The sequence below is a fragment of the Echeneis naucrates genome, chromosome 14 (assembly GCF_900963305.1).
Source record: "Echeneis naucrates chromosome 14, fEcheNa1.1, whole genome shotgun sequence".
Taxonomy (NCBI): Eukaryota; Metazoa; Chordata; class Actinopteri; order Carangiformes; family Echeneidae; genus Echeneis; species Echeneis naucrates.
This window is the reverse complement of record NC_042524.1, coordinates 15175534-15236481: the sequence shown is the minus strand read 5'-3', so window position 1 is coordinate 15236481 and position 60948 is coordinate 15175534. Positions and strand designations below refer to the sequence as shown.

Genomic DNA, 60948 nt, shown 5'->3' with positions numbered 1-60948 from the left:
GCAATTAGGCAGGTCTTTCATTGATTGACAGCCCCATCAGATGGAGGCAAAATAACCATGAAGTGATTAAGAATGGCATCACAAGTGCAAGTAGGTGAGACACGTGACGTCTGAGTATCAGTCCTTTTTACTATGAAGCGAAGGATATCAATGAAAAACTACTATTTATAATGCAAGGCGACCGACAAAGATAATGACCAAAATACATGTATCATTCATTCTACATTTTCATTTGGCTTTGTGCCATGAGTGCATTTATATCACATTGGGGGGGAAAAAACACCATAAGGGTCCATCCTGTATGGACAGAGAATGATTACGGGTCTGATTGATATTCCCTTTGCAAAATATTCAAAATTTTACTCCGATTGATGAACACAGCCAAAAAATTTAACTCATAATGGTTCACAACAGAACAGAAAAGTATAATTAAAAGAGCAACATCTATTGGTTTATAGTATTTATGGATCCATGATTATTTTATTTCAAACGTGCAATAGTTTTGCACTGCTGGCAGAGTAAAGTTCACAAACAGATTAGCTACTCACCATTTGTTGAGTCTCAGTGCTGCACAGATGAGCTAAAATGGCTGTTTATGGCTTAGCTCCATGTTCCCAGGAACCACTAGATGACACCATTGCACTTCAGTGTTTGTTTGGCCTCGTGTAATTTCTCATCCTATATTCTGTTAGACTGATGGAACAACATGCACACTCAGGGTAAAAGGATTACAGAGAATTACTACAGAAACATCAACACACTGGAGTCAAATGATCGGAGCAAAGAATCAGAGCCAACTATCCAAAATTCATTAGTCGAAAGATCAAAGAATTTCAGAAAGAAGAGATTTTCAGGTAGCTTAGTGTAACTAACTTTAAAGTTCTGTAAGGAAAAGTTATTGGTAAACTGAAATTACATTCCCCACACACGTACTGTACTTGCATTGCCCAATGTGAAAACATTTATTTAGTTATAAGGGCCACAACAACTCCTGAGTTTTAGATTTACACTCTAAACTATTTAAACCAGTCTTAATGAAATGTTTCATTATTCATAATTATGTTAATAAACTGAGAAGGAATTAGTGGACATGCCATGTGAAGCACTATGGCACTGAGATTTTCCCTTTTAGGTTTCAAAGGAATCATTTTGGTACTCAAGAGTCATGTGACAACTGCTGACATGAGATTACATCGTGACTCATAGTGTCAATTTGAAAATGTTGCACAACTTTCACTGTATTGTTGAAAGATATAGCTAAAGGTTCATGCAATACAGTACAAGTGCACATCCACATACCTGTTCTTGCTAGGTCTGCTTTTTGAAGGATATATTTTAATTTTTATTTTGGCATATTTCATTTAATGGCAAATTAAACCTGTCTGACTGGTCATATCGTTTAACATGTTCAAACCTGATTAAAGTCCAAAGGAAGTCTACATGTGAACAAAGAGATCATGTGGGGAGACTATGATTCCAAGTTTATGCTCATGTTGTCATAGCGAAATTGTTCAGTGCAAACGGTCATGTGATTACAACATTCCCTCAGGGCACAGAGATCCTGAAAATAAAACTCCCAGCCTGAGTTTCCACGATTACGTCTTAGGTCTCTTCCTTGTATAGTGCATCAGGAGGAGTGTTTACTGGGCAATGTTTTATTGTTTGGAAAGGGTGGGGCCCATATAAAGCTGCAAGAAAAGGTTTGTAAAAACTTTGCAAAGGTCTGGTTTTCGTGTTGACTCTGTGTCATAAAACGAGAGCTGATGTTTATCTGAGTAAAAAGAAAAAGAAAAAAGCAGACAACCACACCATCCCCTAATATTACACATGATATTATAACCTTCCACATGGCGGAACAGTGGACCCCTTGGTTTCAATAACTGGACTAACATCCAATGGCAGAAGAAAGCTAAAACAAGTACTTCCCATTGCTGCTGTTTGGACCAGCTCTCAGACATATTTTCACATAACAGGTGTGCATGCTTCTCTGTGCATCAATCCACAGCATCTCTATAAACGCCAAAAGATGGATTTTTGCCAGTATGAAGTCAATCTGGATCAGATTTGATCTAATCATGGCACTCTCTCTTCACAGCACTTCAAATCTGGGCTCATGTTTTCATGTTGACTTTCACTTCATGTTTTACACATGAAACTTTTTCTCTTTTCCAAGTTTCCTTTGTGCTAATTCTGCTATTCACTGGTTCTTATTTCTGATTCTGACTCTGATGAACATTTAAACTCTTTCCGATTATTTTGTTGCATATTGTCTTCATGTGTCCAACAATTCTTAGACATAAGTTTTCTGTGATGTCTTTTTTGGGCAGTAGTGGTTTTCATCAGCAGATATTGAATGGAGACAGATTTGATTATCCCTGACCCAATTAAACTTTTGTTGATACAGAAAGATTGCTTGAATGTGTTTAATACTGACAAGAATAATGGAATGATTTATACGTTGATAACTAATACAGATTATTCATCCATTCATTAATCTTCTACTGTTTACTCATTTCCAGGTCACAGGGGCACCTAGAGCCAATCCCACCTCACACTGGGCGAGGGAGGGGTACACTCTGGGTAGGTCACCCAATCCATCACAGGGCCAACACAAAGAGACAGACAGAGACCAACAACCACTCACACTAACACTCAGACCTACAGACAATTTACATGATGTCTATGGATCGTAGGAAGAAACTGGAGTACCTGGAGGAAACCCACACAGGCACACGGAGAACATGCAAACTCCGCACAGAAAGGCCCCAGGCTTAATATAGATTACATTTGCTCATAATTGGAACTTGGATGAAGATATAACCATATTTGAGGTTAAACTTCTTCATAAGGAGAGGTAATTAAAATGTATTTTAATTTGCCCCATGTAAGATCACATAATAAGTTATATGTAAAGCCAGAAAAACCAAAAAAAATCCAAATACAAGCTACAAAACTCAAGGCAAAACATAGAAATTGTTATTTATAGGAAAGACATTGTCATTTTTACAGCAACAGAACCATCATGTCTCTTGATCAGCATATCACTGCTTACCACACCTTATGGTGATAGCATGCTTTGTTAAACTCTACAGTATACCTTGTGTAATTACTATTAATTGAATGTACTGTTTGCTGTATATGACAAGGATTCATATGTGACGTGTCGTTTCATTCATTAATCAGGACGATCTTGAAGTTTCTGAAGTGTGAGTCAAAGTCTGTGAGCCGTTCATGTTTCAGTTTACTAAGTTTCCTGGTTTGTACCTTGTCCATGACAGAGTGGAGGGTTTCATCCGAGGCAGATAAGGCACATGCTGCTGTTGGAGCACTGATCATTTAAAATATCCTTTGGTTAAATTAATCACAACTGTTTCACACACACACACACACAATGAATGTAAAATTGATAACAACAAAAATTATTTTGTGACAGAATGTGTCATTATCTTAAATACTTTTTCAAACAACAATGGGTTGTAAGTGAACAGACGTCAAGAACACTGGTAATACAGTGTAATCTTTAAATGTTTTTTTTAAGGAATTAACACGAAACAAATGTTTGATACAATACAATGTTGGTTCATTACATAGTTATGAAAATATGTGTCCCGCAAATAATTGGATTATGAGAAACTTGGCTTTTGTATGAGTAGAAGGTGGTTTTTGCTTTATTCTGACTGTCTTAATTCATCAGCCACCAAAATACATCAATGCTCATTGTAATACTTTATATGGCAGTGTTGCCAAGTGCCTCGTGGTTTAGCTGCGTCCTGTGATTTCTGGCTGGTTGTGTTTACAGTAGATTACTAATGAAAGTGCCTACTTTGAAGTGATGAAATTATATATTTAAAACATTATATGGATATTGCATGATATATTGGTATATGATAAAGCAGTACATTTTGATTCTTTTCCATTTTTTGTCTGCAACAGTGAATCATCAACATATTCTTTACCCACATACAAACAAAATCAATCCAGCGATGTAGTTATGCTGTATGTATCAAAACAACAAGAGTTTCACATGTTTGTGTGTTTGTTAGTGATTCACCAAATGAGTCACCGTCTGTTTTGGTAGCTGATGGTTTCTCATATCTGAGCATCCAGCGGTATCTACCTTTACCTGCGGAGCCTATCAGCGGATTGGTCTGTTACCGGAAGCACTTACGTCACGAAACTTCAGGTGGGTTTTTTTTTTTTTTTTGCCCCGCTACGTTCGAAGAGTCGATACTGCGTGCGCGTCCCCGCCCACCTGTGACAGAAACCGCCCAAGGAAGCTCGTCCCCGTGTCTTCTTCCCATTAAAGGTGTGGCTGAGGAACAGGTGCGCGAGGACACCCGATAACTTTATAAAACCGAGTGAGCGCGAGAAGCTGCTTGAATTAACGGAATAATAGTCGGAGCAAACGGACAGAGGTGATTAGTGAGGGGGTTTTTGGCGGTAAAGCGAAGTTTGCGAGAGGAAAGTTGGTAATTTGGGAGTTTCACCTTCAGAGCAGTTGGAAGTCGTCTTTATTTATTCTCAATCCAGAGGAAGAAGAAGAAGACGAGGAGATGGCCAACTCCGGGCTGCAGATTTTGGGCTTCGCTCTGGCTCTCCTGGGAGTGATTGGCCTGGTGGTCGGCACCATTATGCCCCAGTGGAAGATGTCTGCTTATGTCGGGGACAACATCATCACAGCGGTGGCCATGTATGAAGGCCTGTGGATGTCCTGCGCCTTCCAGAGCACCGGGCAGATCCAGTGCAAAGTCTACGACTCCATCCTGCAGCTCAACAGTAAGTCCCGCCATACAGCAGCCGCAAGAAGCGTCGTCTGCTGGAGGTCACTTTTTTTTTTTGTTCTTTTTGCTATTTTTGGACAGATCTTAGTCTATTAAACTTAAAGCGTTAAATGTTGCTTTGAGCAGTAATCTCATTTGTGTGGTAGCATAAACACATTTATCAGGAGGTTTTAAAGAAATGTGTAGTTAACGTGATGTGACAAACTCCAAAGCCACTTTGCTCTGTTATGAGGCCTCAGAGCTGGTCTGACCGGTTTGGTAACTCATCAACCCTTTAATTCCGCCAGTGCTGTCATTCCTGTTGAAGACACACCGTCGGGCCTCGCTTCGACTGTGAAACAGAGATCAGTCTGTTATTTTATGTTCCGTAAAATAAATATAAGTAAATCTTTCCCCTTGAATAGACGGGAATGTGTGTGATACTTGTGTACTTGTAAGCCCTGGGCAATGATTACCCGATGCCCATTGTTCCGTATGCGCCACACACACACACACACACAGAGGTGAAACACCTGCATAGGCCGCTATTTAGTCAACAGATCCACCAGCAGCTCTGACTGGAGCCTGTAGGCCATCACATCAACTCTTCAGTATTACATTCATTCATTTATTTCGCCAAAAGTCTGAGCACTGCGTATAAGAAAGCCTTCAAACAGATTCCTTTTATGGTATGTGGCAGTTAGCTGGTTCAGATGCAATAACTAATGGAAAAGGAACCTGCTATTTATAGATTTTTTTTTTTCTCTCTTATGCACAAGCAAAAAATGAAAAATCTGAAGTAAAATCAGGAAGTTGGAACATTGGTCTGAGGTTATGAGGCCGAGCTTTTGTATTTATTACTCCCCTCTTCTGAGCTGCGATCATAAAACGGTGGCTAAATGGGCCAATGGTAGCAAGACAGTTGGATTCTGTATTTAGCTGACTGGGCGACTGTTCTCAGGCACAAACAGCCATCACAGTTTCATATGCCAAGTCCCTCTTTGTGTTTTTGGTGTCAATGCACCTGAATTGGTTCGTACACAGAAAAATTTCTTTTCTGTGTACGTGACTTATCGTGACTTATCAAAATATTTGATAGAATATCTGCAGCACCATGTGTCTTATCACCTCTTCAAATATGAACACAAACCATTGTTAATAAAAAAATTGTTTGATTAAAGCTTTGGTAAGATAAAGAACAAGTGCACAAATAAAGCCTCATTATTCAAAAGTACCTGGTGAACAACATGCCTAAAGCTTAGGAGATTAGAATGCAGAAAATCAAGTCAGTTAGATTGTACATTTCTTCACATTCTAGAGAGTCTGTGGTTTATTTTTTGGACAGGAAATTTATTTAGTGAAATGTCCACCTGCTGAAATTGGGAGTGTCTTCTCAGAATGAAACTTGAAACCTGGTTAGACCTGTTTCTGACTTGCGTGCATACAAACTCGCACACCTACTCCCCCAGCCCTCCCTCCCTTTCCTCCCAGCAGAGTTTGCTTGCTCTTCTGGTTAGAGCCAGTTTGCGTGTTGCATTGTTAGTGGGAGCGGCAATGAGCCACAAGAGACAGAAAGTAGTTTGTTTGTTAATGCAGTTTTATTCCTAATGGGGATTTTTAAGCACACAAAAGTAACTGTAAAAATCAGTATAGGCTTTCAATATTGTCATCGTCACAGACCAGAAATATTTCACTCCAGATTTTTTTTCTTTTCTTTTTTTTTTTACATGTTAGCACTTGTCACATTAATGTCACAATGTACCAACTTTACTATAACTGTTGGATCTACCTTATACTGTCCTTATCCAGGTGCCCTCCAGGCAACCCGCGCCCTCATGATTGTGAGCATCATTGTTGTTGTCGCTGGTCTGGGTGTTGCCTGCATGGGAATGAAGTGCACCAACTGTGGAGGGGATGACAAAACGCGAAAGTCCCGGATTGCCATGACTGGAGGCATTATCATCCTGATTGGAGGTAAGCTTTTTGCCTTTTTTTTTTTTTTTTTTGGGTGTGTTGCTGCTGTTTCTTCCCCCAGCATTTTGGACAGTTTGACATTTGGGATTTTCTTTACTGTCTTGCAGCTTTGTGTTCTATTGTTGCCTGCTCTTGGTACGCTCACGACATAATCCAGGCCTTCTACAACCCCTTCACCCCTGTCAATACCAAGTAAGCACACAGGAATACATATGTTTGAGCGTGCTTGTTTTGTTGTTGGTGCTGCAAGTTTATTGCACATGGTTGTTTATCCTTTTTATTGACTGTAAATATTTTTTTCTAGGTATGAGTTTGGGTCTGCCATCTTCATTGCCTGGGCCGGAGCGTTTTTGTCTGTAGTGGGAGGTGCCATGCTAGCAGCATCCTGCCCAAGAGGCAAACCTTCACCGAAGTATCCCATGTCTAGACCTCCAAGCAGCAAGGAATATGTGTGAACAAGACTGAGCTCAATGTTAGAGGCTGAAGAAACACTTTGGCATTCGTGCTAGTCTTATATGGAGATCGAAACATTGAGAAGATGTATCCCAGGAGATGTTCAGTACCTGTTTGTTTTTTTTTTAAGTTTCTCCTGTGCTACCATATGTTACTGTAAATTTATTTTAACAAATGTATTAAAGTTTTAAATAACTGTTTACTTCTAAACTCATTGGCCATGCCCTGTTTGGAACTCCACTCTGGTCTTAGTGATGTATTGATGTAATATCCCCTTAGTTAACACCTGTAAAGCACTAAGCTAAAGTTGAGGTGAAACACCACAATATTGTACAAATTGGAATGTAGAACATGTTTGGTGCATTTGGATATCTCACGTGTTAGGAAAATAGTTTGAATGCATCGAGTCATGGCAATGACAACTTTTGAGCAATTCATTACTGTGTAAGGTAACTCCATGATTCATCATCTGGCACCTAAGAAGCAGTTTGCCACCATTCTCTCATTTTTTTATTTATGTACCAGGACAAATGTATTTAGGAGTTTGCTTAGAATTTTATCTATATTAATGACACCGAACTGAATGTTTCTCAACTCAGTTTGCCAAAGTTTTTGCTGAGAAATGTGCAACATGAGAAATGTTGTGAGCCATTTGTCAACTTGTGCAGTGATTTCTATTTGTGTGAATGGGCTTCATGTATGATTTGTTTGTTTTTTTTTTAAAGCTACAATAATAGTTTAAATGTTTTTAAATTGTGATTTGCAAGTTTGTGTTGTACATAAAATAAAAGTGAAAAATGTCCTATTTCTGAGTTTTGGAAAGTACTTTAATGCAATTGAAAACATGAACTATGACAGAGTTGGTATGAAAATAATGCAGTTCAGTCCTTGACAAGAAAAAGACAATTTTAGAAATAGTTTAAATATTGAAGTTGGTTTTCATATTTTAAATTGTGGTCAATCTCACACAAAAAAAGAATCTGTAGTTTGTCACCAAAAAGCCTTCAGGTTATTTCCACTTTCATGCATACTTCTTCTTACGCTTTGGTTCTGCCAGGGAAAACAAAAACCTAATTTTCAACATAGACTTAATTCCTGAAGCTGACATTTGCATGAAACTGAATGAATTTGATGTGTAATATGTGAAATTACAGCAGCATGACATACTCAGGCTGCAGATCATTTTCCCTCCGAGACAGGAATGTGAAATTACCAGAGACACACTTATCACTGGCTAGAAGCCATCTTCCTGTAGGTGGCTGGGTGCACAGCTTTATAATGGCTAACAAAATGAAAGCTTTGGTTTTTATTGCCCTCTTGTGGCGTGCACAGGTAACTTTAGTTGGAGACGAAATCACATGAATTGCATGGACCTACATACAATGCACTTTATAAATCATATGTCTCAGGTGGCTCTTAAGGATTTAAGGTGAAAGGGGGACACATTTAAGTAATATCTCACCACAGCTGTGCATCTGAACCCCCCCCCCACACACACACACACACTTATGTCTTTAACTTGGGATTCTTGTGATTTGTGGGACCCAGAGGTGTCTTGCTCTAGTTCTGCCTCTCCTCTGATCCCATTCTGCCTGCCATTCTCTAATCATTGTTCTTTCCTCCCCACAGGGCAGATCATAACAGTCTTAAGGATAATGATTTCACTCCAAAGTGGCCAAAGCCTCTGAACCCAGTCTGCCTTTGTCCTATAAATTTTAAGTATTTTATTGTGTTATTGTAAGATAATTTCCCCACTGTGTCCCCACAACATGGCTCTGGGGAAAAAAGACTTTTGGGGGAGAACTGGGTGCATTCATAGTTGACATATTAATCAGGTTTGATTAGCCATTAACCAATAGAGTGTGGGTGTGACAATACCCAGTATGGTGATTTGTGTGGAAAACCTCTCATTCCTGCAGATGGATTAATCATCCTCTGTGCACCAAATGAAAATAAGACTATTGGAAGAATGAAATAGACTTTGACCGCAATCCAGCTGAATGAAGGTCTGTATATCTCAGTAGATGTGGGCCATCACAGGTCACACAGCTTCATGAGCTACCGAATCACTCACTGATAGTGAATTATTACAGCACCGTTTTATCACCACCACAGTAAATGATACATGGCTACAGGCAGTTCTTGATAGATGGCAGTTTAATGTGACGAGAAGTGGGATTGTTTGTACGAATGTTTTGGTCTGAAGAGTTTTTCAACTACCTGTCCTTCCCCATGTGTGTTAAATGGCCATTTTGATCCATGAGTAATGTTTTACGAGTCCATCTTGACACCTGCACTTTGTCTGTCTGTAGTCAGGCCGATGTGTCAGTTGAGGGATTCATTAATTGTATTTCTTTGTCAAGTGTTTGGTGGACAATAGCACATTCCTTGGTTTATATTACATATGGTTCAATCATCATATCTCACAATAACTCATTTTTCAGTAAGATACGATCCCTAACCCTGCTGACGCTGACAAAAAAAAAAACAAAAAAAAAAACAGGGTAAATAAATAGAATAATGATGTTTACAAACATCTCACCATGGAAACAGTATTGAAAAAGAAAAGTTACTTGCGCTTTCTGTAAACATCCGTGAAGCAACACAGGCTGGCTGTGCTGCCAAGACTGCTCAACAAAAAGATATTTTTTTGCTGCTCTGAGACATCTCTAACATTTACAGACAGCATCTAGCAGAACTGTATTGTATTCCCACACAGTAACAGCAATGGCCTCCTCACTAAAAACTGGTCATTTTTGACAGCTTCATTGTGTTATAAAAAAACAAAAAAACAAAACAGTTAAGTCTGGCCAGATTTAACTGTTGAACTACGGGGAGGAATATGGACACGAGGATGTAACATCATGATGGCTGTACACTAATTCAAATCCGATAGCTTAAATTCTGCTCCGATTAAACAATGACCACCTGTTGAACTTCATTAGTTGTATACATTAGGAAGATGCTGCTTTTCAAAAACCGAGACAACCATCAGTTATCTTCGTTGCAGAGAAACACCACCAAAGGTTTCATTATTTGTTTTTATTTAATCAATCTTGGGATAGTCCATCCAACGCCACAGCATATCTAAATTAATACAAACTCACACTTGTTTCTTGTGAACATGGAATGAGCTCCTGCTTTAACAGGCCCCATGCACCAACAATGACATTTTTAATCCTAACTTTAACTGGTCAAATGAGTACAGAAGTTGTGGGTTCAAACACTGACAGCCGGTGGGAAAATCTTAGAACAGCACTGGACATCTCCAAAAAGCCTCCACATCTGGTTTGGAAAGTTGTAGCAACCCATAGGCAAATTTCTTAATGCATTCAGAAACTTGCAGAGAAAGTACTTAACCTTTGTACTATTGGCTATCAGTAGTCATGACAACATCAAGCAGTTACACTGATCGCCAGGCCGACAGAGGCAAATTGCATCAGACATCCTTTCACTTGGGTCTCACAGATTAAAGGGGCTTGTGTGTGAATACGAAATGGCTGACTTTCTGCGGACGGTAGAGTACATGAAAAAAAAAAAAAAAAAAAAAAAAACAACACTGACATTTTCCCAACAGAAATTAAAAGCACTTGTCAGGGAACTGTAGGAATCTCACAATAGCATAAACATTCAAAACATTTCAAAAAGTGCAAAGTTTTTTGCCATGTTAAAGATGATACTGGAGAAATCAATACTGTGACCATCAGCTGACAGTTCTCCTCGATCAAAATTGACAAATGATGGCTGGTATTTGTTGATGTTAAGCTTTTTAGCTGCTTTGTCACTAGTCTTGTGTTTACTTTTTCTTTAACTGTTTGAACTGATCTCATGCACTTTTATTCCTCCTGCATACTTGCCAAAATTCTAGTGAAATTGTTATTTACACATTTACAGAGATGAAAATTTCTAAGTTGGTTCTCCCAGGGTTTATTCAACAAACCAAATGTCTCTGCCCCAACAAGAGCTTGGTGGAGGTGAGGGGGACAACAAAACAGCACAGTCACCTGCCACATCACTGTCTATCCCATCTGTTCATTTTGGGGGGCAAGGTGGAACAGGGTGAGACTTTGTATTTATTACAACTGTGAGGCACTGAGTTTGGCTTCCAATGGTTTGAGAGGTGCTATGGATATAAACAAGTCATAAAAAGATTGTTCTTAAAAATTAAAAAAAAAAAAAACAAACAACAACAACGGGTGATTCAGACTTATTTTGCATCCTTCACTGCCTGTCTCCACTTCCACAACTCTGCAACAACCTGAGGAAAAAAACCCAAAAAAAAAAAAAAGACAACTTGTTAACTATTACTCAAGCATATGGCTCAGATGAAGACATATCCAAACCAAACTAAGTTTGTTCCCATATATTACAGATCTTCTACACAGTCATTGTATTTACCTAAACATCTCCACAGCATGATTTAGTATCTTAAACTTTGGTGCTCTCTAGTGGTAGGATTTGAAAATGGGTTATTAGGTAGCAATCCTTCTATAGCAATAAGCAATCTTTCTCTTTAAATGTTGCTGCAGTAAAGTTTAAGGTTTCAATAGCCTTTTAAAAATTAACTAAAAAAAAGTTCCCACAATCATGGATCATGGATCAATCAGGAAAATCAAAGACAACTAATGGTCTGTACCAAGTACTAGCAGGGCACCTTCAGCTCAATACTATACCTTTGCATCTTCAACTTTGTAACCATGCTTCAAGAAGTTCTCAAACTTGGGCTGGATTTTAGGTAATGTCACTCCCTACAGGCAAAATGGAAAGGATATTAATTTCAATAACTGATCGTTTAAAAAGATAGTGTCAAGGAATTCTAACCACACCAACCTTCTTCATTGCCTCCATCAACTTGGCTTTAACCTCAGGAAGAGTTAGACTTGCTTTAGGAGTTTGTGGAGTTTTAGGGGTCTTGTCACCTTTTCCTTTAGGGGTTTGTTCCTATTGGGAACATAAAATTGTTGTATTAGCAGAGACAATATTTGGAGCATTATTCAGCAACAGCTTTATGCAAACTATAAAATGCAGTACCTGCTTTTTGGCTGGGGTATTGGGTTTAGAGCTCTTGCCGTTCTGAGCAGGGGTTGCCTGTTTGGATGATGTTGGTTTAGCCTGTGAAAATCACAGCTGTTACTGACTGCCCTGATTTTTAATTCAGCTGGTATTAAAAAAAAAAAGTAAAACCTGTCACCTTAACAGGAGTTTCTTCTTCCTCACTCTCATCATCTTCATCCTCCTCATCATCATCCCTGAATGAAGGAAAAATTACATTGAAAGTGTCATTAAAGACATTTTTGTTTTTACCATTTAGTACAAATGCCTTCTGTTAATTCAACGTATGCTTTGTTTGTCTCATTGACAAAAAAGAAAAAAAAAAAAAAACTAATCGTAATTACATTTTCAGATTTCAGTTTTGTTATTTTGATGTGCCACTTTAAAAACGAGACACTGTCTCACAATTCAAAGACTTTTAAAAGCAACAGGGCAACATTTAAGGCAAGAATTTAAATTAAACATCAGGACTGATTGTGCTTTCAAAAATCTAACTGCAGCTGGAAGAAAGATTTTCCTCAGTCGAGGTGTTCCTGACTCTAATATGAAAGGGACTGAAAGGGGTCCAGATGTCCCAGATGATGTTGCGCCCTCTGTGCATGCATCTTTGGCATTGATGTCAGCTGGACAATGACGATCCTCTCTGCTGTCCTGATCACTTCTCAGTCTCTCCTCTGCCCTACTATTCCCATAACAGGAAGTGATACAGTAGGGATGCTCTGATCGTGCTGCGATAGAACAGTCAGGGTGATTTTGAGGCCTGTCCTCTCCAGGACATTGTCGGGATTTCCTGACTATCTCTAGAGGTCAAGTCTGCCCTGAGATTGACCCTGAGGACTTTGGCGCTTTGGACCCTCTAAATAGCAGAGCCTTTGGTGATTAGTGGGGGGGGGGATTTGTTGCTTGGCCTTCCTCAAATCAATAATTGCCTCCATTTTCCTCTGCTAAGAGAGGTTGTGTGACTTGACCAAATCAACAGGGGTCTCCCAACTCATCCATATATGCTACCTCATCTCCACTTGTGAAGAGACCCACAACGGTAATATCAGCAAATCAGCAAGGTGAAGAGTAGTGGGCTGAAAACATTTTTCCCCCAAATTCACTCAGAGTTTTTTCTCCTCTCCAATACCCTTTCTCAAGTTGTTCCTTTCCTCCCTGTATGCTGCAGCATTGCCAGATTTAAAGACAACGCCTCACACCCTCAGTTTCTTTTGAACAAGCATGCCCCTGAAGATGGCCAAGTGAGCACACACAAAACAGTCTTGAAGTGCTGGTAGAGTATCCTGTGGCCATACTCTGATGCTTTCCACTTCAGCTGGCTGTTGTTGCATGCTGGGTCTGTATGCAGGCTGCCAGTTAGGTGTGCTCTCTGTGGGCTGCTCTATATGCGATATATGTATAAACAAGGTCCAACGTGCTGGAACTGCTAGTTGAAGAGTCCACATGCAGATAAAACTTGGGTATCGCTCTTTAAACACACTTTATTAACATCCCCTGCAATGATATAAAGTGTGTCTGGGTGGGCAGTCTATAGTTGGCTAAGGCGGTCATAAAGTTCCATCACAGCTGGTTGCTTAACTGCACTTGGAGGAACAGGCTACGATGACAAATGCTGCTGTGAATTCCCATAGGAGATTTCAAAAATATAATAAAAATAATAATAAAAAAAACAAATCTACATTTAGCTGTCCAAAGATTTAGATGGTAAATTCTCCTTGCCAGGGAACAAACATTCTCCAACAGACAGTGGAGAGAATCTGAACGCACTGAATGAGTGAGCACTAACACCTCCTCGTCTCCCTCGCCTCTGGGACCTGTCGCAGAGACAATGCTGGTGCGTCCTAGTCGGTGCAGCTTTGGGCAAGGTTGCAGGTGTGCTCGCAGTCGACTCAAGCTCCAACAGAGATTTTTGATACTTAGCAAGAACTCAGGGTTATAACTGTTTTCTTTTCCGACTTTGGTCATGCAAGGTGCAGATTGCCCAGGGCAATATAAAGAGTCAATGCTCGCACAGCCCGACATAAACATTGGCCACGCTGTTCACAAGGTGTCACCCATGTCGTTATGACAGATGTATTACTCTTGGCTTAAAAAAATAAATATGAAATAGAAATGAGTGTGCTGCATAAATAGTTAGTTATTTCTGTTTCACCATCTATATTCCAATGTTTGAATGTAAATGTTAAAAGGTTTGAACATGTGCGTGAAGCCCGACACTCACTCATCTTCATCGTCCTCGTCGTCGTCGTCCTCCTCCATTTCCATTTTCATTTTTTTCTGAAAGGAGGTAAGATGCAAGTGGTTATCATTCCAACTACGACAAATTTTGAAACTAAAAGTTAACAGAATTAACAGAAAAAACACCTGAGTTTTGACAGCAGGAGAGGAGGCAGGCCTTTTCTTAGATGTTTTGATATCTTCCTCTTCTTCATCCTCATCATCGTCATCTTCATCAAAAGACTGATCAGCTTCCATCACTTTAAGAGGAGTTTTGAGAAGTTAGCTGAGGGTCCTCCACTACAGGGAGCAGTTATGTAGTGATAGTCTATCACCGCAGTTTTTAGAGGTCTCTCTTCAAACTGCACTTCATTTCTTATGCACATCAAACAATCTGATGTCCCCCTTACTAATACTTACTGACAAGGTGTTGTCCGCTGATATGGATTGGACCAGAACCTGCCTTCAGACGGAAAACTGCTGGGGGTGTGATTGTGAAACCACCAAGACAAACCTACAAAAAGCATTCAAATGAGCAGATGCCCTCCACAGACCGTGTTCCTGTTCATGTTACACAGAGCAGGTATGAATGTCCTCTACGTATTGAGTACACAGTGCATCTGCAACCTTTAAGAAGAGGCAGACACATTTAAGTTGTATTGCACTCACACTTGGTAGAGTAGAGGGCTTAAGTGAAACCAGTGCAGCCTTGATCTTCTGGCCTTCTGTGTCTTGTCCTTCCACCTCTACCATGTGAAGTTCATCTTTTGTACTGGGGTCAACACAGGCCTGTGTGGAGCAAGGCAGCAATTCAAATCTGTGTTTAGATCACTGCATACTTTCACAACAATCCTGTTTAGTTCATGATTGTGGAACTTTAATATACTGTGCATGGCCATTTATACAACACCATCTAGAAAACTTGGTAATTGGCATTTGAAATATGGAAAATGAAAAAAAAAAAAACAAAACAAAACAACTTGTGGCATTTCCTATAGTGCCTGTCTAATAACCCATCAGGTGACTTACCATCCTCAGATCAAGCTGATGCTCAAAGTCGTCATCTTCAGGGTTGAACACAACGTCCTTTCCAGCTTCCAGCACACAGCCTGTTGAAAAGAAATGTGATTATAATTACTTAAAATCATTATTTATATGGGAAAAAAATCATAAAGTTACAAAGTACTTTCACACACTATATATAAATAAATAATCAAACAGTTCAATCTAATACTCAAAATCCCTCATCAAAAAAAAGGACTGAGTGGTAAGTGCAATATTTCCAGGACGCACCAGGGGGAGCAATACAAACTACTGTAGTGAATATTTCCACATGGCCTTTTTGTGTGGGGGTCAGGTGTTCCCCTCAATCAGAGACATCTTCAACAATAGCTGATTTAATAAGCATGCTTCAGTGATCTACTCTTACAAAGGCAGATAACCACTTTCATTTCTTTTACTGCTAATACACCTTTACATTCTATTTTAGTGCGGCGAAAATACGCCGTGGTTTGCGGAGGACAGTGGCTAAAAGCGATTGTAAGAAACTTGGAAACGTAACTTACAAATGCGTTATAACACTATCAAAGTGATGATATTCCTGGCTACTGGATTAAGCATCACGTGGATGAATCACATGTGTGAATAACATTTGGTCTGAAAGCAAATTCCGTTGGACTGAGTGATGGAAACTTGGTAACGTCCTGCTGAATGGGGACTTTACTCATTGTCTGACCCAAAGCTTAACTGAGTTAAAAAAAAAAAAGATGGAGACTACATCTCCAACTCAGAGGAGTCACATGTGTTTCCATCCACGTTTTGATCCTTTCCTCCTGACAAGTTAAAAACGAACTGGTCAATTTTCAACCAAAGTTGCGGAGTGAATCCAAACGGGACACCGATGAAAACGGTAAACTCGTCCAGGTATCACGATCAGCAGAGAGCTCAAACATGGTGAAGGCTGAGGGATCACGGGCGGCGCCATGTTGGTAGTCAAACACGTGTGTGCTCGGTTCGGACGGCTCGTCCTCCTCCAGCTCGGCTTCACCTGCGTGCTCCCGCATTGAACTGATTTTAACACTACTACCTATTCACTATTAATACCCCAAGACAACTACTGCGACATCACCCGCCATTTTAGATGACCGGCGTGTAAACTGCGTGATTTGTCTTGTGCTGTCGCGGCGCGGGCGGTCCTCCGACGGGAGGACGCGGGCTGGAAGTGACCCGCCTGGACACACGCGCTGTCTCACCGTAGAGGAAGGTCTGCGGGGCCATGCTCTCCTCGTCCATGCCGTTCATTTTCAGACGTCGATGTGCTGCTGGCCTGCTGCTCGTCCGCGGCTGGAGACTGGAGAAGTGAACCTGCCGCTGAATAACCAAACCAAACTAACGTGGCTCTCCGCCTCCGCTCTTCTTCTGCTTCCGGTGGAGGAGGCGGTATAAGGGAGGGGCAGCGCCGCCCGCAGGCCGGGGGGGCGCACTGCTAATGACATGAGCTACATTATAGTTATTACAGCATTATTATCCTTGTCTTAATGCAAAGTATGTTTACATTAACAATCCGTATTTCGATATTAAACCTCATTTATACTGTAAATATCATTATAATTAATACTAATAATCCACATCTCAGCATTAACCAACTTTTATACCATACATGTTTTTTAAATGCATAATGCAGAGAGAACGAAAGCATTCCAGTGAGCAGATGATAACTACATGGGAAGCCAGACCTTTTGTTTACTCTGGGAACTCTTGTGTTGGCAGTAAATGTATTGAATTTTTGTTGGATAATTCAATTAACTAACTTTATTTTGAATCCCAGGGATAATATTATTATAGTCCACAGTTCTTACAGTAATCTGAGGTGTTATGTATGATCTTGCATGCTGCTTGATATATTTTCATTCATTCATTCATCTTCTACCACTTATCTGTTTCTGGGTACATAGTTGCATATGTGACTTATTAAAAAATGTTCATTCATCCAGTCTGAGGGCGATACAACTCAGTGAACATCCGCATTGTTGCTATCAGTCACACTACTTAGTGACTTAGTGTAATAGCTTCATCCAGTTTGATTGCTGCCTAAATAGCAGATTTTAGTCTGTACAGACAAGGTGACAAACTAAAGGGTAAACCTAAAGTAGATACTTTCGAGGTTTATTGCATATGATTCACACAATATTCACATTCCAATCTGGGGTTCCTTACAGGGTACCCTGAGGTGCATTATTGCCTTGTTGTTATGGTTATGATATTATGTGTTATGGTCAGATATTATATGAAATTATACATTTCTTTCTAGACCCAAGGACACAACCACAGACACAAAAGGAACATCTGTAAAGTAAAACACCACTCGATTTAAGAATTACGTATTTATTGTTATGGCTTAAAATCAATTTTCCGTTTGTGAGATATAACAACTCTGCTCTGAACTGATATATCAGAGACCCAAGCTGTGATGTCCCACAGATGTACCGTACAGAAAAGAGCTGCCTGATGGCAAAAAAGAACAGTGATTAATATTTTAGTGCTTGAACTAGTAGGCACAGCCCAGTGAGTTTTTCTAATATGGTGGTGCTTTCAAACACACCCTGACTTGCAGAACAACATCTGCAAAAACTGCATTAGGCACCCGATTATGTCTGTACCTGTGCGTCAGTGTGACATCACAGATTTGGTTTGGATGGAGGAAGCAGTGCCAAATGTTCACAGAGATGGACCCGTCTTCTGTCCTTTGTCTGACTGTCACATTCCAGGGTTGACATTCCCCCGTATTTCCCTGCAGTTATCAAGACCTTCTCATAACATTTCATCAGCACTTTGAGCTGAGAAGCAGAAACCACCCAACTCTTTCAGTGAGAGCGATCAGCATGGTTATAACATTACAGATATTTCATTTACATTAGTGTCAACATGTCCAAGTCACACTGATCACATGTGCAAATTAATCTCTACTCCCTTCCTAATTATTAAACATCTCCACTTTGCACTTAAATTTGAAATCCAATATTTACACACATTTTTCACAACACTTTTTTGTTACACTTTTGACAACACACCGACTTGACCACAAGAAGGAAAACAGCAAGTGAAATTATAAAAGAATTAAAGATTTCATCCACTTCTTTCTCTTTTCGCTAAGACTAGCTCTCTCTCTCTCTCACACATACACACACACACACACACACACACGCACACACACACACACACGCACACACAAGACTCATAAATTGCACAAAATGATTTGATTTTCTAATACTTACTTTAGACATACATTTAATAATAAGCATTAGTATGACTCAGCAAGCGACAGCCAGGTCAACACAAAAGTGCAGGGGGTTACTGCATAAGTCCAGCTGATACATAACATTTCAAATATGCACTATCCATCAACCATGAGATACATGACATAAACATAGAAGCAAATTTGGCCAAATTCCCAGAGCAAATATGACAAAGTTTTGTAGATAAATCAGAAACTCTTGTGAAAGCATTCAATTATGGTTTCGCCAAACAGAACATCTTCTGGGAAAGAAAGAAATATATAGTTCAGCTGGTTGGACTCTCTTGATTGGTCGGGAGCGGCCTTGTAATGCAGGAGTGTTTTTATCTCTAACAGGCCAATCTTCAAGACAGGACTGAAAGTGTTTACATCCAGGTCGCTCTCTTTCCTATCAGTCTCTTTGTGTTGTGCGGTTAAACACAACAGGAAAGCTGAAAGCATTCCAGTCCAGTCTCTTCCTTCAAGTCCTTGTGGGGGTTTCTGGTTGTATCCAGACCTCAGCTAGATAAGATGGGGAGAGGAGGAGAGACCGGACGTACTGCACTTATGCATCCACACACGCATTCACACCAAGCCCTATTGTTTGCCTTGTCTTTGTCTCCACCATCTCTACTTGTCCTACATCACATTTTCAAAGAGCTGCATCGATCTCATCATGGTTTCATCCTGTGAAAAGAGAAGTCAATCATGAGTTAAGAAGGTAAACATGGCACAATTAACCACCACCTCAGTCCATGTATATTAATACAGCATAGTCAGCCTGCCTGCCTAAGATCCTTGAAGGCAGCAGTTTTCAGAAATAACACGCTTATTCATTTATCTTTGATTAATACAGAGTGTGTCTAGGAACACGTCTTACATCATTTATCCCAATTTAGACTTCAAAAGATATATTTGGAATATCTATATATGTGCATAGATTTTTTAGAATGAAAGCAATACAATTTAATGGTAATGGTCTCAGGTCTACTTGCTATCTTCCTGTGCTTTTTCCTAACACAACTAGAGCTGACTCTGGATGGCTGGAAATACATTCCCTTCACTTAATGAAGACTATCGCATGTGGTTAAAAATAACGTACCAAGAGCTCAATGATAAACTTTTTTTGTTCACATTTGTATGCCATAATTGTGTACCATACTGAGCACTGGGAAACTGTCCCAATGTAACTCGATTTTTATGCCATGTTTTGTATGGTATGCATGTGCTCATAGTCGGAATATATCCACAGAAGAAATGTAGACAGTCACTGATGTAGGACAGTACATACCTCCTGGCAGGCTATAACAAACTCCTCTAAAGTCACCACTCCATCTTTGTTCTTATCCATTTTCTGAAAAATAAATGTTAAAGAACATAATGTGAATCAATAGCAAAATTAAATAGAGAATTACATAATACATAAGTAAATAAGTTACTTGCTGTAAAAACATAAACACTTCAAAATCACCTTTGACTTCTAATAAAGATGTTGACTCTTATGTTTACTCTGTATTCATTTCTGATCTAACCTGGAAAAAGGCATCCACATGCTGCTGTGGGACGTCTCCTTTCAGTGCAGGGTAGGTGTACTTTCCCATCATGTCATAAATGGCTCTCACAATTTCAGTCATTTCCTGAAAGAAATGGGAATTTTATTCTCAATGGGTTGAGTCACAGAAACAGAAAAACACTGTGAAAAGATTGACAACGCTGTCTCACCTCTCTGTTTATGTATCCATCTCTGTTAATGTCATACAGGTGAAATGTCCACTCCAGCTTTTCCCTCAGAGTCCCCCGCAGCAGTATAGACAACCCCATGACAAAGTCCTGGCGGCAGTAGAAAAAGGACAGAGAAACAGGATCGAGTCAGACTCTGAGAGCATCAAAGCAAATGGAGTGAAGTCATGAATAGTTCTGTATTACCTTAAACTTAATGGAGCCATTGTTTGTAGTGTCGAATGCATTGAAAAGATAATGTGCGTACATGCTTGCATCTGAAAGACACAGTAACCCCCCAAATTTTTCAGCGGTAAAGTTTCTTGAAAAGCTAAATAGCTAAAGCTGAGACAAGAAAAATATAATGTTTTACCTCCATGAGGGAAGAACTGTGCATAAATATGTTTAAACGTCTCCTCGTTCACCACTCCACTTGGACATTCCTATGGAAGAGAAAATAGTCTAACTTTAATCTAATCACCGGAGCTGTACGGTCATAATCTTTTCACCCTTTTATTGAGCATGGTCTTTCCCAAATGTTAGCATTTTAGCCCCGCTAACCTTTGTTTAGAACATCTTTGTTTATTCTTCTGGAACAACCCAGGCTTTTTCGTTTACCTTCCCCAGAAACGTTGCCAGTACTTGATTTATCAGCAAGAGAGAAAGTTTGGGAAAAGATGTGTTGCATTAAGCTTGGTCCTGTGTGTCTAGCTGATTGAAATAAGTAACTACCAGGAGGTTTATCTACCTTTCATTTAATGCTACCAGGCGTTTGCAACAGCTGTTTTTTTAGTAAAGCATCTCAATAACCATTATATGGGTTGCCACTCATTTTGGTTCCCAGAGGATATTTTATGGCCATGATAATTTTATTCAGGATTCTAATTTGTCTAACACTATTCCCTCGACCTCCTACTGTTCTATGTACTATGTCCTGTATGTAACAATATAATCTCATAATAAAATCCTTTTGTGTGTGATTACATTCTTGAAACCACGGTAGAGGATCTGTAGCTCCTGCTTGGTGAAATTAGTTTGGGCCTCCAATTGCTCAAGTCCCTCTGGCCTGTGACACACCATTGTCATCTCGAGCTCATCGTCGGTTTTGTCTACAAGGAAAAGGAAGACACAGAGAGAGAGGAAGAGATGTGGATTTATTTTGTTTTCAAGTGATGGTGGGTCTGCATCATCTGTCTCCCATGCTCTTCCATCTTCACAAAGATGAAAACTGTACTACACAAGAAAAAGACAACTCAGCAAAGCTTAAGAATGTTAAGTTGGCAGGAAACATGTCAAGAATCTGATTAGGCAGCAGAATAGAGCGCTTACTAAGGTAGCAAGTGATGCAGCAGGAGAGTAACAGAGAAAAAGATGGCTCTGAGAGGAACTTGATAAGTAGACTTCACTTAAGACTTGAGGGACTTTATTAATGGCAACATGGGGCTGACTATTGAGTGCTGTAGAGGCTGATGGTGGTTAATAATGGGAATGAGTTCTGTTTCTGCTTTGGGCAAAGTTTTGTCACTGTGGCTGTCTTCAACTGCAAGACAATTCTAACATCCTGGTATTTGTCTGTGTACACAATCCTCACACCGCTGAGTTCACAAGCATGAGCAAATTTCCAAGAGGAGGCAGCCATACAAGCACTCCCTGGAGGGGTTGCGTTCACTCCCGGCAGCAGACTATTTGAACTAACGGTAATGAAATCTGAAGTCTGGGGCTTCATACTGTATCAATGCTGCAGGACAGCTTATTTACACACAGTGGCTGCAGTAACTTACATGGTTGCCTTTTTATCCCCACTGGGCCCTGAGGAAGTGTATAAGCAATATATTTATTGAAGCTTTTCTTGGAGATTAAATGACACGATATGATCTGATTAACCCTCCATTAATTATTTAAGTAGCTCGAAATTCCATAATTTCCAAGTAGAAAGCTGACCTGCAATACATCAACAATTTGACATCCCCACACTCACGTCCAAGACCAACTGCAGCTATTTTAACATCAACTGGCTCAGTCAGTCTTTAAGAAAAAGGGATCAAATTAAACATAATCCTCTTGCTTTTTGGGCTAAGGTGTTTCATTTCAACGCAGTCAGGATTAAAGCGCCAACACTGAACCAGTATCTTGAATCATCCATCACCTGAGAGGCTATCTTCATTTGGATGTCGTCTCAATCATCCTGTTGAAAGACTTCTGTTGAAATTTACACATTTCGATGAACAAATTGGCCAGATGCCTTTATCCAAGCAAACTCCCAATTGAGGGGCATCACTTACAGTAAACGTCAGTGCAGTGGGAAATGTTGGCACAAGCACAAAGCACTAGCTCCATTTAATAAATGCAAGGGGATCAAATAAAGATGTGCACCCAAAGGGCACTGTTAGTGCTGCAACTGTGTCTTTGCGAGATATCATCGACACGCCAGGAAGACTGTAAAACAGAAAATACTGAAGCAGCCATTCAAAGCTTTCTTCTCTGAAATGAGCTCATTGCTTCAACATTTTCTAATAAATGCAGAGATACAGTGACTATTTAATGCCAGTCATCTAATCATACATAGCCATGTGTTGCTTCCCCCCCTTAGTCCCCGATGGCTGTTGTCATGGAGATGGACAGCCGTTATGAATGTGAGGCATGCTGGTTGAACTTTAAGAAAGAGGTGGAGAACCATTTTATGGAACAAAACCCTTAAAATCCCATGACAGCAAAATAAAAAAAGCCATTTTGCATTTTGTGTGTCTTCATCAATGCAATCGAAGACAGATGAAGTGAAATGAAGGTGTTGATTAGGGGAGGGAGGGGTGAGACATAGAGAACTGGGACAAAAGTAAGAAGGAGTGTGAAGAAAAAAAGAAGGGAACATTACACTATGCAGTAAGTTAAAAAAATAAGCTAGGGGCATAAAACAAGAAAAATGGGGCCACACTGCTATCGATCTCAGTAGCATGATTAGAAAATGGGTGTATTGATTTTAAATTTGGAGTTAATGAGTTGCTCCTAGGCCTCAGACTACCTGAGATTACAACAATTAATTTACTGGTTATATAAATCTTCCTGAATGATAAGAAAAGATTAAAATCATTAGATTAGATTAGATTCAAGGCATTTATTCATGAAATATTCAGACAAATTATTGCTGCAGACTCATTCCCAGTCTTAGATGATGGTGGTTGTATGTAAGATAGAAGTCTCAATGTAAAGGATCCAGTACCTGCCCAGCACATTGTTGCTCCTCAGCATGTATTGGGGGGGGGGGGCGGTGATGTATTGAAACCCACCTAACAATATTCATGATTCAAGCTCACAAAGTCACTGCAAGTCAAGTTGTATTTATCTGAAATCTGTCCGGATACTACCGGTGGCCTCATGGCCTCAGTGCCAGGCTGTCTGTTTCCCCCTCATTTCTGATCTGTCTGCAACGCTCATGGTGGCAGGCTGTGGCCTCACACTTATCATCCAAACCTGAGAGCGATCAATCAGATGTGCTTACTGGTCAACTTTTGATCTCTCTTTATATTTATATATATATATATATAAAGAGAGCTCAGCACAGCAGAAGCAACACTATATATATATATATATATATATATATATATATATATATATATATATATATATATATATATATATATATATAAAACCCAAACTTATTTTGTCTTTCTCATGCATGACCTAGCTCTTGTGCTCCTTTGCTGCTGTAGTGCTCATGTTCCCCCTGGGGATCATCTATCTTATCTTATGTAACAAGCCTCTCTACACTTGGACACAATAAAGAAACTTTAATGGAAAGAACAGGTTTACCCCTGTGTTTGTGTGTGTGTTTGTGTGTGTGTTACTTTTCTTTTTTTCATCTGAACCTAACCAAGTGGAGAAACACAACACATCATCCTGTGCTGTGTTGCTTCTGCTGTCAGAGAGTAATTGCTTTGCTTACTGCTTCATCCATTTTATTTTTAATTTGCGTGGCTGTACTGTACATTCATCACTCATCCGGGCTGAGTGTTGAATCAAATTCACGCTCTCCTCTGATGCCCCTACAACCCAGTCTCCATGACAACAGGCTTCTCAAGCATACGGCCAAAGGAGGTATGATATGTGAGCAGCGTGCTAATTCACATGCTCCTGAACCCTCAGTCGCTCCCCGTCTCTCCCTCGCTCACTCACACACATACATCCAACAGGCACACACATTATCATTGAGTCAGGGCCAGTGATTTTGCTCTCTAGTTGTTTTCAAGGGCATCCGACCCCATGGTCAACTGTAATATCTCCATCATGACCACAGTGCATGTGTTGTGCCGCACACTTCAACTGTGATGTGTGTTGCTTCATCCTTCACCATTCTGCTGCTGCTGTTCATTCATTTTAATTTACATGTGGAAACCAAAACATGGTTTCGGTTAATGCACTTCACATTTACATGCTGTTTGGCTACATGTATGTCAGGTGAATATTTCCCTGCACAGAAATCTAGTAAGCATACACACATTTCTGCTGCTTAAATGTACCACAGTTGCAACAAATAGAGATAATCACCATAGACACAAACAAGCAGTCAATTTGAATTACACCTGATTTAAATGATTATCATTCCTGCCTTGCTCTTGTTTTATTGAGGTGATCTTTCTGTTCCTTCCCTCTTTCTGTTTAGTGTAGCTTTCTGTTGCTCTTTTGTCTACTCTCCATCTCTCTGATTAATGTTGACGTACCTCTGGATGGTCTCCTCTGCTTGGTTTGCATGGTCAAAGTGCCCACCACTGCACCCATGTCGTCACCGTGGAGACCAGGCTGGCCAAACAACCCACAGAGTAGTAGTCCGCTATTTATTTTGCAATTTTGTTACCGTGTCGCTCTGTCTTTATCAGCCCCCACAGCTCTGTATCTTAAAGGGGCTTTGCCCCTGTGCTGCCTCCTCACTGGTTAGAAGTCTGCCACTGAGCGACGGCTTTCTTCATTGAGCTGATTCTCCTGGATTTCTGATCTTCTTCTCCAAACACACACACACACATATCTGAGCTACTCTTGCCTCTCTGTGCCACTCCCTCCCAGCTCTGTGCCTCAGTCTGCTCATCTGTCAGCCTTTCCCCCTCTTTCTGGTTCCCTTCCTGCTCGTGCCCTCATCTTACTGTGCCGTGCTGGTAACTGATTCAACAGTAACGCAACTCACAAGTCAATTTTACAGATAGGAGACGTTCATCTGTACAATCATTTTATTTCCTCTCACAACTTATTTATACTGCATTTCTACTTTCACCAGTCCTAACACACACACACATACTCCCCCACCCCCCCACCACCACCTCCACATCCCACAAACACTCACTCACACTATGATTATTTCAGTCCAATGGCACTTCATCTAATTCTCTGCCTCATGAAGCCATTTGTAGAACGATGAGTGTGCAGACATACAGTGTGTGTGTCCGTGTCCATGCATGTGTGTGTGCGTCTGAATGTGTGTGTGTGTGTCCATAGCAACATGGCAACATCGATTCCTAACTTCTGATGTGGAGGAAAAAAGGAAAAAAATGCCTTCATTAATTTTTTACTGTGATACAAACAAGTATATTAATTGTTTAATGGTGTCAATTAAAATTCATGGTAAAGCTTCAATTTAAGAAAATTTGTCCTCATGCATTGGGGAAAGGAAAGCAGTGGGAGAGAGCAATGTTTATTTCTTTTTTCTCTCTAGTAAAAATCAGACTGGGCTGGCGAAAGCAGAAGTGAGGTGTTCAAATGAAGTCTCTCACTCTAGTGAAATAAAACTGAGGAGAAAAACTGAAACTTCAGACATAAAACGCTCAGGATTTGAGCAGTCATTTGACTTCTCACTGCATTAATTCTCTGAAGTACTCTATTGAGAATTCAAATTCAGCTATTTCGTACATTTTAAAAGCATTTGCTTTCGTGTGAGGCGCATGTGAAGCCCTCTGGTGAAAGACAGAAAATGTGAATGGCTTCTTAGATATTCCACTGGCTGCAGACCAGAAATGTAAATGCCCACTCTGCCTTACTCTGTCCTTATGTATACATCAAGACTCCAGAAAACTGGGTTTAAAAAATTCATGTGCTGCTGTTTTTTCTGATGCTGTTTCAGCTGTCTTGTTATGTTCCACCTCTTTAGAGAGAGTTTTATGAAGTGCAAAAAGGCAGACATATGGCATAGACATAGAAAAGTAAAAAAAAACTAAAAAAATAAATAAACAGAATGAGAGAGATGTCATGGGTTTATGAACTTTAACTCTGTTGTCATGCGTGAATTGAATAATAATTCATATGAAGCCTTGAAACCTTATCTAATCACTGCTGTGTTTATTCAGGTCAAAGATATTTGTGTGTGTGCTTGTGTGTATGTGTGTGGTTTGCTAAGGGCAGTTGGGATTATATCACCAAGTTAGAGTTGCGGTAAGAATTTAGCAGGCACTGATGAATTAAACATAAAGTCATACATAATTCTAATAAATATACACCTCTGTCACGGGGGTGTGTGTGAGTTTCACTTTTTGACTTTAGTTTCTCTTTTACCTCCGTTCCATAAAAATAGAAGAAAAAAATAGCAATTCAACTCAGAGATCATTTCACACACAACGCCTCTGGTCATGTCTTCCCATTGAAATAAATAAATCATTCCTTTTACTTTCAGGAAAAACCCTCACAGTGACTCCATTCAAGACAGGAAAACATGAAAACGAATTTAAATTGTCTCAACAGATGTTTCAACAACCACTGCAAAGTGAAAATAACCCTCAAGATACACTAATACACACACACACACACACACACAAATGGAGAGCTGAGTATTCAGACCACTATAAGTAACCCGGTGTAATCCTTGTGACAGATGTTTGCCATCTGGAACTGCCTTTCTGCACCATATCACCCTGCACTGTGACAAGCACTGAGGACATTGCGCTGCGGCCCCAGCTTCTTAATCTTTTCATTACCTTTGCACTAGTTCCTGAGCTACATAAGACATCTCCCCAGCACCAGCAGAGAGGACTGTGGGATAGGTCCTGTTGGAAAGCTGGAAGATTAAGAGAAAAAAAGAAGAAGAAAGGATTGAGACAAAAAGGAGCGCACGTCTGTCTTCAGTGATCCTGTAGTCTGGTTATGAAAGAGTTTGCCTCAGCTGTTCATGTCATCATCTTTGTCCTCTATATTAGACATGACTAAGAGGAGGAGTCAGGGGCATACAATCACTCTATTAATCTGCATGGTCATGATCTGTGGCTCAAAGGTGGCAGTTTTGCAAATGTTTTTATCGATTTACCCCTTATCATTTGCCAGCATGGTGGCATAGTGGTTAGTGCTCACAACAAGGTTGTGGGTCTGGGCCTGGGGCCTTTCTGCGTGGAGTTTGCATGTTCTGTCCGTGCTTGCATGGGTCTGTCTGTCTCTGTGTGTTGACCCTGTGATGGACTGGTGACCTGTCCAGGGTGAACCCTGCCCTCTCCCAGTGTGAGCTGGGATTAGCTCTAGCACTCCCAGAAGTGACCCAGAAATGGCTAAATGGTAGAAGACGAGAGAATGAATGCTTATCATTCCTTCATGCTTGTTATTAGACAAAAAAGCATGAAGCATTATTTTAGTCATTTGAAATGTGTATTATAACACACACAAATTGTATTAGAGCTTCCGAGCTGTCAGAAAGAGGTTTGTGTTGAGATCCATTTCAACAAAAGAACTGAATTATAATGTTGATTGCTATTTTTCTTTTCTTAGCTCTTCTTCTCGGTCATTGGATATTTTAATCACTTTCACAAACCAACTTGTGATGTCTGATGAGCTGTTGAGAGCATCAGAAAAGTTTTCAATGAGCAAACTGAGCAACTACCTGCAGCAAAACCAGCAGGAAGCGTCTCGACACAGAGCGTGTGGTGTTTCTTTTTGAACAACAGGTGGCAGCAGAATACAGGGGTTCTACACTAAACCAGCAAATTGTGGCACCAACGACCACACAAGTCCTGACTAAATACAACAAGAGCACAAATGAACAAACGACAACAACATATGTTTTAAGTAGAATGCACTCTACACTGCACAGCGTAACACTTGACAATTCATAGCATCAAATATTTGTCCATCAGTAGGGGATTCTGAATGTAAACATCAGACAGTGAAGCAATAAGACTGGAGAGAGTTAATATGGAGAATGAAATACACACAGAGGAGGCAAGAGATAAAAATAAATCTGGAAGAAGGCAGTTACATAAAATGTGTAGTGAGGCCATGTAAAAAATTAAAAGCAGAGACACTGTCAGCTTGGTTCACAGCTGCAGACCATAAGGGACAGGATGGAAAGACAGATCTTTTTGGGAAATAAAGTTCAGGGGAATGCTGGGTAATTCTGCTATCATTTTGGTCCAAACAGAGCAATGTGCACGAGCCGTAGATCTCGATCGGTCCACGCAGTGGGGGAGGATGTGACTCCTGCTGCAAGGGTATGCACTTAGAGGACACGTGACCTGTAACAGTAAGAGACAGGTGCAGTATGAGCAAGTTTCTGCCGGCACCTGCACTCCCGCTGTGTCCATTTGGACCTGAGTTGACACGAAGGATGGTGTAAAAACAAAGGAAGCATAGGAAAAGATTAAAACAGCCATCATTTTAAAGAATGGTACTTTTGATCATTTATTTATGAATGTAGTTTGTTTTTTTTATTTCTTTTTCCCCCACTATGTAACATATTATGGCACATCTATTTTTTTCTACTGAAAAAACCTTACATACAGTGTCTTAGACGGTGCAAACCCCCTGTGGTATTTGGTGAGTAAAGCCCAAAAACTGTTGATCTTAAACAATGTGAATGAGGATTTTGGATCCTTGGATCCTTAATTAACAGGAAGTTGAGGCACAGCCAACAACTAAGCCTCCACGTCTTCCAATCACCTCCCCACATATAACCCAGATACATTAGTGACAACAAAGAAACCAAGAGCTTTGAACGCTGCTTTTTTTCTGATGGAAATTTATTATCACATTTCAAATGATGTATCTAAATCTGAAATGAGACAGGACTATAAAGTACGCTTCAAAATTCTGTGGAAATCAGTGAATAAGAAGTAAGTGTGTCAGCCACAGTGAGGCCTGAGGCAGATCATTCCAACATGCTCCCTCAGCTCTGGAGATTCAGATCACAGCGTTTAAATGTCTTCTAATGAAAACTCAGCAAACACTGCAGGGGCTGTATGTAGCGCTCTTCAAGGTGAACAAGCAGAGCTTTATGGTTCATGTCACTATGTATATAAGTGTGTGCAGGCAAATATGCGTAACAAAGGCAACAACTGGAGAAACTTGTTCACTGGAGACCACATTTTTCAGGCTACCTGACACTCTTGCGTGCGTGAAGCTGAATATGCATATTTTCGTGGCTTCTTCCATGCATATGATAGCTGCTGCCACACGACGCTCTGAGACCCAATTATGAGTAAATTGGGCAGAAAAAGCTTTCAATCTGAAATGCAACCACAGCCATGATGACAGAATAAAGACTAAGTCATGCATACTGTAAACCTCCATGCGAGAGCAACCACAGGTTATATAACGCCGCAACTGAAAATATACTTAATTAAAGTCACCTTCTATCATCCAGCGTTGCTATTAAAACACATATTTGCCATGACCTATGATTCAGAGATCTTTTAATATATGAACCTGCTTTCTAATACCATCAAATTTGTTATTGGCTTTAGAAACATTCATAATCAGCAGCTCCAGATTTTCAATTACATTTGGTTGCAAACCATGAAATGAAAATGCAAATCTTCGCTTCACTTATGTATGCAAACACTCTGCAAATTTATGTGTAGCATAAATTGTGCCTCTCTTTCTTTATTTTTCATATTTATTGTGCATCTATTTGTCATTTTAGTTTATAGCTGAATAAATGAGAAGTGATTTCTTGTATTATATATAATTCAAATATTATTTATGTAGTGATATATTAATTTATGTACAATAAAAATGAAACAAGCGGAAGTTTATCAGAGATGTTATTTTAGTATTTATATTTGAGTTTTTTTTTTAGTAAACAAAAACTATCTACAACTTTAAATCCCTTCTGTGTGTTGCGTCCCATTTTCTAATTTTATTATGACTAAAGAAACTTAGATGTTAGCGCTGGAGTTGCCTGGGTTTCCTCCGGGTACTTCAGTTTCCTCCCACTGTCCAACACACGCATGTTTAGGTTCATTAGTGACTCTAAATTGTCCGTAGGTGTGAGTTTGAGTGGTTGTTGCTCTCTGTCTGTCTCTGTGTGTTGGCCCTGTGATGGACTGGTGACCTGTCCAGGGTGACCCCCCCCCCCTCACCCAGTGGGAGCTGGGATTGGCTCCAGCAGCCCCAGCGACCCAGAAACAGAAAAGAGTTTGAAGATGAATGGATGAATGAATAAAGAAACTTAATTAACTCAGTGACATTTAATCATGGGATTACATGAAGGTATGGCCCCTGAGGTGCCATAGATACAAACAGCTTCACCTCAAGTAAGCAAAAGGTCAGCCCTATGAGATTTTATCTGAAAAGCACATTAAGGGAAAAGCAGTAAATATGCTCTGAGGTTCAGAGAACAGGGACACAAATGGACTGCTCACTGCTCATCCTCTGAGGACCTAGAAGACAAATTTACTGTGCTCTACAAAGTGAGGCAAGATCAAACTGTTTTCCTCTTTGCTCTTCTAAAACCATCCTCACTTAGCTTTTCTAATAAAACCAAGCACCTTAAATGACCATTTAAACGAGCGTGTCTCAGGTAAAAAGATGGATCTGTTTTTAAACATTTCAGATATGTGACTGCATCTCAGGATCTAGACTGTGAGTCCATGGAAACGCAAGTAGGTGGTATTATTTCTGAAATAGCACAGTAGCTGGGTAGGGTACTATTTCAGAGCCGACATGCTTTCATGACATTTCTTTACTACATTGTTTTTCATGTAAATGTTCAAAAGGATATTACGCAAATAAACATACCACAGGTGTTTTCTAAGGTTGGGCTGATATTCCCACTGGACATTTGAGAAATACATCACAAGTGGCATATTGTCTGTGAGAGTTTGGTCAGTTAATTAGTATGAAGGTAAAACAAATTTCTGCATCATAAAGGAAGCCACTTACAGATTTAGATAGAAGGATATACATGAACAATCTGATGGAACATGAAATGTATAATCATCATAAAAGCATCTATAAGTCACGTTCTGATGAGTATTTAAAAATACATGAATTTATTTCTTTTTTTCATCCACAGGTTTGCTATTTGTGAATGTGTTCTGGTCTGTAAGAAACCAGTTCCCGGCAGTGGAACTGCTTACAAATGATTTATAGCTACATTGTAAGACTATCTAAATGTTTCTGGCTGGAAAATAAACAACAGGAGGAGACGAATGGTAGAGGAAGAAATGCATAGGCCTGCAGTTCCTGACTAACAATGAGACAAACATTTCCTAAGCCATAATAGTTAAGAGTTTAATTTTACATTTGCATCAAGCCAGTCGTGACAAACTTGCAGCTGCACTCTGACTCAGCGTTTGTTACTTTGCTGCCGGGATTAAAAGTAACTTCGAGGATGTAGGAGGTCATAACGAGAGGAAGAGAGAGACAGGGCTTTTACAAAAAGATGATGAACACGGCAAGAGGCTGACAGTCTCTCACAAATGTTGCCAGGGTGGAGTGTTGTGGATGACGCAATCATGACTCCATCGTTTGGTTCTTCAAGGTGACCACCCGTTTTTGAATAAATGCAAGCATCAACTGCATTCGCCAGCTCCGTTGGGTAGCAGAGCCGCCCTGTTTAACAGCCTCGATGGAAGCCACTGATTCAGTCCACCTGCCTGCTTCACATCTCCCACTCAACCTCTGCTGTTGTCTTTACCAACTTTGAAATCGAAGTGTGATGTTTGAAAATGCCAGTGGCGTGATGTACATGTGTTTGTTTGCACATAACAGTGAGGATATGCGTTTATGAGGGACTTGAAAGGATTGTGAGAAATTTTGAAGTCAATAATCTTCTGAGCATCTTAGCTGCATGTCACATAGTTTTGTAGCAGCGATGGAAAATGATCATTCTCTGTTAGTGCTGGTCTCTGAATCTTTCTTCCTTGTGACCTCTTGAAGATTTTGGCATCAATAGGATGACTCAATGGACCCAACCTGCTCTGTATCATCAGACAGTGTGCTGGTGGTTTAATAATGTGAGAAATGTTTTCTTCACTCACTTTGGGCCCTTTAACACCGATCAGTCATGTTCTGAATGCCAGAGCTGATGTGGGCCTCTATGCTGGCCATGTGTATTACTTCATGGGTAAAACTTGTGCATTTTTCATTCAGTATTTTGCTCAGTGGCTGTGCCAGGAGACATGGCTGTTGGTGTACAGACACCGGTGATAAAGACAAGAGCATATTGATGCTCAACCTCTCAGCAGTTGCGGTAACTTGAATCTTTATTGTGTCTACAAGGCTTCACCTGCGACACAAAATACATGAGGAAGCAATAGGAAACAATGTGGCAACGGGCCCTATTTGGAAGAAGCTGCGGTCGTGTGAGGTCAGAGGCATGTCTGCAGTTTGAGGCGCTCATACCAGAGTGACGTATGAAAACATCAGCAAATCACATGAGCACAGAAGTATGCGCTCTGATAATGTAATGTTCTATATTAAGAGGTACACATGAAAAATCTTTTAACTGTATGTGCACACATGAGGGAGATATGTGAGTGCATCTGCACCGGGATAAACGAGCTACAGTACCTTTTGTGAGAGTTCCTGAGACCAACCTCTGCAGGGACTGGATTAGTTTGAGCACCCCCTGCCTGCAGCGACTGGTACAGCCAGCCATCCTGAGGACGAGCAGAGACTGAAGATTCACCACCGAAAAAACTGCTTCCTCCAGTATTACAAAAACAAAAACAAAAACATAAAAAGAAAAAGGTTTGAATGTGCACTTGCCTCCACAAGGTTCCTTCAAAATATTTGCTTAGATTCTGAATGGAAGAAAGACACTGCCTCAGTCAGCAGCTTTGTGATATGATCTCATGGAGAAAAAGTAAGAATCAAGATAAATAATCAGTCATATGAAGAAGAAAGTTTTCAGTTAAACATATAGACATATGCACCTGAGTACCTGAGTACCTGAGGATGCTCACACATCCTCATGAACTAACGCTCACACTGGGAGTCCTGCTGGAAGTGTCAAGAGAGCAAGAGAGTTAAAAATGTTGTTAGAAAATAAAAATCCAGTCTTTCAGGTCAAATTTAGAAGAAAAGGCGAAGCGGCATCACATAACTAAAGTCAGTAGATGATTTACTAAACAAAGTGCAAAGGTAGAAACTGAAGAAGAGAGTCCTTTGAAAGTTCAGTTTTGTCCAAGAAAAAGCAGTAAAGCTTGTCCAGTTGTTGTCTCCTCCTCTCCTGCCTTCTCCTCCAGCTCTTTGTCTTGTGGACTTGTGAGGTGTCAGATTCTTCCTCCAGTATTTATTTCTGTGTGACGTTTTCCTCCAAACTGCAGTGCGAGCCCTGCGGCTGTGGTTTGTGCAGGGGCTCTGCTCTGGTGCTCTCAGCAGATATGTACTGCAGAGAACGCCAGTAGCCACCACTGTACCCTCCCTCTCTCCACTGCGCCCCCCCTACCCACCCCCCACCCCCTCCGTCTTCCAATGGGCTCCCTCACTATCAGTCAGCTTCTCCTGCTTTTTGTTGAGCCTGCACAGACGGCAAAAAAAAAAAAAAGAAGAGTGGGTTTAAGGTTTGTGGCTCATGGTTAATGGCTGGAGGCCAGATCTTTGTGGCTCTGTGAACAACTGAAGCATGTTCTTCCTATTGTGATAGCAAATGAAAATGCATTTCATTAAACTGAGAAACCTGAAATCACATATTATTATTATTATTATTATTATTATTATTATTATCATATATCCTCTTGCAGGATATGAACTCACAATTTAAATATGAAACAACGTCAGTAATATATCAGTGTGTCTGCCTTATGAACTAAAAAGTCAGTGGTTAAAACTTTCTGATTTGTTTTTTTATATAGTCAATAAGAAAGTGTTAATGGATAGTAACTGAAATGCTACTGTTATTATCATCGAGCACTGGATACACATCGTGTGTTAGGCTTCTGCATGCAAACTGGAGAGTGTGTGGGATGAAGGAATGGCCTCTCTCTGAATTATGGCAGATGCATTTGTGAAATACATGTCAAGTAATCTGATGTGTAAAAAAAGAAGGGTGGCTGATAAAAAAAAAAGGGTGTCCCAAAAGACTTTGTGTGTACAGAATTAATATTAATCACATTTTGAGCCCCTTCTGTAATTCTGAATGCCCATTTGTGTTACTATGGTGATCAGCCCACCAGAACCTTGCAGCAAGTGTTCCTGAAAAAATAAAAAAATAAAAAACAACAACAATAAAAAAAGAGAAGACCTGTCTAAAAGGTAAGTGATCACTCAGAGACACAGTCGACTGAATAAGAGAAGACTCTAAAGGAGCTTATGCAAGTCTGCAGTTTGCTGGTGACGACTGAGCTTTTTGTTTCTTACTCCGCTGAACTGAGGAAATGTTCGGGCAGAGGGTGACGCAGTGTTTCCTCCATCTATTTTCTCCACTTCATCCACTGCCTTGTCTATATTTAATGCTTCCATGGTCTATTTCTTTCCTCACAGTCATCATGGTATTCCAGGAGGTGTATCTTTATCTGAAATGTCACACTTTAAAAAATAAATAAATAAAATGAAAGGATGGCCCCAGCTTTCGTGACTTGAGGTGATGGTTTGCATGATCCTGTTCAGGTCCCAGGGGAGGAACACTTCACTCACTACATGGCAGAGTAAAAATAGCAGCACAATTCGTGCCTCATGCGAGTCAAGAACAGTATGTGCAGGATTGGTAATTACGTTCAAATAATATATAGTGATATGGAAGCATGAAGTGAAATTAAAATTCATAGCGTCACCACACGGACTCACGTCTACATTTTCATCAGAAAATGCCTCGTGTTTCTTTGTCGCTCTAAAAGGTGAAAACTAGGTACTGCGGGATGTAGAATTTGATGCAACCCTGAAAAGTCACTGACAGTTTGTATTAACATCATTATTATGATTATTAATAAATAGAAATTCTAATATCATATATTATATCAATTAGATATATTTTTTGTTTTATCGAAGTAAAAGTACTAACTTCAATTAAAATAAAAAAATATACAAATGAAAAATACAAAATGCAGCGAAATCTTAACATTATCAATGAATGTATGTGTTTTAAATAATGTAGTGGTGAAGTTCCCAACCTGAGTAAGACTTCCTCCATCAGTGTCACAGGGTAAATCTGAGGGGCCGTCAGGGGCAGGGATTAACATTGAGAGAAAGCCAGATTCTCTTATGTAGCTCAGTAAGTATGTCTTTGTCGCTTGCCTTTAATCTTTGCTCTTTTTCAGGAAATATTAAACGAAGAAACAATGAAGCTATCGAAGACTAACACATTTATACACTGAAACACAATCAAGTGAGTCCCAGCTATGCCTTTGTGACCAGAGAGGGAACCACTGGTTTTTAAAACCGAGCATATGATTGTGCTTAACTAAGACATAAAATCAAAATACTCAAATACAAGGATGCAAAATTTTTTCATGTATACAGCAGTTATTTTCCGCCACAGAAACAAAAGCAGCTGGTGAGTAGTAATCCACTGACACTCTAATTTCTTCATTCATCCTCTCACCTCATACCACTGGTCTAATCTCTGAATCATTTGTGGGGTCTTCTCTCCATCACAAGTAAGAACACGAGACACTACATCATGACTACTGAGCTCAGTGCTGCCTCCATGACAATAAAAAAAAAAAAAGTTTGGATTTGACTTTTTAAGAGTTTATGTAGGCAGCAACATATGGCCACGTTTTTGGTTATGGAGAAGCCAAAGAAAGAAAAAGAAATGATGCTTCCTTACACGAATAGTTTCAGAGTCTATGCGGGCATCCACACAGCTGACCTCTGCAGCAGCACTGCATCAGCTCCCACGTTTAGATGAGACTCTCAAGCCTCCACTCTGAGCATGCCCGGACAAACCTGCCTCTGTGAGTTTGAGGGAGGGAGATTGAAAAAAGTCATCTGCACGTGTAACAAAGAGAAGTGACATGAAGGTTGGGAGACTATGGAGCTGAGGGCTCTGGAGAAGAGTGAGGCAGTGTAACCTGCTTTATTACCAGATCAACATGCAAACTCACACCCACACACAAAAAAACCTACAGCAACAGGATGGGCTTCTGATAATCTTCCTTAAATTCAGAGGACCAAAATAAATTCAACATGGAAACAGACCAAAGCTGCTGGTGAGAGCAGGTCAGGTTTCAGCATGTGGGCACAAGCAACGAATACAGGAAAAGGAACAGGTTCTGCCAGCTCTGCCAGGCTGTGCATTCCCCTAAAATGGAACAAAATCCCGTATCTCATTAGAAATGCATCCCCGTTTATACAATTTCAAAACTCAGAGGCTTTTGCCATCAGATGAAAAATAGTCTTCATAAAAGTTCATGGTAATGCATCCAGTATGGACACTCAAAACCACCTTAATGTGGTTTGAAATTCACTACAGCAACACTATAAGGATTCGTCGTGTGGGAGGCATCAATTTGTCGGCCCATTCAGTCGCCATCCAATAGCGATTGAGCTGTTTCAGTTGGTGCTGGATGACTTCTTTGGCAAGACTTGAAGGAATAACTACAGTGCCTCAGAGCCTTTTTTGCGGGTAATTGAAATTAAAATGAGTAATTAAAGTCATCGAAAGTATAAACTGGATTCAATAGAACCTCCATTTGTTTGTGTTTCAGCTAAGCTACTGGCAAAACCTCCACAAAAGTCCCTCCCAGCGCAGTCTGCAGAAAGAATTTGTTTAATTATCCATGGCAGCTGCGGCCCTGTGCGTGTCCACTGGGTACAATTAGGACGTGTGACTTAACAAACACCAGTCAGCGCTCCAGTCAAATACAGTGGTTATATACGCTCACAAATGCAGGCTCAAATGGCTGCAGAGACACCAGGAAAGGGATCTGTTTTCACCAATCGTACCCCACCACCCACACACCTCCTACACAGCTGCATAATGTCGGAGGTGATTTGAACATTTTATCACATTCCTTTTATGGTAAGTCAATACATAGATGAATACACGCATAGTCCTCAAGGACAAAGAGAATGCAATGGTGCCATTAAGACGTAGTTTCAAACCGGCTGGCATCCTAAATTTCTACAAAAGTTAGGAGCATGAAGAATTACAAAAGTCCAAATGATAAATCAAGCCCTTTCTTTACTATCTTGTTTTGTTTTGTTTTTTTTTGAAGGTATCTTCTGCTGTTTTTGTACTGAGAAGAATCACAGTGAACTGAGACATCAGAAACACCAGCTACCAGGTTAGATTGGAAAGTACACATATCAATGATGTTCTTCCTCCCAAATGTGAAAGCAGATCCCCGACATAATGGCCTTTGGACAGGACAAGTTTTTAATGACTCTCAGACTTCTTAAATTTGAAGTCCACCTCTTTGAGGACAGAGTACCACAATGGCGTCAGCCCTGACATGTAGTACACATTATGTCAGGTGAGATATCATCAGCTTCAGTGTTTACTTTTCCCCTTTGTTATATCTTATCTGAATAATCCTTCAATGTCAAGCAGATTTTCTTTCATATGTGGCCATGCATGGACTCGAGCAGCACATGTATTTCCACCAGCCAAGTCCGCAGTGTGAAACGAGATGATTTTGTGCTGCCATCTGGTGGAAATACGCTGCTTTGGCCAGGACGGATTAAATATCCCCTTGCTCGCTTTGATGAAAACTGCAGCTCCCCCAAGAGGAACACAGCAGACTTGACAACACGTACTTCTGAAAACACTCACTGAAAAATGTGTACTCAACCATTTGGACTAATTCAAATTTATGTTTTCCATTTTACACAAGTCTCTGAGCTCCCTCAGGATCAGTGGCCCCGGGATAAATGCCTGTTTTGGCTTGTTGGCAATCCATCTTCTCCACTTTCCCTTCTCAGAAAGCAGTTGACAAAAATTGCTATAAAGGAGTCTTCAGATGCAGCGAAGCCTCAGTGGCAGCCCTCTGGCTCAGCTGTGAACATGCCACCGTTATTGCTCACTTGTTAGCAGCAGTTGATGTTCTATCACTGAGTTTTTTGCCCCTGTGCTCAATAAAATCTGACACACTTCAGTGTACCTGATCGTTGCTCTGAAGGTGGGAAAGTTTCACTAGTTTTCATAATAAAACTCTGAACTCTTGTCCCTTTATTCCCAGTTGGTAAAGGCCAGCTGTCATGGCTGGGTACACTCTCACCGCAGCTAACGTCTAATGAGCACTTATGTTGGTAACTGAATGTGGATTTGTCCAAAAAGCCTTGTTATTAAACCAAATTAAGTATTCATATTGTTATGTCTGTAAGGTCTAAAAGGTAAAACTCCATATTAGAACACACATTTTTTTAGATGACCCAGCAGCATTAAAATTGTGTTTTAGCTAACAGAGGAAAATATATGGGAATACATGTTTAATCAATATGCTGAAAAAATGTCTGTCTGTATATATTAACCAAGCAATGGACTATTATAGTGTGTCACATTGTGTTATATCGTTCTTGGTCATATTCACACTATTAAACCTATTTGTCCTTCTTTGTTCTCTCACAGCTGCAGTTGTAAAAGGAAATCTTTGAGCATTTAAACAGAAATTCTAATCTTCTTTCCTAAAGCCCTGTAGACGCTGTACCTACGTCTGGCTGACACGACTCTGCTCCATTAACACAAATGAATAATAGTCCAGACAGCGCACACTCGCCAACACAGTAACAAGATATTATTGACAGTGACGTAGAGCGGCTGGGATTTTATTTATTTTTCTGTCAAAGAAATGTGACACAGGAAATGATACTAAGAGTAAACTGAGATAACGGCAAAGAAAATTGAAAACACTAAGCCCTTGAGGCCACAGGGTGGTAGCCTGGTCCCTGAGCCTTAAATACACAATGAGACGAGCACAATATTAGATTGTCACACTGATAAAACATGTGATGACGCACACTCCATGGCATCTTTGTGGATCTATGTCTCTGTATGTTCCTGTATGTTCTATCAGTCTCAACATAATTCAGAAGCACTTAGTGTGTCCCATTATTTATAAGTACAATACAAGACAGCGCTGTCATCTTGGTTTCAGTGTACTTACTAACAGTGAGATTTTATTTTCCTCCTTTCCTTCTTTATTCTTCTGGGTTCTGTCAGGATTTTCATCAAACACTCACAGATCTACTGACCCAGGCTGATGTGGTCTAAATGGGTAGGGCCCCTTGAAGTATCATCAGCCTGGGATTAATTAAAGAGCAATATCTATAATTTTTATAATGTATATTTACAATATTTATCTTGATACATTTCAGCTCTTATAGAGGAATAAACTGTTCTTTTCTTTGGCATACGAAATTTGGAAGTATTGTTTTGCTTTGTCATTTTTCATGCTTATATGGAGAAAAGATGTGAGGAACACTGAAAAAAGCAGTGGCAGTTGTTCAGACTAGACCTCGGTGGATTCCAGTCGTTTTATGGAAGCAGTTGTTTAACCTCAATTTGGCTGCAGATGTACCACTTTAACTCTGAACGCTGTACTGACCTTGAGATGGAACAGCATTGCAAATTCATCCTCCACATTCCGCAGTGACATTTAGTGTTATCTATTAATGCCCCTGCACATGTCGCCGCGCAGCTGATGGCTTGATCATATGGCGACATATTAGCGAATGGTAATGTTGTCTCCTCAGCAACATCCGCTGCATTATCACTTCACTCCAAATCAATTAAACTGACTTCATCTTCCATCATCAGCACCAAGGCGGACATTCAGTTTTAATTAAAATCACACTCATCTTGCCATGTCTTGTCACTGGCATTGCTTGAGCATAATTTCCATCTACATGTCCCCATTTAAATAAGTGGAATTTTATTAGCTACAACCTGAGGAGTTATTGATAGTAGACTTGCTCTATGCATACAGTATATAAAGCTCTGTCAAATCTTTCATTCAGCATTCAGCTCTGTACACTGAATTGAAATGGGAGAGGGACGGGAGACTGGAAAATGATATCTGAGGAAGGGTGGACAACAGCGATGCTATAGAGGCATCACTTGAAGTACACCAGCTCCTGAAAACAGAGGGCGTTCAGATGGAAGAGCCTGATAAGGTATTTTATTACACTATGATGGAAACCCTCCTGTCTGATCGAGAAACTGTGCAAATAGTAATGCAAAAGTACCCTATTGTTTTGAACTACTTCAGAGACTAATGGGAAAAAAAATGAACAATTCCCTTTCAAGACAATTTGATCATGAAATTTTAATCAGATTAAGATTCTATTTTCTATATATGCCTCAAAGCTGGATGAAGACAGATACAATCATTATTTGAAAATTAAACAGCTGGTGGCTGGTAAATATAACTTCCTTGGGAATGGATACAATAGGAAAACTCAACTTTAAATGGATGGATGGATGTGCATTTACAATAACAGCATCATAAATTTTGATGCATGCTGGCAATATGAATTAAAACCCCAGAACCTGATAGGCCTGCTTTTATTTACAAACTAAAGATTTCGTTGTAGGTTCACTCTCAACTATATATATATATATTTTCTATAGAGCGTCACTTTTACTACTAAGATGTAATTTGAGATTCATGACAGACATGAACATGCAGCAGGCAGCACAGCGGCGCATTACCTCACACAGGTTAATTTCCCAGGCCAGGGCCCTTTCTGTGTGGAGTTTGCATGTTCTCCCTGTGCTTGCATGGGTTTCCTCTGGTACTCTGGTTTCTTCCCACCATCCAAAGACATTATGTTTGGGTTAAGCGGTGACATTAAATTGTCTGTAGGTCTGAGTGTGAGTATGAGTAGTTGTTGGCCCTGTGATGGACTGGTGACCTGTCCAGGGTGTACCCCGCCCTCACCCAGAGTGAGCTGGGACTGGCTCCAGCACCACCTGGGAAAGAGATAAGCAGCGGAAGATGGATGGATGAATGAATGAATGAATGAATGAGCAGCATTTTTATTTAGCTTGAAATCTGAAATATGTGTCTTTGAAAGATGATCAAATCGAGTCTGAAGGGCCATAAAAAAACAAAACAAAACAAAACTGTGTTGCGCTGAACTGACATATGAAATATCTGAATCAAATAATATTTTGATATTTTATTTAATAATACATGAATATGAAAGACTATTCATGACTAAAACGTAGCCTACATTTCAGTGGAACAAAGGCTGTAAAAAAATAAATTAATTATTAGTCTGAATGTTTCTTTAATTAATTTATGTACATTTTAATGCATATTCCTCGTGTGCAAGTTACTGTATGTGTGTGTGTGTGTGTGTGTTCATGTCTGCATTTTACTCTGCTTTCTTACAGATACACAGGCAATGGATTGATGTTTTAATTTGTCACCTGCTTAAGAGACCTGGTAACATGTGCATCAACATAATCAAGTAATAGAGATCTGGCTTGATTTAATGGACATGATGCAAAGACTGGTCAAACTTGTTATCATCAGCTTTAAAAAAAATCTGCCTTCCCTGCCTTCACTTGGAAGGTGGAATTTTATTGGATGCATTAATAATAAAAACTAAACTAAGATGCAGCCTTTTGTGAAATGGATCTGTTGAAACTTCCTAGAAACCTCTGAGGGCATCCTGTTTAGTAAAACATACATATAATGCACATATGAATTCAACTTGCTGGAGACTGATTCACTTTCCCTGGCAGGATCGAGAGGAGAGAAAATAAACACCTTGCAAACTTTTAACCATCCTCGTCTCCGTGCAGCATGCAGGGAAACTTACTGAGTCACCTATTCACTCCAGCTCTGCTCTCTTTACCTTGATTTTCACTGTTGTGCTTTTTAACACTTTTTACTAAACAGACACTTTAACTGTGAGTCTCACCCACTGTTAAAAATAAACAGGAAAATCACAGGCACCTATTATTTAAGCATGTGGACAAATTTTGCTCAATCTATCACCACAAAAACATAAAGTGTACTTCAGTTTTGTGATGTTGCACCTTGAGTTTGTGTAATCTTTGGCACTATACATGGAACATCTACCTGATATGGTGAATATCTAATCTGGTACTATGAGTCGTGGGCCAATGCTTTGCTGCAAGTCTACAGTCCAGCACAATCACAGCATTTCAGCTGGGCTCAGCAGGAATACCATTTAACTCACACAGAGTGAGGCTCTTTGGCTCAACTTTGTTTTTGACATTGTGTTTAAGTTTCTCTGAGTGCTGGGAGGGTCTCTGCTCGTTTGCAATGGTCCACCTTTTATACACAGACACTGGAACAAACAGTGGTTTTCTGCGAGAAGGTCCTGTGCAGTTAAGTAGCTCTCCATAGGCTCTACGAAAATCCCTGTTGAAGGCTGGATACAGGATGGGGTTCAGGGCTGAATTAAAATAGCCCAGCCACAGCACCACAGAGTGAACCATATTTGGAGGGTTTGTCTTTTCCTTTATTCCCATGCAGATGAAGAAAGTGAAGTAAGGGAACCAACAGATGATAAAGGCCCCCAGTACAGCTGCCAAGGTCACCGTGGCTTTGTGCTCTTGGGCTATTGATGCAGTTGATGCTATGCGTGCAAACGATGGCGTGGCAGCACGAATACGCCGCACCTGAAAAGATCGGTGGAGAAAAGGTTTGAGAGCCGGTTGACACAGAAAATGAGATGAGTGCATTTAGTGGTCTGATGATAAATACTCAGAATGGCTCATATCCATAATTTAAGGTGTTGCAAATATCTGTTTCCAGTTAGATGCAGATCACGTTAATGACATCGTATTTGCTCTTTTATTATGCAGCTCATAATACACACTGACCTGTTCTCGTGCCACTCTAAATATGCAAAGGTACATTCCACACATAGCTAGCAGAGGCAGGTAAAATGAGCCAAAGGCATAAATAACAACATAGTTGTTATTCCATTCAAACTGGCAGTAGCGTCCCTCTATGGCCTCATCCCCCATGACCCAGTCCAAGTGTTGCACTCTGTAGTCCACTGTGTTCCAGCCCAGGTGGATGGGTACAAAGGACAGAGCCAGTGACAAGCCCCAGATGGTGGTCAAGGCCAGTGTCACCCTCAAAGGGGTGACTCTCCTAGAGTAGCTCAGGGGAGCTGAAATGGCCAAGTATCGGTCCACACTGATTGCTAGCAGGTTCAGGATAGAGGATGTACACAGCATGACATCCAGCGAGATGTAGATATTACAGAGGGCTCCTCCCAGGGGCCAATTCCCACTGCGCAGCTCCAAAGTGGCAGACAAGGGCAACACCAGCAGCCCTAGCAGGAAATCTGTCACTGCCAGTGACACCACAAAGCAATTAGCGATGCGCCACAGTCGGCGGCTGAGCCCCACAGCCAAACATACGAGCACGTTCCCACCAATGGTCACAATGATAAAAGACACCAAGACCAGCCAGCGGAGAGCCGTGGAGATCATGGTGTTCTTTGCTTCTGGCACTAAGACGCTGTTACAGCGCTGCTCTTTTTGATCTCACTGAAAAAAACGTAGACACTGGTTCATCCACTTATCTCGAGCCTTCCTCAGCTACTGTCAATTCACTTTTCCATCAGGTAAATCCTTTCCACAGGTCCTTTGAGTGAAGGTAATCAGGTGCAGAAATATTTGACTGAGTGGATCACCCTTCCCAGCCATCTCTTTTTTTCACCATGTCACTGCCATGGGCCTCTGATCCATCCCCTGGTAATGAACAAGAACACTTATCACTTGAAAAATTCACCATATTGTCAACTCATAAATCACACCTGTGTATTTCCAAAGTGAAACATGTTAAATTTACTGCCATTCATTGAAATTTTCTAATGCAGCTGCCTGCCAAAATTCTAATTACTATTAATGGTCACAGAGAGTATAACTTACAGATAACTACGCAATGGGCGTAGGGGCATTAATTTGTTTTAGAGAGTTCTGCAGGGACAGTGGAGAAGTTATGATTTCAGCAATTCATTTAACATTAGGTGTCTTGCTATGTTGTGCTTTCTAAAGTAGTGGCATTTTTAAAAAAGTAAAAGAAAAAAAAAACCCTGAGCTTTCGAAAATATTGCAAGAGAAATAAATCCTCAGTCACAGACGGGTGAATATAGTCTTGCAGCAAACTCCAGACACAAAGCACATTTTGTACTGGCAATTTGAGGGATATATTAAAAGAGCAGAAAGGATTGTGTAGTATTTATACCAATGTCAGCAGTTACACAGCACACATCATGTACCACTCTTATACATATACTATCTGACCAATCTTATCTTAGCTCATTTAAGTTTCTGTACACCCACAAGTCAAAGATAATATTCCTCTTTCGTTTTCTTCTTTAATCCAACAGTGATGCGTTTGCACTTTTGTTTGTTTACCACATCAACTGTTTATAATCCATATTGTATTGAAGTGCAGTCCTATTTTTCATCCATCCATCCATCTTCTACCGCTTTTCCGTTTCCGGGTTGCAGGGGGGTGCTGGAGCCAATCCCAGCTCACTCTGGGTGATGGCGGGTACATCCTGGACAGGTCACCAGTCCATCACAGGGCCAACACACAGAGACAGACAGAGACCAACAACCACTCACACTCACACCTACGGACACCAATGAACCCAAACATGCATGTCTTTGGACAGGGAGAACATGCAAACTGCACAGAAAGGCTCCAGGCCCAGGAAATGAACCCACAACCAGTGCTAACCATTCTGCTGCCATGCTGACCACTACTTTTCATGTAGTCTGTTATTTTTTTTCTATGCTTTTGCTGTAATTATACAATTTACACATCCCATCAAACACCTTTCTCATAGGATTTTGACATTAACTGGTGTGGAGGTACATGTCAATGAAACTAGTAGTCAATTTGGCTGATTTACAACAGAGAGAGAGAGAGAAAGTTAAAGAAAGTGTATAAACATATGTTGAGGTTGAAGATCTGGACCCTGTAGAGACAAGAACATTTACAATAGAAAGAAAGCATGCTGTAAAAGCGTGGGCTGCACTACTTTGTGCATTAATGTCAGGCTAATACAACACAAGATCTTAAAAACAATCATAAAACATTCTGTCACTGTTTAAGGAAAGAAGTGAAAAAACCCAAGCTTCTTTTTTTTTTTAAGTGCAGGATGATTCAACAACACTCAAGTCGAGAATAACTGCATGACATCTTTAAAAAATTAAAACCGTCATCTTGCTACTTAAAAAAAAGAAAACTAACTGTTCCAATGGACATTCATGGTGTTGCATCCACAATGTCATTAAATTTAGAATAAATAACTAAAACATGATCAACCTGTCTCAACAAACTGCAGTGTTCTCTTAGAGCCCCAGCTGCTCTGCCTTGGGAATGATGCGTGATGTAATAAGCAAGCCAAACCAGATCACAGTAAGTGCTAATACAATTCTGTGATGTGAAACTAAAATACCTTAATCATATGTTGCACCTGGGTACTTTAAGATTTGTCATTATTTAAAAGCACTTTTCATATTTAAATTAAACCCCTTACAACAGGAATCACACTCATGCTGAATCTATTGTGCTATCTCATGCATTCAGTTTCAAACAGTGATTCCTCCGATTAGGTTCAAAAGCAGAAATGACTTTAACAGCAGGCTGATATTGACATGAGAACTCTACTACCTAGAGAAATGTAATGATCATATATTAATTTTTATTTTGCGTTAATGTTGAACGCTGTCTCGGTCCTGCCTCGAAATCATGTGCAGACAAGCGCAAGTGACTTACTAAACTACACTACAACATGTGCTAGCATCCTCATCCTCAAGCTTTTAAGTCAAAATAACAACACCTGCTTCAAGTAAAATCAACATATCATGGCTGGATCCATGCAGCTGACCCTGAACTCTGATGACCTGTTTACTGAGGACGGAAACTTACATTATGATGAATGGGGAAGACAAATGATGTTAAACTTGTGTGGGTGTTTGTTCTCCTGTCCAAGGATTTGTTTATTTATCTGTTATACAGCTTCTGAATCTGTAAGTAATCTCCATATGCAAACCGAAAAACACAGTGACACACAAGGCAACATCCCCTCTCATGTTTAGTTGTATGGAGTACAAATGTTAAAAAGCTGTGAGAAAGACTCACAGAAGCGGCGATGACCCCAGGTTCCCACCTGTGTTGTTTCCTGACAATTACTGTGACTGTTCAGGGTTTTTCCAATATAATATCGCCCTTGCTGTTGTGGCAAATATAATAATGCAAACTGTTTACAGTGGGAATGATAAAGGCGGAGAAAATGCTATGTTACTATGTTTAAAATACTTTGATGAGATTTAATTTCAAATGTCTTTACCGTTGCAAGCAGACTTCACAGGTAATTTCTTGAACAAAAATTTACGGATAAAACGTCAATACATCCATGAAAGCCCCCTTTCAGAATTCAATATGGGCAAATCTTGTTAAAGGGCATTGGTGCAAGCCAGATAAAGTTAAGCTTGTTAGAATTATTTTGCATTTCTAAACTTTCCTCGTGTTTTGAGTGACATCCCTGCTGTTTGTTAATTGCTGTGTTTTTTTTGTGATCCTGAATTGTGTAATCGGCTGCCTTGTCCCTTATCATAAAACAGATGCAATGCAATGCAAAAAAAAAAGGCCACCAATGCTAATAATAATAGTAATAATAAATGATAATAATAGATTTGTATAAGATTGCACTCAATGCATTTTATCTAAATACTAATTTTACTTTGTGTGTCCAAAAGCTGGCTGATTAACAAACCAGACCGATCATTATTCCAGCTGTACGTGGCCATTCAGAGGTTTGGAAGGTTTCAATGTTTTTAATAATGTCATTAGATTCACCCTCAGGGATAGCCACCTCCTGTTTCCATGGGGACTCTGTTTGTTCAGAGTTTAGATTAAGTCAGCTTGCTGCCCTTGTTCAGCGCTACAACAGTCCGACCTCAGGACAGGGCCAGAGAAGTGCCAGAAATGATTCAATAAAAAATTTAAATGACACCAAGTGATCAAATGTCGCCACTCTCGTTTTGCCCTGTTTCTGGTGACAAGTGAAAGACAAGAGGCAAGACCCATAAGCCTGTGATCATTTTACACATCATTGCATAATTGATTTGCTCATGTTCCAGACAGTCTAAAAGAAGAACAGAGCCCCCCCATCCTTTTTTTCCCTTCAAATTACGATAATATCTTGAGTGATGTTAACAAGACATCAGAATACTGCCATGAAATAAAAGGTAAAAGGTAAAGATGTCTGTGTTAATTATCAATTGTGCATGATTGATCTGTGCCATCAGATCTGCTCAACACGATCATCCAATTTAATTATATGGCATCATATGCCTGCTTGGCTGCCGCTGATATCGCAGAAGTGTATTAGCTGACAGTGGTCAGAGAACATGAGTCTAACAGCAACTGCATCAAGAAGCAAATTAGGTTTAACTGGTGGGATGAATGACTCAACAGTATAACAGTGTGGGAAAATATCTGGCCCAAAATAACAGAAGATGAATAAACAGTATCTATCAATTATTTGACAGCATGTGAGAAGTAAAACCAAGTATGGTAAATTGTTTGGGGCATAGAAGGAGCATTTATAGGACTTGTGTACAGCGTCCTATCCTGCTCCTCATGCACGTTTTTCAGCAGCAAAAAGAAAAGTATAAGAAGTAAACCAGAACTGGATTGGAATTTGGCAACCCTCCAATTATTTAAGATTATCTGAATGTACATATCGCTGTATTCACAAAGTAAACAAGAAAGGGCCTGCTTGTAGCAGGACTAAATTGGACTAAATGACAAACTGACCATCCAATGTCACTAACCATGTCAAATATTAAGATGTGACACTTCGCACAAGACAAAACCGACTGATAAAAGTCTAATATGCATAATTACTGTTAATAGCACAAGCTATTGCAAAATAACACGCTCAGTATTGACTCAACAACTTGTTTTGTGACTTGACATTTGACAGTGCTGCATATTTCTGCTAAACCCACCTACATGCTTCCTTATATCCTGTGAATGTTTAACCAGAGAAAATGAGACATACTGCACATGAATCACTGGGAAAATCCATACATTGGCTTACATTAAGGTACAGGATGACGTCTGGTCTTCCAGCTCAGACGTCACACTGTGTGAATCTCCCCTCTGTGAGTGGGAAATTTAAAATTGAATGCATTGCGTCTGATTAACACTCAACCTTTGTTCTCCATGTAAAAATCCATATATTCGTATGTCTAAAAAAATTATGTAAAAGTATGATGACTCACCTCACATGGTTTGTTTCAAATGTGCAAGAGAACCCAACCTTCTCCAGAGATCATGAACCTCCTCCTCTGGTGGCTTGAGTCCTCTTATGTCTGAACACTCTCTCTCGCGCTCTCTTTCAAGGTCCACCTCTATATCTCCTCCCTTAGTTCCTCCCGTCTCTGATCTCACAGACTGCAGATGGATACATACCCCCAACATATGTATATGTACTCCCTCTAGTGTATTCAGTCACTGATTGCACACAAGCATTTTCACGAGTTATTTCAGTCTAAAAATGCATTTCACCTCCTCTCGACACAACTTTTGGGTTTTGATCACCCAAAGTTGCAGGCTTGTTTCATCTCCCCATATTATGATGTCTTCATAACCTGGGTATTTTTTGCTGTAGTTGGTGCAAATGTAGGACATTTGTGATGGATGTTGGACGCTTTACTCAAGGTTATTTCATCAATTTCTCCAGTTAAAGTTGTTCATACTCATATTTTATGCAACTGTGGACATTGCCAGTGGTAGTCATTAGTGCATTTGTTCAGACTGATATTTAGTAGGTATCATTTTTTATTAGGCATAGTTTATTATTAGAGAAAGGCTTTTTCATTAACAAACTATTGGACATTACGATGGTACTAGAGTCATTATAAAAAGTAAAACAGCAATGCATACCCTAATCCTATTTTTTGAGCTATTTCAGTGTGGATCAAAGCGGTGAGCAGACTTACCATCCTACACTGCCATAATGGCTATAATTATACAGTACACTCATTATCAATCAATATTATGCTGCTGATCTGCATCACATTTAACTTCATGTTAAACATCATTACTAGTGTGTCTCTAAATAGACAGCCAAGACCACAAATAGTATTACATTACTGACAAACTGCACGTCCCATCTGGTCACATAGATTTACAGAATAATTCTGTTGCAACAACAGCTTTATCTTCCATAAAGAATATCTCACTGAAACAACCTGTCATACGTATGTGCCACTGTATTAGGTGAACATCTTGAAGATCAGCCAGCCTTTTCCATAATTTAATGCATAAAGGTCAGTTCTTTAATGCAGAAAGGTTTAGCTGTTCCAGACGTAGAGATACTAAAACTTCTACAGCATTTATGATGCTTGGGTTTTGTTGGGCAGTTTTCATTGGGACCATTTTCAGGTGTAGGCCTAACACATGTGACGTTTTTAACATCATTAAGTGCCATATAAAAGCAAACTTAAAGGCTTAAAGTTGCTCTTTCACCTTGTGCCCTTATGCAATCAATCCATTATAGCGCTCACATGAAAATGTATGTCACTGGTTTCCTTCAAAGTGTGGCTCTGCATTCCCAGCAGCCCCAATTGCTCCAAAAAGAAAACATGTTAACAATTAAAGCAAGTTGGAATAAATATGCAGGCAAAAGAGATTAAAAAATAACCTGGTTAACGAGGAGGTTTTCTCACTCACCTGTTTTTATGGTGTTTATTTGAGTGGGAGAAAATCCTCATCTGTCTAAAGACTCCTCCATGCAGCAGACACACTTTTATGTGCATGCAAACAGTTTAATATAAAGCTATATCTTAATTTAACTAAATGAACATGATTTCCTGCTGCTTAAATGCAGCAGCAGTAGTAAGAATTAACGTATTACACACAAGGAGATCAGTGAGGAATGTTAATATCCTTAATTCATCAGGGAGCCATAAAATATTGCATGCAGGGAGGACAAGGCCTGAGAATCACTGAGGCCGTTCAGACTGTTTGCACAACTAGAAATAGCAGTGCACTATGCTTCATAAACTTCCCCTGGTCAGGGAGGGCAGCAGGGAGATATTACTTAGATAAGGAACAATTTAAACATTAAGAATGTGAAGTTGAAAGGAGGTGTTAGTGAAAAAAACATTTTTGAGTGTAGTCATTCAGAAAAACTAGAAAATCTTTATTTGCCTTTTTCACATCAACATAACATTCTCTCAAAGTAAACATTTTTTTTTGGTGTATTATCATTATGGTGTCTCAGGACAATGGAGAAAAACAAAACAGCAAATAAAAAAAATGAAATCAAATTGCAGTGTTCTAATTAAAAAGGGTAGCTTCATCTTGGTAATGAAAAACAAAAATGATTCCAGTGTTATAAAGCTGCGGTGATATTGACTGTGGAAATGTGGCATGATTAGCTGGAATTCCACCATGAGGTTCATATTGTGTGGCAGGAAAAAAACAAACAAACTGGTAAAACGGTTAGTTAGGAGACAGCGGAGACTGCAACACTGTGATGCAACTTGTATTTTCCCTTCAGTTGTAACAGAAAAATCCAAACAACTCTTTTCTTCCACCTGCTGGGCAGGAGTGGATACTGAACACTTCTCGGTTTGCTAAATCATAATTGACTCAGCCCATTAACAAGATTCACTCACATCCGACCATTACAATCAAGAATCCTGCTCTTTATAACAGACTGCCCATCTTTTCAACACACCTAGTAGATGATTCATTTGGTTGTGCTTAAGAGGGAAGGAGGTGGATGGCAGCCACGGTTGTGTTGATTTCAGCCGCAGAAGTATGCTGTTGAATCATTACCAGAGTTACAGGAATCACCTGGGTTTTTGCGGCCGTGAACGCACCCCGTTCCCTTAAAAGACACGAGTGACCCATTCATGACCGGTCACTTCACGGTCAAAATGTCTTTTAGATGACACGTAGAGAATTTTAGTTGTACATAAATTTAAATGTGGAGTTTTACCCACTAAAAACAAACAAACACATCTTATTTATTTATTTATATTTAATTTAATTTTATTTTATAAAAGGAAAAGAGTTCCCAGCAGAGTCCAGGTTGAAACCCCGCCGGGCGGTGGAGAGGTGAAGCCAGCTGTGGAGCTCCGGTCCGACTCTGCCTGCTCTGCTTGTGTTCAGTGTGTAAGTAACTTCTCGGCCACACAAAGTTGGAGTTACAGCGTGTTGACTGATATCTTCAGCTAACTCGTTGGTGAAGTTGCTGATTGCTGCACACATCGTGGCGATGCTAGCTTGGCTGTGTGTTACAGCTAGGCTAATGGCCGGAGCTGTGATGTGTTGGTTCTCCTTGCTGCAGCTGACTCTCCTCACCTGTTGTGTTGTTGTTGTTGTTGTTGTGTTTTGTGGTGACTTTCACAGAGCCTTTGGGGATTGAGGTTGTGCAGGAGTCGTGCGTAAATCGCAAGTGGATGATGTAGATAACTTTTTTGAAGATGGAAATGTCCTGAAATGGGGGCTAATCCAAGATGTAGGAGTTTTATTCTACAGCTGAGTTCAGTAACAGTAGATCCAGTGTAGTCATTGTGTAGTTTCTGGTGATTCATGAATTATTTGTGCACTTGGGGAGACCAAGCTGTGTTAGATTATTCTGGCTGTAGGAGAATGATCCTTCTCGGCCAATAACAGGAATTAAAAAAGGCCTCCCAGCTGTGTTGTCTGTCAATCATCCTCATTTACAAGGCTGAGCTAACAAGATGTGAGTGAGCCTGAAGTGATGTTTCTGACTAACAAGCTTTTTCTCACTGTTTCACAGCCGCTGCTCTGACCTGCTTCATGGTGCTGCATTTCCCCACCCGACCTTTCTTCCATCATTAAAGCTGTCTTGCAAAGCAAATGGTAGATGTTCGCATTTCTGTAACTTCACACAGACTTTTTCACGCATACTGTACATAGGGACTCTCATTAAATGGTCAAGTACTCTTGGTGGTGGTTATTTTATTTATTTATTTTTTTTAATGGGTGTATATGTATAAAGCTCTGCAAATTAAGCAACACCTTCAAGACACTAAAAAATGTACATCAAAGGTGAAGTAGTAACATAACAACAGTCTGGCATTGCCATCATCACAACTTTAAAATGTTGCATATAGCAGCTCTTGTAAAGCAGAGAGTTGAACTCGGGAGACAGTGTAAACACCTTGTTTAGTTTCCAGAATTATAATTGGCCCAAAAGCTTTTCACTGAGATCATTCAAAAAATATGTATATATTTTTTTTTATTTTGAGCAGTTATGTTTTCTCTTGCCAATCTGAATCAACCTTTTTGAATAACTTAAATTTACTAATATTATTTAAGGTTTATAAATGAGATTGGGGGGAAAAAGGAAATTTGTAAGCAGTTCTTCCAATTAAAGATGATTTCTGTACAAAACCACTTGAATAACATTTTGAGATATTGCTACGGTGTTTGTGTGCTTTGTGAAGAGCTGGTACTTTATCACTGGCACCTAAGGGAGGCACATATAAAGATATGTCTGAAGTGAACCATTTGTATTTTATGCAGTGCTGGAGTGTAAATCTCATTTTGTCATGTCCTTGTGTTCTGACAGAAGGAAATATTTATTTGACCAGCTCCAAGTGAAGGGTTTTGGTGTGATCTGCTTTGGCTGTCATATACTGATATGTTGAGATGGCTTCTTAATGTGGAAACTTCTGTTTTGGTGAGATTTATAGAAGATGCTTGGCAGCTTAGACAGAGGACACTACTTCCAATATAACAACTGCATTTGTGCAAGTGACATTATGATTTGTAATGCAGCCAGCAAGGTTGTTAAGTATCTTGTAAGACACCAGTCAATTTTCAGCAAACCAGATGATGATGTATTTGATGAATGTATTGATTATGCATAGATTATGCTTTGCAATTCTCAGGATAGATTAACAGGGGTTGTTGGCATGATTTTGATCGAGTAGGAGGAGCACACATTAGATGCAAACTGAAAGACAACACTGGAAAAATACATGCAATTTCCCAATGCAGCTGTTGTTACTGGTTGTTCATTGTTTGTATTAATCAAGTGGGGTTAAATATGTTACATCCCTGATGTACATAAATAATTTGCTTTACATCGTGTGTGTGTGTGTGTGTGTGTGTGTGTGAGAGATAATCCTTGTCTGCCAAATGAATTGCCCTCCTGGGGCAGTAAAGGAAATGTTTCCTTGACATTATTCAAAGTTGTTAAAAGATGTGGATAGCATTTGTGATATATGTATTGATGGAGACTGAGGTTTTTCCTCAAAATTCTCACTCCGAGTCCTATCCTGTGAAAGTGAGATAGATGCCAGCATTAGTTCTTTGCCACTCTTAATATAGCTGAACATGGTGTTGAGCATGATGAATTGAAGTAGACAGGCAAGAGTAGAAATTGTTATGTAGGATTATTAAACTAAATTATACCATGTTGAAGGCCATATAAAAGCCACAGGCTATTGCCAGCTTTGTTGCAAGAAAATTCAGTCAGCGCACTCCCCTTCTTCCTCCATTGTACTCTGTCATATTACATTTCCATCCCAGGGGAAGCCAATCTCTCCCATCTCACTGGATTACTGCTCCTCTGCAAACCCCTGGAGGACACTCGACCCTGAGAGGGGGAGAATGAGTAGACCCCATTCTGCCCTTCTCTGCCCTCTTCCACCCCTCTTTGCCCCCAAAGGAGCACTGCCAGTGAATCTCCATGTCAAAATGAGTCATTACTTCTGTATGTGAACCAAACCGCCAGCAGTGCTTAGATATGTAAAGGAAAAACAGGAAAGGGGGTGGGTATATTTAATGGCAGTGATAGCTGCAAACAGGCTGAATATTAATAAAAAACAGAAAATTTGTGACAAATGGGAATTGAAATCATTTGCATATTTTTTTTTATAACTATGACAGGGCTGCTGAATTTACCCCACATGTGGCTCTTGTCTGCAGTAGCTGCATGTCTGCATAATAATGAGGTCACGGCTTTAAGGTTACTAATTTAAGCTTGTGTTCTTGACAACCATACTGCTGTCAGGGCATCCTGAATTTAGCTGGGTATTACCCTTAAAGTACAGACCAGTCAATGCTGTCTCTGTAAACTGTACACAGTTTATTGCTGTGCCAGGCATTATCAAATAAACCAAGTCTGGTTCAGGGTTATTATTTAATATTTTGCCTAATTTCAAAATGTCCTCTCTGAATCTGAATGGTAAAAGAATAATCTACATTTAAGTAGTCTTGATTTTTAGATAATGCTCTAAATTTTACCTGACGCTGCATAGATTTGTTTGAACATGCTCTTTATACTGTAGTAACCATACTGAAGCTTATACCACCATGATCATTGGGCACTTGTTTCCATTTAGTGCAACGTCATTTAAGTTTCAGTATTTTGATGCGGTAAGATGGGTATGGCTGAGTCTTTGCAGGGATACAATGTAATACACCTTAAATCCATACTTTTTTTTTTTTTTTTTTTTAACTTTTAACTATATTCAAGTTAGAAAGTTTTCTACAACAGAAATTCAAGTATCTCTTAATCCATGTTTAACTTGAGATCATCTTTTCCCCTCTCAGCTCAAAAAATAAGCTTGTTTAATATATGTAATAATATATAGGGGTAAAATATAGATAAATAAGTTTAATTAGAAAATAAAATACATGTTTAAGAAGAACAAAATTATATGTTGAGCATCTGATTTGAATACTTAAATAAGAGCATATATTTATACTTTTTTGTAGGCTTAATACCAACCAAGTTCACGCTCACATCTATTGTCACTGCATTCCCCATAGTTTTAGTTCCATGACCTGGCAACAGAGTCTGAATATGAATTTTTCATAACTTTCTATTTTCGTTATTTGGGGCGCAGGTAATGATATTAGCTATAATTCAAAATCTGCAGCAAGGTGCATTTTTACCTTTTTTTTGCTATATAAAAGCCTGTGCACAATTATCACTATTGCCTGTAAAACGAAGTCTATTACATATTTAAAATTGGCAACACATTTTTGCGATATTGGAGGAAAAAACCTAATAACTCTTCTGTCCATCTGAATAAGAATAATTGTAGAGATGATAATTTTACTGTTGACTTAAGCAAATCTGGGTCAGAATTGTCAGCAACACAGGACATCGCTCAGAGCAGGAGATGCAAGTTCAGGAGAACAAAGCTTAGGTGTTGCAAATAAAACATCTACATCCAAAAATTCATGAGCCAAGATGTTATATATCATTAAGATGCATTGATTTACTTGGAAATGGAAGGGCTGAAAAACAAAACATAACCAGCAATCTGTTCTCTTTAGATTATTCTATACAGCCACTGGTCATTCACGCTGAGAACACAACAAAGACAACTATCTGCATCAAACATAACATCAGTATTCAGATGACATTTCATTTTCTTACCAAAGCAACAGGAAACTATCTGCCCTTCTGTTGTTCAAGCCCTTGAGGGGCTTTTTTTCCTCCACAGGGAAAGGTGGGATTAACCAATTAACACTGTGGGTGTCACAGCAAGGTTAGGAGTTGGTAGGGCATTTCATTGGGTAAATTATCATTATGATGACACCGTCAGAACTAATTTAAAGATAATACAAAAAGGCATTCGGACAGTAAATGCTAACAGACTTTTAGACAAACCAGAGTGAAAGCAACTAGGAGTAGTTTATAAGGTTCCCATCAAAACCAGAAGTTAAGGTCCACTCAGTTTGCCCTACGTTGTCATTATTAGTGTCACATTTGTAAAAAATGAATTTTATTATAGCGTCCTGTGGATGTTGTAGTTCATAGTCCACTGAGCTGGAAAGAAGAGTAACAGGCCAATTTGCACAGATTTTCAATCTAAAACAGTGTCTGTCAGTGCGCAGAAGGCTGCCCTGGGAGAAATGTACTGCAGCAGAAATGAATGTGTCCTCTCTGTGTAACATGAGGAGGCAAAACAGAAACTAAGAGCTTAAACATTTAAAAGAAAGGCATATTAAAACCTTTACATTTATCCCTTAATGGCCAGATATTTCCAAGGGAAGAATAGCTGCTTGAAGAATCACAAACAGTATCTCTGTGCTGTTTCAACAATTTCCAATGAATGGGTTCCTCTCAGGTAAAGGGCTCTTGGCAAAATAGCTAATAGTCCATTACCCTCACTGCTGTGTGTAGGATTTAATGCCATAATGCCCTGTCTTTTCAGATGATTAGCAAATGTTTTACTGGATTAAAAGCACACATGAATCATTGGTGCCACATGCAGCTCTTCGTGGTGCAGAAATTAAAAAAACCTGACCTGGTCTGGACACCATCCTGATTGTCAGGCAGATCACTGTGCGCACACACAGTAGTCTCAGTCACAGTAGCTCCAGTGTACGCCCTGCTTTATGATGAGACCAAAAACTCTTTAGGAAAATGTTTGCTGAGTGTATAAATCAAGTGAGGAGTAGGGTTATTTTCACATTGACTTCAATAAAACCTGATTCTCTGCTACCAGTAGAGCTGGCTCCCCAATTAGTCAGAATGCAGGTTTCAAGATAACTGCACATCAGCTTCAGTTTTCAGTCGTGGTGTAAACCTTAATTTACACTCTGTTCTGTGTTAGCTTCATGGACTGTGCTGCAGTGTTGTGACACACCTCAGTCCTCATCCTTCTCATCTTTTAAGTCATTCACCCTTCAGTTCTGTTTTTAGCTCTGCTTCAGCTTTCTGACATTTAGCTATGCACAGGTAGTACACAATTTGTTTAAGCTTGCAGGCTGGCAGTTGCTCCTGGCTTCTACATGCAGGAGCTGGTGAAAGCCGCTGGACTTCAACCAGAGGCACCACTGAACCAAAATAATGAACTGGAATAGGCTGAGGGGGCTGCATACTGTAGAGCCACAGACCACTTTCAGTGGTGTTGGCACCCCCTGTAATTTCTTCACCTTTACAGGGAGTGATTTAATTCAGAGTTAATATCAGCAATGTTACTCAGTAGAGATTGAAGATTTTTTTTTTCCCCGTCTCAGGTTTCATTTGTTCGGTCACTGAGCAATCATAAAGGGGCAGCCAGTACCTGCAATCTCTAGCTGTGTCACTATGTAATTTCACACACGTACATGCTGCTTTCATATCAGCTCTAACAGCCTTTTTTTCAATTTAAATACCAATTTTAAATATGCTAGGATAAAGAAGTGGAGTTAAAAGCCATCTGGAGCCTGCACTTTAAGAAAGAACACCACAACATTAATCTTATATACAGATCTGTGGTGATCAGGAGCTTGCAGCACAAGTATCACAGACACAGGAGTAATTCCCCATTAAAGCTTTGAAACAAAGATACATTAAAGTTAAAAGTGGTCCAAAGGACGGTGTGGCATACAATATTCTGTACCTAGAGGCCCTAATGGCCCAAGACCACTTTGGGAAGCAGCACTGAAGACTCTGTAAGACAGTAAGTGGAGATAAATGTGGTTTTATGATAAGCTGCATGGGTAGAGAAAAAGCAAACACAGAACACTGAGAGGGAAAATTCCTACTTTGAAAAGTACTTTGAGTTCCTTTGTGCAGTGATTTAGAATAGTGTGCAATTCTGAAGTGTACCAGCACAGCATTTCCATGCCTGACTGATGCTGAATTATCTCCTGAGGCACAACAGACATGTTGGTATTGATTAGGTACTGTTCTGTCTTCTGTCTGTCTACAGCTCTACACCCAGCTGCCACACTTCAAAGGAAGAATTACAATCACAGTTGGCATGATTATGTAAGTGAAATACAGTAAGCTGCTGTTCTCTGGCATTTGTGAGTTCTACTTACACTTTAACATCTACAGGCTAAACTGGAACTGATACTGTAGAATGACATTGTCCTGCCGTTTTATGATTAAATGCTTTAATATCACCTTGAGGAAAAATATTCTTTGACAATAATAAGTGCAATTTGTTGCCTGGTCTGTTTGTGTTTAGTTTTATGGACCCATTTGTCTTTGGCTGCAGGACTCAGTGCAGTGCTGTTGCTGCAATATTGTTTAGCAGGACCACTCTTCAAAATTGGCAGGTCCACTTGCAGAGAGCTGCAGAATCTTTGCACAATAATGCATAAGAAGGCACGGTTGCAGCTTCTTAGTCCATATGACTTAAGTTTAAACCATAGTGTCTTTTCTCTTATATAAGTATTATAAAAGCTTCTCTTTAAATGTAATAGTTCATGATATGATTTTTAAAGCAATTTTACAGCCCACATGAAATTAAATTTGACTCAGGTTTGACATGTTTGCCTTCCAGCCTCAGTGAAGGGAAAGGGTTTGTGTTTGACTGACTCATGCTGAAGTCATTAAATGCAACCACTTGATAGCTGTGTTTTGGATGATTTCTGACAGCATAGGATAAACAAATTTATTTTAACTCTGTGATTACTTGTTGTTTAGAATATTTACATGGCACCAACAGTTGGTGCTCCCTCTTGGGACATTGTTAGACCCTCTTGGGTCTAAAAAATACAATTCCAAAAGATACAGTTTGATATATTTATTTATTTTTCTCTCAGATAAATTGAAAACATGAATGGAAAAAAAACAGCTTGGTTGATGTCTTTAACGTATGTTCTTGATCATGCAGGCATCAAAGGTAGCTGAAGCTTTAACTGAAAATTAGTTTGCAGAATGGCCAAACCATTATGCAGCTTCAGCCACTGGGGGTCTCTGAATCAGAATGATAATAAATAATAGAATTTAAATGATCTTTTAACATAATTATAATCATAATACATATAAGTATGTATCTATCTTGTGTCTGATAGCTACATTAACCCCTTTATGCAAAAAGGATAGGAATCCAGTTACAGACAACCAAATTAATTACTTTTTTTAATATTCGTGAGGTTTGAAAAAAAAAATGCTTTAAACTTTTGAATACAGAAATAAACTCATTTTTTAAGCAATGTAAGGCAAAAAAAATAAAAAACTGCAGACATTCATTGCTATTGCTATTTCTAGTTAAATGCAAATGTCACAGTAGTTAAATGCAACTGTGCTTCCTCCATGAGGCCACATGGCTGTTACTGTTTGCTATCGGGCCACTTTTCCCTCTGGCACTTTTGTTGCAAGAATTTAATTTTTTCTTTGAGAAATTTTAATCAAAGCAAGTACTTTTACCCATGCTTGACAGTCAATATGTTTCTCACTCATATTGTAAGGTCCTATCCAAAATTCTCCACCTGCATTAATAATTTTTGAAACCATCCACAAGGATTTGTTTCAGGTTGCTGCAGTTACGCTTTTATGTCCATGTGTCTGTGTCCATGAATGTGTGCATTGGCTTGTGCGCATGAACATTACCATTGTGACTCATGCTTCATTGCGGCCTTTCCTCATGTCATTGTTTTACTCAGAAACCTTTTATGAGGTTCCTATTGTTCGGGGATTTGGAGACCATCAGCACAATTGGTGAAAGCATAATGAATGTTTTTTTATTTTTGCTCTCTCATGGCCATGCACTTGTGAAAAGGTTTAGATGAATTGAAGTTCTGACAAATGAAAAGATTAACAAGACAAATTAGCTGTCAGTAAATTCTTATTTATTTTGTCAATTGAAAAGAACTGCATTCAAAAATGTATTTTATATTGCACATTTATTCCCAGGAGAAGCAGGTGAAGGGGATTTGAAAGTGAAATGTAACATTAACAGGAACTCATAGTGCATTAATCATGACAGTGCAAAGAGAACTTATTCTCATAAGGAAATCTGTGGCTGTGGTTTGCCATACATTCTAAGTATGCATGCTGACCACAAATCAACATTAACTTTCAAAAATTATCAATAGAATTGGGAATAGTAGCTTAGGGTAATAGAGATAAAGGGAAGAAATTAAGTACAAAAATCCATCTTATGAGCTTTGACAAATTGCAGAACAGTGAAGCTCTCTTGGATTAGGACCAAATTTAAAGTAATCTCATTCTGTGGGGATGAAGGAAACACAAGAGTCCTCGGCAAAGGTTTCTGCTGGTCACTTGTAACACAGGCTATGGCTATTAAACAGCACACAGGTATTGTTAGGAGGTCTACACCTGCTGGATTTTCCTGGGCAGCCATTTGAAGAGGGTCTTGCACAGCTTTTTGCTTTTCACCTTTGACTTTGTTAGGTGCTTGATGATGACATTTCTGAGCAGGCTGAGCTTTAAGGGCCGGGATAGGTTTAGTGAAAAAGCATTGTTTCCCCTCGCTGAATGATTCAGAACCTCCAAGAAGCGTCTTTCCTGCTGCCTGAAGTCATACTCCACACTGCATAGACAGACATAGACAAGAATTACAAAAAACACATGTAAAATCGCAACAAATTCATTTCAGCTTCAGCCAAAGAATGCAAGTTAATGTTCCCTGTGTGATCTGCTTTACCAGTGTGTTCTTCTATAATGCATAAG

The 60948-nt window shown here is 39.7% G+C and overlaps 4 protein-coding genes across 6 annotated transcripts; 1 reads left to right on the top strand and 3 right to left on the bottom strand.

Annotated features, from left to right (window-relative positions):
- The first annotated feature begins 4294 nt into the window (after positions 1–4294).
- cldn7b (claudin 7b) lies at positions 4295–7994 on the top strand. Of its 2 annotated transcripts, none has more exons than XM_029520243.1 (4): positions 4295–4776; positions 6570–6770; positions 6842–6926; positions 7039–7994. In XM_029520243.1, the coding sequence occupies exons 1-4, from the start codon at positions 4554–4556 to the stop codon at positions 7187–7189; spliced, it is 660 nt and encodes a 219-aa protein (XP_029376103.1). In that variant the 5' UTR covers positions 4295–4553; the 3' UTR covers positions 7190–7994. The 2 variants fall into 2 exon arrangements, with proteins under 2 accessions (XP_029376103.1, XP_029376104.1); XM_029520244.1 differs by having other exon boundaries at positions 4297–4776; positions 6570–6734.
- A 3385-nt stretch (positions 7995–11379) lies between these two features.
- On the bottom strand, positions 11380–16856 carry npm1a (nucleophosmin 1a). The gene is made up of 11 exons (XM_029520237.1): positions 16709–16856; positions 15486–15565; positions 15126–15245; positions 14877–14970; positions 14616–14716; positions 14461–14516; positions 12379–12436; positions 12219–12299; positions 12018–12128; positions 11861–11935; positions 11380–11445 (listed from the first exon to the last, which is right to left on the bottom strand). The coding sequence occupies exons 1-11, from the start codon at positions 16755–16757 to the stop codon at positions 11395–11397; spliced, it is 876 nt and encodes a 291-aa protein (XP_029376097.1). The 5' UTR covers positions 16758–16856; the 3' UTR covers positions 11380–11394.
- Positions 16857–18808: 1952 nt separating this feature from the next.
- kcnip1b (Kv channel interacting protein 1 b) lies at positions 18809–33316 on the bottom strand. 2 transcript variants are annotated; one of them, XM_029520245.1, is made up of 8 exons: positions 33199–33316; positions 21433–21557; positions 20822–20891; positions 20656–20726; positions 20452–20559; positions 20262–20366; positions 20021–20083; positions 18809–19416 (listed from the first exon to the last, which is right to left on the bottom strand). In XM_029520245.1, the coding sequence occupies exons 1-8, from the start codon at positions 33284–33286 to the stop codon at positions 19369–19371; spliced, it is 678 nt and encodes a 225-aa protein (XP_029376105.1). In that variant the 5' UTR covers positions 33287–33316; the 3' UTR covers positions 18809–19368. The 2 variants fall into 2 exon arrangements, with proteins under 2 accessions (XP_029376105.1, XP_029376106.1); XM_029520246.1 differs by lacking the exon at positions 33199–33316 and adding an exon at positions 25164–25221.
- A 9372-nt stretch (positions 33317–42688) lies between these two features.
- hrh2b (histamine receptor H2b) lies at positions 42689–43993 on the bottom strand. The gene is made up of 2 exons (XM_029519843.1): positions 43373–43993; positions 42689–43168 (listed from the first exon to the last, which is right to left on the bottom strand). The coding sequence occupies exons 1-2, from the start codon at positions 43991–43993 to the stop codon at positions 42689–42691; spliced, it is 1101 nt and encodes a 366-aa protein (XP_029375703.1).
- Between the last annotated feature and the right edge of the window lie 16955 nt (positions 43994–60948).

Coding starts and splice junctions, on each gene's coding strand:
- cldn7b (XM_029520243.1), top strand. CDS start 4,554: ATGGCCAACTCCGGGCTGCAGATTTTGGGCTTCGCTCTGGCTCTCCTG. Junction 4,777..6,569: donor CTCCATCCTGCAGCTCAACA/GTAAGTCCCGCC, acceptor GTCCTTATCCAG/GTGCCCTCCAGGCAACCCGC. Junction 6,771..6,841: donor TTTTTTTTTTTTTTTTGGGT/GTGTTGCTGCTG, acceptor ACTGTCTTGCAG/CTTTGTGTTCTATTGTTGCC.
- npm1a (XM_029520237.1), bottom strand. CDS start 16,757: ATGAACGGCATGGACGAGGAGAGCATGGCCCCGCAGACCTTCCTCTAC. Junction 14,971..15,125: donor AGCCCTCTACTCTACCAAGT/GTGAGTGCAATA, acceptor TGCTTTTTGTAG/GTTTGTCTTGGTGGTTTCAC. Junction 12,300..12,378: donor AAGAAGAAACTCCTGTTAAG/GTGACAGGTTTT, acceptor TGATTTTCACAG/GCTAAACCAACATCATCCAA.
- kcnip1b (XM_029520245.1), bottom strand. CDS start 33,286: ATGGCTGGCTGTACCAGTCGCTGCAGGCAGGGGGTGCTCAAACTAATC. Junction 20,367..20,451: donor ATGGATACATAAACAGAGAG/GTGAGACAGCGT, acceptor CATTTCTTTCAG/GAAATGACTGAAATTGTGAG. Junction 20,084..20,261: donor ATGTGGATGCCTTTTTCCAG/GTTAGATCAGAA, acceptor TTTATTTTTCAG/AAAATGGATAAGAACAAAGA.
- hrh2b (XM_029519843.1), bottom strand. CDS start 43,993: ATGATCTCCACGGCTCTCCGCTGGCTGGTCTTGGTGTCTTTTATCATT. Junction 43,169..43,372: donor TTAGAGTGGCACGAGAACAG/GTCAGTGTGTAT, acceptor CGATCTTTTCAG/GTGCGGCGTATTCGTGCTGC.